At 39.7% G+C, this 72089-nt stretch overlaps 2 protein-coding genes and 2 long non-coding RNA genes across 5 annotated transcripts in view; 3 read left to right on the top strand and 1 right to left on the bottom strand.

Annotated features, from left to right (window-relative positions):
• Window positions 1–18588, bottom strand: part of LOC145482393 (uncharacterized) — a 145719-nt gene extending 127131 nt beyond the window's left edge. Inside the window, exons 1-4 of one of the 2 annotated variants that reach the window (XR_014048770.1) lie at window positions 18361–18588; window positions 13129–13205; window positions 7643–7713; window positions 4291–4443 (exon numbers count right to left, since the gene is read on the bottom strand). This is a non-coding gene — a long non-coding RNA (uncharacterized LOC145482393). Of the gene's footprint in view, window positions 1–4290; window positions 4444–7642; window positions 7714–13128; window positions 13206–18360 lie in introns of those variants that run through there. The other variant, XR_014048769.1, reaches the window with a different exon arrangement.
• Window positions 18589–24552: 5964 nt separating this feature from the next.
• Window positions 24553–28049, top strand: LOC145484638 (uncharacterized). The gene is made up of 3 exons (XR_014049044.1): window positions 24553–24631; window positions 26989–27080; window positions 27923–28049. It is a non-coding gene; the product is annotated as an uncharacterized LOC145484638 (long non-coding RNA).
• A 3050-nt stretch (window positions 28050–31099) lies between these two features.
• LOC145481533 (uncharacterized) lies at window positions 31100–54376 on the top strand. The gene is made up of 6 exons (XM_081460028.1): window positions 31100–31172; window positions 44065–45292; window positions 46112–46213; window positions 49940–50023; window positions 53267–53317; window positions 54279–54376. The coding sequence occupies exons 1-6, from the start codon at window positions 31155–31157 to the stop codon at window positions 54362–54364; spliced, it is 1569 nt and encodes a 522-aa protein (XP_081316154.1). The 5' UTR covers window positions 31100–31154; the 3' UTR covers window positions 54365–54376.
• Window positions 54377–54609: 233 nt separating this feature from the next.
• LOC145464533 (uncharacterized) lies at window positions 54610–61958 on the top strand. The gene is given in 9 exon segments (XM_081448454.1): window positions 54610–54793; window positions 55764–55802; window positions 56472–56522; window positions 56932–56982; window positions 57570–57629; window positions 57905–57943; window positions 58604–60307; window positions 60664–61018; window positions 61802–61958. Coding segments are annotated over 9 exon segments (2640 nt in total).
• The last annotated feature ends 10131 nt before the right edge of the window (window positions 61959–72089 follow it).

The raw sequence follows: 72089 nt of genomic DNA, 5'->3' as shown, positions 1-72089 counted from the left end.
TGGAAAATAAGCCATCCTGAAAAAAAATGCGGCACTCTTGAAAAAATGCACCACACTTAAGAACATGCGGCACACTTTAAAAAAATGCGCCACACTTAAGAAAATGCGGCATACTTGGAAAAATGCGCCACATTTAAGAAAATGCGGTACACTTGGAAAAATGCGCTACAGTTAAGAAAAAGTGGCACACTTCCAAAAATGCGCCAAACTTAAGAGAATGCGGCACACTTGAAAAAATGTGCCACACTTAAGAAAATGCGGCACACTTGAAAAAAAAGCGCCACACTTAAGAAAATGCGGGCACACTTGGAAAATGAGCCATACTTAAAAAAAATGCGGCACACTTGGAAAAATGCGGAACACTTAAAAAAATGCAGTAGACTTAAAAAAATGCGCCACAATAAAGGAAATGCGGCACACTTGAAAAAATGCGCCAAACTTAAGAAATTGCGGAACACTTCAAAAAATGCGCCACACATAAAAAAATGCGGCACACTTGGAAAATTGCGCTACACCTAAGAAAATGCGGCACAATTGGAAAAATACGCCACACTTAAGAAAATGCGCACACTTGAAACAAAGCGACGTACTTAAGAAAATGCGGCACACTTGGAAAAATGCGCCACACTTAGGAAAATGCAGCGCACTTGGAAAAATGCGGCACACTTAAGAAAATGTGTCACACTTAATAAAATTCGCAACACTTAAAAAAAATACGACACAAATAGAAAAATGCACCACGGTTAAGAAAACGCAGCACAGTTGGAAAAATGAACCAACCTAAAAATATGCGGCACACCCTAAAAAATGTGCCCCACTTAATAAAATGCGGCACACTTGGAAAAATTCGCAACACTTAAGAAAATACGGCACACTTGGAAAAATGCGCCAGGCTTAAAGAGATGCTGCACACTTGGAAAAATGAAGCAACTTAAAAAAATGCAGCACACGCTAAAAAATGTGCCATACTTAAAAAAATGCGGCACTCTTCGAAAATGCGGAAGAATTAAAAAAAATGCGTCCACTTAAGAAAATGCGGCACACTTGGAAAAATGCGCCATACTTAAGAAAATGCGGTACACTTGGAAAAATGCGCCACAATTAAGAAAATGCGGTACACTAGGAAAAATGCGGCACACTGAAAAAAATGCACAACACTTGGAAAAATGCGCCACACTGAAGAAAATACGGCATAGTTAGAAAAATGCGCCACACTTAAGAAAATGCGGTACACTTTGAAAAATGCGCCATACTTAAGAAAATGCGGTATACTTGGAAAAATGCGCCACAATTAAGAAAATGCGGTACACTAGGAAAAATGCGGCACACTGAAAAAATGCACAACACTTGGAAAAATGCGCCACACTGAAGAAAATACGGCATAGTTAGAAAAATGCGCCACACTTAAGAAAATGCAGCAAACTTGGAAAAATGTGCCACGCTGGAGAAAATACGGCACAATTAGAAAAATGCACTACACTTCAGAAAATTCGGCACACTTGGAAAAATGCACCACACTTAAGAAGATGCGGCACACTTGGAAAAATGCGCCACACTTAAGAAAATGCGGGACACTTGGAAAAATGCACCAGGCTTTAGAAAATGGAGCCTACTTGGAAAAATGAACGAAGTTAAAAAAATTTAAATAACGCTAAAAAATGGGCCTGCCCTCAGAAAATGCGGCACACTTGGAAAAATACACCACATTTAAGAAAATGCGGCACACTTGGAAAAACGCGCCACACTAAAGAAAATGCGGCACACTTGGAAAAATGCGCCACTTTTAAGAAAATGCGGCACACTTGGAAATATGCGCCGCACTTAAGAAATTGCGGGACACTTGGAAAAATGCGCCACACTTTAGAAAACGCAGCACCCCTGAAAACATGCGGCACATTTAAGAAAATGCGAGACACGTGAAAACATGCGCCACACTTGAGAAAATGCGGGACATTTAGACAAATACGGCAGACTTAAGAAAATGCGGCACACTTGGAGAAATGCGCTACACTTAAGAAAATGCGGTACGCGTGGAAAAATGTGCCTCATTAAAAAAAATGTAGCATGCTTAAAAAAATGCGGTAGCTTGAAGAAAGTGCGACAACCTTGAAAAAATGGACCTCACTTAAGAAAATGCGGCACAGTTGGGAAAATGGGCGAAACTTAAGAAAATGCAACACACTTGAAAAAATTCGCCATACTTAAAAAAATGCGGCCCACCTGGAAAAATGCGCCACTGCCAAGAAAATGCGGCACACTTGGAAAAATGCGCCACACTTAAGAAAATACGGCACACTTAGAAAACTGCGCCACACTTAAGAAAACGCGGTACAAGTGGAAAAATGCGCCACACTTGAAAAAATGCGCCACACTTAAGAAAATGCTTTACACCTGGAAAAATGCGCCACTCTTAAGAAAATGCGGCACATTTGGAAAAATGCGCCACTATTAAATAAATGGAGCACACTTGCAAAAGTACGCCACACTTAAAATAACGCGCCACACTTGGAAAAATGCGCACAGTTGGGAAAATGGGCGAAACTTAAGAAAATGCAACACACTTGAAAAAATTCGCCATACTTAAAAAAATGCGGCCCACCTGGAAAAATGCGCCACTGCCAAGAAAATACGGCACACTTGGAAAAATACATCACACATGGAATTTTCTGCATGCTGTTTGCACGTAACGAGTAAATTTTTGCATAGTAAGTGATCAAATATAATTATAGTTTTAACTTTTGCAATCAAATTGCTGTTATCTCTATCTTGTAGTTGTTTACATGTACTTGCATTTCTCATCTTGCGTGACATTATTACGTTCTTTTCGTAACATAAGGTAAATCAGTCACACAAGAGTAAACATCCGTCGTTTCAGAAAATGATATTTAGACTTGTTTTTTTAGAGAACGTAGAGCAAAAGCGAACATTTCGAAAAACAAAAAAATTCTGCTGCAATCTTGAATGTGCATTTCGTTTAAGATTTTAATGACATCTGAAGGTATATTGGCGGAGAAGAGAGGAAATGCTTTGGGAAACGTACCCATCAAGGTTTACAGTAAATAGAAATAAATCACAGATAAATTTCTCGTCTAATAATTTAGCTGCACGAGACAATTTAGGACTTTTACAAGGTAGTCACATTTCAGACTCAAGATGGTCACTTCCCGGGGGTCACTTTACACAAGGTGGTCCTTAAGAGAGGTTTGACTGTGTTCAATACTTCAGACATGCAATGTGCTGTACCAAGATTATCTTCAGTGACTTTTTAATATTTTTTCCTTTTATTATTTTTTCAAAATGTCGTATGTATGATACGGAAGTTCAACAGATCAACGCCAATACATCATGTCCCAATCAGTTTAAACGCTTGGTCCGTCAATCAGCCAATCACAGCCCATTGGTAAGCGAGTGAGTCAGGCAGTCAGTCAACAGTCTCTTGGCTGTCAATCAGTCAGTCAGTCAGTCAGTCAGTTAACAGTCCACCATTCAATCAGTCATTCAGACAGTCATGAATAAGTCAACCACAGTTAGAGATTCAGTTAGTCCGTCAGTCAGCAGTCTGTCCGCAGTCAACCAGTCAGTCCCCTAGCAGTCCATCAGTGAGTCAGTCGCAGTCCTGAAAAGTCAGTCAGTCAGTTATGAGTCAATCATTCATTCAGTCAGTCAGTCCGTCAGTCAGTCAGTCAGTCAGTAAAGAGTCAATCAGTCAGTCCTGAGTCAATTAGTGAGTCAGTTAGTCATGAGTCCATCAGTCAGTCAGTCAGTAATGAGCCAATCAGGTGGTCAGTCATAAATCAATCAATTGGTCAGTCAGTCCATCAGTCAGTCAGCAGTCAGTCTGTCTTAATCCATTAGTCACTTTGTCAGACAGTCAGTCATGCAATGGGTCAGTCAGTCAGTCAGTCAGTCCATCTGTCCATCAGTCAGTCCTTTTATGTTTGAGTTATTGTACATAGATTGGATACTGTATTTCTCCTACTTTTACCTGGAATTCTCTCTCATTGTCAATGTATAAAACAAACAGGGCAAACCACAGCTACTTTAACAATGTCAATCAGCCAGTCAATTGGTACTGCAGCTCAATTACTCACTAAGTTATACAATCGCCAATTCAAAAATTTTCTTTGAAGGTGAAAATGCAATCTTATTCTGAAAAAAACATCCTACTTTTGAACATCACTTTTGGCTGCAGAAGATAAATTTAACAATTTCAAGGACAATTGGTTTAAAATAATCTGATGTAATAGCTTTTCTTACTCATTGTGTAAATAATCAAGGCACAAACTGCATGTCTGAAGTCAAATAATCAGTGCGGAACTTAGCTCATTCAAGAGTTTTGTTTACCCGGTTCACCCAAGAGTTGGACTGCAAAATAGAACATGCAGCCCTTCTAAAGATAACTGCTTGAAGATTTAGTCCACTTTCCCCTTGTTGGCATCTGATCTGGAAAAGGAAGAAAGCGTATTTGTCAGGCAAAGAAATAATTTATAGCAGTTTTTATAATTATTACCATGTACTTAACATTGCAGTTAAGAGGGTCGTACAGGACGGTTCACAAATAGAAAAAATAGTGAATTACAGATCACTGATATCGAAATTTCATTTTCCCGAATCAAGAAAATAAACAAGCAAGGTACTCTTTTTAATAACCTGCTCTTATGCTCTAAAGAGTGTTACTACTGTAGGTCATATGACATTTTTGAAAATCAAGTGAAGGACATCAAGGAAAGCTCTCTGTTACTTGGTAGTTGAAGATGCCTCACAAAACGTAACAATAATTATACAGAGGTCACATTGATGTTTTCAGTCTTAAAAAATCTTCTGGAGGACTTTTATCTCAAAATCACATAGAATAGATTAATGAAATCACGAATATCGGTTGATAATTTAAGTTCTTCACAGGTCATGCAAAACCTTCAAGTCACAGATCATGAAGAATAATTTACTAAATTCACATTTCATGGAAAATAAAATCATCACAAGAATACCCCTGTACGGCCCTCAGTTAACTAAGAGGAAATTTAGTCAACACAATGTTGATGTCTTGTTAACAAAATCTCAAATAGTCTGTGAATCAGTCAACTAAGAGGTCAGTTAGTCAGTCTGCCTGCCTGCCTGCCTGTCTGTTTGTCTGTCTGTCTGTCTGTCTGTCTGTGTCTGCAATTCTGCAAATCATGTTATCTGTTAGTATATTCAGTTGCCAGTTTTCAGTCAGTCAGTTACATGTAGTCACTCAATCACCTTGTTTGCTCTTTACATTTGCTTAACAAAGTGTCCAAGGGAGGCACTCATTGCTACTTATTTCATCGCCATAGAAGTTCAACCGGTCACTATGCCATATAGTCTACATATCAGTTTATCACTGAGTTAACCTGTTAGCCAGTTTGTTTGCCAATCAATCACCATGTTTCAGTTCTGCCATCTGATTGGTTTTCACTGTCTGGGTGGCCCCGGTTTCAATAAATGCACTGTAACATACCTAAGTGTATTGTTGAGTTATACATATATACAAGTAAGCATGTCATGGGAACTTCAAAGAACACAAGAGAAGCACATAGAAAACAAGTTGATGCACTTCACAAGTGTACTTAAAAAAGTGCTAATCAGTCTTTCTGCCAGTCCATCAACCAGCCAATCAACCTCTCAATTAGCCAGTCAATTAGTTAATCATTTAAATGAATTAAAGCCCAGTTTCTAGTTTATCATTGTAAATTAAAAATGGAGTGCAAAAGAGAAATTCAGTGCAATTTCAAGGTTACCCCAGGTGAAAAAGGCTGCAGTGGAAAAGAGAAGACAATTTGTAAATTAGCACTTATGAGAAAGAATTTCAAGGTTGGACATCTTTCTTGCCTCTAAATGAAAGATATATTTTAATTCAAATGTAAAAAAAAATTGTAATTTTGAGTAGTGAAAATTTTGCTGAAAAAAATGCGTGAGTGGAATAATGATTTTGAGTGAAGATTTTTGCAGGTCATGAAACCCCCCCCCCCCCCTGAAAAATGGCATAACTTTTACAATAAGAATGCTACAAAGCAGTATTAACTTGATTAATCAAGAGTAATATACTGTAAACACTGGTGGATAAGCCGCACTCGCAGATAAGCCGCACCCCAAGTTTGGGAACTCAAATTTCGGGAAAAAAAAGTTTTTGCAAAGAAATCAAAATACTTCACAAGTGGAGCTTGAGAAAGTTATTTACATGTACATTTCTTAATTTCTTGAAGTAAACCGGCATAAACTCACAAACATTGAAACCAGGGAATACTTCAAACTGAAACCCTTACCTATAATTTTAGTGTTGCAATAGTATGGACATGATGTCTACCAACTTTGACATATGTTTGATATTTCTATGGTATTTTTGTTTTTAAACCAGTGATTTTTCATTCCTGTCAGTTTTTCAGTAGAATTTTACATACAACAAGAAGAGTGCGAACGCATTCGTTCATAGCTTAGTAGCCAGGCATTTCACCAGGAGATGGAGTATTGGACACAAGTAACTCTCGAAGCTTTCTTTGTTGACATGTAAACAGCTTTGTGGTGGAATGGAGATGCCCTACCAAGCGCAGTGTTTCCGCCAGAGCGCGCCATTGCGGGAATCCCGCGTTACAATCAGAGATGGCCCCCAGAAAAACGAAAAAAGGGCCAATTTAGCCCTTTCCTTTTACAAGACTACAGGCATAACATTTTAAAGCCATCCCAGGGCTCGAAATTATGATCGATACCGTCGCCAATGCAACTGACATTTCGTCCTTGGCGACCAAAATTTCTCGTTTAGTCGCCATGATACGGCATAATGGCGACTGCATTTCTCTGCGTTGACGATCAATAACGGTTATTTTGTCCCACATTATGTCCTTCTAGAAAGTAATATTGAAAGATAGTTGCTTCTGAAACATTCAACATAAGAAAAGAAGTCAATCCGTCCTTTCACTTTGCTGTATTGATTCTCTCATAACAGAAAACTGACCGTGTTTGAAATCGCCCTATAATGCATTGCAAACCCTTGATCATTAAGTACGTCATGTTTGCCTAAAGATTGTTCTCTTGTAATGCACGGATCCTTCATACTAGTATCTGATTCAAAAGAAACTTTACTCAGTAGAAACACTTCAAAAAGCACTTACTAAATTTTATCATAGATCCTAATAAACTGCTTTATTTTCCTTGGTACCCTGATGCATTTTTTCCTTCTGTAGCTTTCAATTTATTGGCTCCTAAAAAAGATCTTTAGGGGCCACTTTGGCCCTCAAGTAAAATTTTCTGGCTGAAACACTACAAGTGACGTTTAGCTTCATTAGACTGAGCTAGAATGGCGACCTTAAACTGGCTAAAAGATTTTTTACTGAAGGTTTAATGCAGTTTAGCAGCAAGAAAATAATGTAAGCTTGTAATTATGAACAAAAATGGCTCTTTTAGGAGCCAACTCTGATATTATTTGTTTACTGAAGTTCTTATTAGTTTGCTTTACTGGCTTATAAATTCTTGATGGAAAGTATGAATTTGTGCAAATTTATGGCATGTTGTCCAGATGTTCTCGCAGATAAGCCACATCCGCGATTTTTAAGGAAAATTTTGAGTAAAAAGGTGCGGCTTATCTGTTGGTGTTTACGATAATTGTAAATCACTTTTATTAGTTTACCTGGATAACTGCTGCACGTAAATCCTGATTGCCAAGTTTCCGATCCACTTGACTCCCTGTTTACATCTCATCTGGAAAACAAAATTTAGGTCTCCTTGTAATTTATATGTATTTAGTTTCCATTAAGCTCAAAATACTAACTCCCCTAGTGAAATGCCAATATAACATAGAGAATTTGTAGATGAAGGCAATGTCTCCTCAATGTTTTCTGAACTGAATGACATCGAATAGGGTTCACACTGATGTCAATAAACTTAACCCGCTGACTCTCACAGCTTTTAGCCAAAAATGCATTTTCTGGACATTCTGGAGATTTTCAGCCTGGATATGGCCCAAATTAGCTCCAATCTACTCAAAAAAGCATTTGCAAAATGACAGCATGCCTTTCTTTCCACTGGCATCACGTTTTTACAACATTTTTGCTCAGGCATGCACAGAAATCAAACTTTTGAGATTTTGTTTTGGGGCGAGAAAGTGACCTACGTCTTTATGCTTTTTTAATTTTTTTTTTGTTACCTTTCCTTTTTCTCCTTTTCTTATCTTCTTTGTTGCAGTGATTGACCTTCTACTGGGCTTGCTTCCAGTTCAAAAATTTCTGAGAAATTTTGGAGTAGCTAAGTAGCTAGATTTTGGAGTAGCTAAGTGTAGTCGCAGGAAATTTTGCCGCGAGTTTCTCACTCAAATTTCTGAACATTTTGGTGCATATCTCGGGCTCTATTGAGCCAATCACTCTGATCTGGGTATCATTTGAAAGATCTTTTCCTCCTGGCATGCAGAACTTGAGTATAGATGATGCAAAGTTTGGTCAAAGGTGATGATACACGTCACGGCCCGTTATGGGCGGCAAGAGAGTCAATGGGCCAAAGGGAGCATGTAAATTCCATTAGTCCAGCCAAACTATTCTTGCACTGCTAAGGTTTGTCATTTTGATACAGCTGTATCTGGCAACTTAAAAAGAAAAAACAGAGACAGCCATAGTCTTCTTCAACATAAAGAGCAGAGGAGTACACAATTACACAATTTTGCTCTGCAAGCCATACAATGTCATGTATATCTAACCGAATTCGCGAAAACATGCCCGCATTGACTCAAAGACAGTCCCAGCAGCCAGAAGTCCTCTGACCACCCTCCTGGCTAAGAGATTGGCTCCTCACGCATGCACATGGCATGTACCACTCCAGCAGGGTGCCATGTCAACACAGAAGCCTCAAACAAGGTCAAACAACTGAGTAAAATACCCAGAAAAACAGTCAATATCAAGCTTATTTAACACTGAAAACTCAAGGTCTAGCTAGTTGGGGGTGTCAGTACAAGACACCCTCCCCTTCCCCCTGCTTTTGACAGCTGGCTGCCAGCGAGCCACCAGGAGATAGGCCAGTCATTGGGCCATGTGCCCAGCCTGGCGTTGACGAAGCCTCCCCCAGCCTGGGTTTAAAGTCGCTGGCTTAGCCTTGGTCCGAATCCAGGCGAAAACCTAGCGGGCATGTTTTTGTGAATTCGCTCAGATATCAAGGCCAAAAAGGCCCCAGCAAGCCAAATTGTCTCAACCTTGTCCTAAACATGCAGTGCCAGGGGCAAGTTGTCCTTTTGGATCCCTTCCAGGTGCCTTTTGCCCTCAAGATCTAACCGAATTCGCAAAAACATGACCGCATTGACTCAAAGACAGTCCCGGCGGCCAGAAGTCTTCTGACCACCCCCCTGGCTAGGAGATTGGCCCCTCATGCATGACGGAGCCCCCCTGGGTTTAAAGTCGCTGGCTTAAAACCTAGCAGGCATGTTTTTGCGAATTCACTCAGATATACATGTACATGTATATATCTAACAGTGACTTAGCATGGATTCTTGGTTCTCTTACATTCTAACAAAAAGAAACCAATCTCAATGAAAAATTTGCATGCAGGCATTGGTGGGATGTGCACATTCGTACACAGTCTGTTTTGCTGACTGTTTCTCCTCTTTGTACACAGATTCTCCAGTTTAATAATGGCAGGAATGAGACATGCTGCTTTTAATTTTCTTTAACTCTTTTATCCCAGATACAGTGGAACCTTGATTTAACAAACCTCTATTTAACAGTCTTTGTTATAACGAGCAGTTTTCCTGGCCCTCGTAATAGTACAATATATGGAAAAGAACAAAACCTCATTTTAGCGAACATATCTTGCCAGTCCCTTGGCCCTTCGTCAAATCAAGGTTACACTGTACCTGTAGCGTAGTCTAAACGAGACTAAACGATGCTAACACAACGGTTTTAATGAAGCTCATAAAAGCCCGCCATTGCTAGCCGTAATACAACAACAACTACATCTGGGATACATCTCATTCTACTGTGCAAGCCTGAAGGGCCTATGACATCATAACATCATTACAGCACCTTTCAAACAAGTCATGCATAGGATTGTTAAAAACTTAATATCTGCCAATAACTTAAAGAATTCTCACAATCATTTTAGGAAAAGTCATGCAAAACTGACGGAAAAAAAAACATCTACATGGTTAATTACTTGGCTTTCTCTTTCACAACTGATTGTGAATGGCTCTTTTTGTAAACCTTAGCACTGCACAGTGCTGGAAACAATTTTTATTACATCGCAATTTCGTCAAAGCAATTATTATATAATTTGTATACACAATGACTCAATCTGTAGGGCTCATACATGAGATAACAAGTGTGCTTTGCAATGCATTATGGGGTTATTTCCAAAGTCTGGAGAAGCTACTATTGAAAGCAAAACATGTTTTAAAGCAAACATGGTCTGCAAACAAAATCTTCATAACTAAAAGCCAAGTCATTTTGGAGCTCTGTCATCATATCCGATCATAACGTAAATTAACGCCCAAGTCACTAGTGGAGGGAAGGTGCCTACAAAGCCCAGAGGCTGCAACCGCAGTCACATCCCCAAGGCGCTAGAACACCTGACTGGCCTGCCCAACCCCCAACCAAGCCACAAGCCCCCCCCCCCCCCCCTGCCACCACCAAGCCCCCTACAGGCACCCATCACACTCACGCCAGATGGCTCAGTGAAAAAAAAAAAATGCTGAAAAGAGGGGGGAAGGGGGATAGGGAGAGATTGCTGAGAACCGCTAAACTATAATTCAATCCACAATGTCAGCCCCAGGGCTCTAACGACCATATGACTACTGCAAACGCTACAGAACGCACCAAACGCTTAACAAATGCTAACAGATGGTCAAGACATTATCAAACGCCTACAGAAAACGCTACTGACCAGACTAGCTCCCGGTCATAAACTATGTAAAATTTCATTGAACTACAAACGCTACAGAACACATCAAACGCTAAACAAACACTAACAGACAGCCAAGACACCAACAACCGCCTATAAAAACACTACTGACCAGACTAGCTCTTAGTCGTTAAGTATGTTAAATTCCATTTAACTAAATATAATAGTCAGAAAACTTTCAAAATTTGGTGGTACAAGGTCTAATGACCGACTGTTAATTATAGCACTGTTAAAATCTTTTAACTTTATTGTGTTCATACATGTAGTAGCATAAGTATTGTTTTGTTAGTAATATCGTATTGTACAATGTAAGTAGTTTCGTATTTCTCTAAGTTGTTTTAGTACCGTATTGCTAATAGTATAAGTATTACTTTATAAGTAGTACAGTTTAAGTAGTGTGTTGTAATTTGTTGTGCATGAAATAAATAAACTAAAAAATAATAATAAGTGATTAGTAATGGTCCCCAGATTATTAAGTAAGTAAGTAAGTAAGTAAGTAAGTAAAGACTTTATTTAAAGAGGGTAGCACTAAAATAGTATAAAAATACTAACAAACCAGTGGCCCTCTAAAAATTATGTACAATACGGATGTTAAGAAGCCTACCAAAGTCCTTGAGTTATGATCTTGGATATAGCACTTTACTTACAGTAACTTACTTCACCAAGGATTATAAATGGATACCAGCAACCTGCAGTGGAACCCTGTTAATATGGTCACCAACAGACCATGAAAATTTGGCCGTATTAACAGCAGGTTGACCACATTAACGGGGTAGGGTCAAATGTCGACTGGTCTAAATTGAGTGACGTCTTAACAGAAGTAACAGACATATCACAATTGCACTTCTGAGCAACTGTTCTTTTATAAGCATCTGGAATGCAGATAAAATTTTTAAAAAATTGAAACTTCAATCAGTTCATACAATATTTAGATTGGAAAGATGAACATACATGTAACCCTCACGTGGAGGATCACACTATATGAACTTCTGATACTCCTAGGTTTAAACACGAATGAGCGAAACAAGAAATGTTTAAACAAGAAATGAGCAAAATCTTTTTTTCAAGCCAGATTGACCAGACCGCTTTTAGAGAGACTGCCCTTAAACAGTCAAAAGTGCAAAGCAAACAAACACCTGAACACAACCCAACCAAACAAACAGATCGCTGGAAGCACAAACAGATGCCTGCACGCAATTAATAGACGCCCCCTGCCCAAACAACCAAACTAAATGAACAGCAGAGAAATGAATGCAAACAAATGCAGGTCCAAACACCACCAAACCAAACAAACAAACAGCTGAGAGAGCAGAAATCATCTGTGTTATAAAACTTCATTAATTTACACTTGAATAAAGCAGCAGGGCTAGAAATAATGACCGCTCAACGGACAAGATCTCACACGTACACAAGATCTCACACGTACACCAGAAATCATCTGGAGATGCTGAACAAATTTAATGTGTATGATCGTATAGGTAATCATACGGTTTCGAGTTCAATTTCGAATTAATTTGCTCGAGTGAGCTTTTTCAAAAACTCACAAGTGCTAATTAATTCCAAATTGAACGAGAAAAACCATATGATTACTTAATAATAATATAAACATGAAAAAACTTTGCTCGGAGGAAATGCCAGAAGATCTTTCTTGAAGCCATTTTTTCTCATTCGATAAAACTTTTTTCAAAGTTTCTGCACGAAATTTTCGTCATCATTTTATGTGATATCATTGGCTTAGAAAATTTCCTATTTTCTTTCAGCATATCATAATCTAGAATTACGATGTGTAATTTGCACTGGTGTTACACTTTTTGCACTGACGTTACACTTTTTGCACTGGTGTTACACTTGAACTGCACTGCTCTCAGCCAATCAGAATCGAGTAATTTTTTCATGTATATTACTAAACACGTTACGGGTTAGTCTTAAAGACAGAGTACTTATTAATACACATAAGCTTACTTTTATTGTTGACAAAGAGTGCTATAAGCTCGAAGCAACGACTTATTTGGAAATACATACACCTTATAATGCCAGTTTTGGTTCATGGGCCCCTGTTTTAAGAGGCATTTAATGCCCAAGCCTCAAGAGTGAGGCAAGCAAAAGTCTGGGAAGGTTGGGCTTCATGCTCCAAGCTACAAGTAGCCAAGATTGAAATGGCTCCTTGGCAGGTGGCTGGGAACAGAACTGAGCAGATGTCAAACACTGTAGAAGTATATATTTAATTTATTTTCACACCTGAGCAAATGATATCATGACCTTTTTCGGTCAAACTTCACAGCACCAGAAAAGTATTTTCCATCTGAGGGTAGAATCTGAAATGAAATAGGTAAATAAAATATTAAAATTCATTCGGAATGAGAGAGAAATGTATTTACAAGCCAACTAAAGGTAGAGGAATATGCTTGTAAACACCAAAATGACTCAATGTCATTCAAGTTCTTTAGTGACAGGCAGATGTAGGTGTATCACGTGTGATCACTGATGGAAAATAAACATACAGTGACGATAAATTAAATACAATATGACAGAGCTTCAGCCATTCAAAGTAATATGTCAGCACTTTTTTATTTCTTTGGTTATGTTTATTTCTCTGTCAAGTTCTTGCATCAACTTTGTGAAATGTGTTGCAATTTAAAATTTATTTATACAGGTGTGTGTTAATGAAAGAATTACTGATGGCCATTTTTTGGTTATTATTAAGGGACAGTGTCCTGTGATAGAGGGATTTTAATAACCTTAATGTACCCGTAATATTTTTTTAAATGACAAAGAAAGGAGATTTGACCACATGAAATCATATTGAGGCCACAATATTTTAAATGACCTGTAACACATGCTGTGTTTCTGGACCTGTATGGCTGCAGCATGATCTTTGCAATTCACCAACTGTCCCAGCTAAACAACTAATTTTTGTTCCTCTGGACAGTATATTTCCACAGATGTTTGAATTTAATATGCTATTTGAAAGCCCAGGGGATGCATATTCTGCAGTTCATAACAATGTAGGGGGAAAGATGGGTTATAAGCTAAAATAATGCTATTTTCACTCTAGTTGCAAGACAATCTGTCAAGCCTGCAAATAATAGTCAGTCATTGGACAATTGTCCAGTAAATTTGAGGTTTTGACAGGTAAAAGCTTAGCCCGGTCGGACACTCTCACAGGGCTTTCTACTAAATGAAAAATATTTCAACTGGAAATTTGTGGCTGAATATGGAACAAGTTTTTTTTTTATTATACTACCACACAATGCTAGGCAAACAAGCTTTGTTATCCGTTTTGTTTTAATTCCATTTCGGGGAAATAACTTTATCACTCGCAATGCATCATCTCAAATGTCACATTGAATTGTAAACAAGCCGCATCAGTGCTACTATTCAGGCTACGTGTTAATCTTCGCATTTAGCAGCGGTGTTGTGAAAGATTCTGAAGCCCCATTTAGTCTGAATTACGTTCATCTGAAAAGTACTAAAATCTGAGGTTTCATGTTGTTACTCGTCATTTGTTATCTGCAAGTGTTGTGGAATTAACTTTCAGTCGTAACTTGACCCAATTAAAATATTATGCAAATTGGATACACCACCCAAACTTCGTTTATCTGAATGCAATCGCTTTCAAATACTTTAAACCTCTAAAATGTAACCAAAAGTTTTTCCAGTGTGTATGATCAAAAATCAGTTTTATAGCTCTTTAAAGTTTTTTCTTTTATGTCTGTGGTTCAACATACATGTACAGTTGAACTTTGATTATGTGTACCTTGATTATCCGGATTTCTCAATTATCCTGACTTTTTCTCTAGTCCTAATTTTGTCATGAATATTTATTAGTCATGATCAAGATCCAGAGCAATGTTCTTTTTAAAACTATAACATTGAAAAGTACAGTCAAAAGCGAGTTGGTTTTGCTTTCAAAGAGCAAATGCAGCGCTCACACGTGTCATACATCTAACTAATGAAGAACACTCGAATGAGTTCTGATTGGCTCAGAGTTAAGTGGTTCAAGATGTACAATAGACCATATTGTTTTCCAAACAATTTGTAAAAGCGTTGTTTCATGATTAAATGTTGCTTTATTTAAAACAGTTTTGTTCTTCATGCACCAATCACAGCCGATCTTTGTGATATAAATGGTGCCGTGAAATCAGGGGGCCTCACCACCTGAAGAAGACTAGAAGTAAGCAGTTGAAACATCGTGATCTGTACAGGCCCACAAAATTAATGATTCCAAAATTGTACTGCAAATGATCCCAGGACCAGAAATGATCCCCAGATTGCACCGTAAATGATTCCCGGACCGGAAATAGTTGCCTCGTTATATAAAAGGAAAATGTATGGACTCAGGAATTTAGACAGTGGATTAAAATTATATTCATCAATACTTTTTATTACTGTGAAACTCAGAAAGCTGTGAACACTTTGATTTGATTCTGAAAGGTTAATTGTCTACTAAACCAACTGCAACAAAGTTCAGGACACACAAAACCACAACTTATTACCGCTGCTGTTTGTGGTTTAATTTTCTCATAGTCAATTGGCTTTCTCCTAGTTGCTACACAATAATATTCCATAAATATTTGTTTTTCACATATTTCTTAGTTTCACAGTAATAATATAATGTTTTGATAATGCAAGCTAAATGTACAGTATTAATGATTTGAATGCAAATTTCACAACTTTAAAAATGACATCCAATGTCACAAAATCCTGTGCCAGTTGAAGTTTGTAGTTTGGCTAGTGTGATAACAGGGTTTTGGCCAGGGAGAGCACTTCTGTAAAAACCTAGGGAAACTCTCTTGCTGTGGGGATGCTGGGATCTGTAACAGGAATGCCATCTTCAAAGACATCAACAGTACTCAGAACTCAGGTCCAACGGTAGCATTTAGTCCAAAGAATACAACCCGATATGGGATAATGGTGTCTGGTGTCCCACCACTGGGGGCGTAACCGAGAAGCAAGTCAAAAAACACCTGTATTTATGTTAGACTCTAAACAAATGATCTCATATTTCGCTTAGAAATACTTGACCCCTACAGGCTGTCAATGAGCTCATTGTTATTCTAGGCTACATGTATTCCATCATCATAGGCAAGTCAGTTATTATGCTTGTAAATATTACATGTAACTACTTACAACTTCAGGTAGTTCTCATTACAAGGCATTGCGCTACAATACAGATACAGGTAGTTACCATTGTTACTCTAACTGTTGGCTTTCTTACGGCTTTGAATATTGGCAAATTCTCTCCTCACACTAGTTACTTCCCTGAATAACTCTATTGGGTCTGGGCCTGAGATGTATGCTATGTTCACTATACATCCTCAAATTTTGAGACAACTAAGAATTCCAGAGTGAATTGACTACATTTTCCCATAGCTTTCGGCACAGAGGAAATTTTGACAGTAAAAAGAAAATTGCATGAGCAAAAGCAACAGCTTTACTCATACGGCATGCAAATAAATCTATCTAAAGAACACTGTGGTAACTCACATGCAGAAGTCTTGTGCACTTTCATGAAAGCCCGTGTCTATTAAGGATGCAGGTATAAGAAATGTACAAGTAAATTTTCTCAGTGGTTAGTTATATAGCTGAGTCAGCTTCAAAGATTCATGATTATTTTTGCGATACGTTTCCTAAACGAAAAATTTATTCAGTCGGCACATGTCAATTTGGTATTTTGTGCAGTATATTTACTGTTTTTTTATTGCTGCTTTTATGCCTGAGGTACTTGTATATTTTCTTCACCTAGAATAATTTTAAAAAATATATCCATCCATAGACTATTCATGGAGTCCAAGCCATTCCTGACTTTTTTCGGTGAAATCAGTTCCAGTCCTGGGATCATTAGTTGTCCAATCTGGGGATCATTTGCCATCCAGGGATCATTTGTGGGCCTGTACAAATCAACATCTCAAGTGACTACATTGTGAGACAAATGATAATGCACTTTATTACTTCTATATATATACTCATGTCCTAGATAGACAGGGGTTTCAAAGTGCACAAGACCAGATTTCTTTGTGTGAGTTACCACAGTGTTCTTTAGATAGATTTCTTTGCATGCCGTATGAGTAGAGTTGTCGCTTCCGCTCTTGCAAATATTTTTTACTGTCAATAATCTCCTCTGTGCCAAAGGCTATGTGATAATGTAGTCAATCCTCTTGGGAATTCTCTTTTGTCTCCAAATTTGATGATAAAGTGAACATCCTGTGTTAGCGTACATCTCAGGCCTGGACCCAATAAGTCATTCAGGGAAGGATGCAGCTAAACCACAAAATTCAAACACAGGATTTCCCAACGTTGGATATCACTTTTAAACTTGAGAAATTTGCATCCAAATTGTTAATACTATACATTTTGCTTGCGTCCAGAATCAAATCAAAGTGTTCACGGTTTTCTGAATTTCACTGTCAGTAATGAAAAAGGATTGATTATATAAATCTTAAATCCATGGTCCAAATTCCTGAGCCCTCATGTAGATCTCTTACTGGGAGATGACCATTCCCGGTTTGGGGATCATTTACAGTACAATCTAGGGATCACTTCCAATCCTAGGCAAAAGTGGCAAAATGGTGAAATAACAATCACACAAACAGAACAAGTCAACATATGCAGATTTCAGTGGAGCAAAATTATTATTTCCCCATTTCACGTTTTGGAACATGCCATAAGCGAAGTGTCATGTAGGCTAACAGACTAACCAGACTGACATTCAGGCTAACTGGAGTGAGACTTTCACTACCATTAAAATCATAGCCCGCAACCAGGCTCACCTTCCCAATGTGAGCTTATTCATAGGCAACTCCAATAAGCCTGAAAACCTTTGTTGATAATGGAAATATGATATTTACTTTAAAAGTCTCTAGTCTGCAGTCTACATTTTTACCCTCAGTCTGTATTTACCCCTGGCCTGCAGTCTACATTTTACACTGACTGTTTAAGCCCGGCATAATCAATCAATAACAATTGATAACTCACAGAAAAATGTCTTTATCGCTGGCAAAAATCAATAACAATTGATAATGTGAATTGTTATAATTGTGTAAAATAATACCAGGAAAATTTGAGACGTTCATCTTCATCATGCTACTAGATTATATTTTCCCTTTCGCCTACTCCAAGATCTATTCTCACATTTGTTTCCTAATGCACATAATTTAAATCACTAGGGCACTGTCCGACTCTGTTGTTTATTTTGCTTTATCTTTATACTGACGCTACAATGAGACTGGAGGGTTTTATGCTGCTACAGTAATAGCCCATGTATAAGAACCTGGGTTTTAAGAACCTGTTAGGCTAAAATTTTCATTTTAAGCCCCCTCCACATAAGAACCTATTAAGGCTAACATTTTAAGTTAGGTTCTTATCAGTGGGGTTGCTGTAAAAGTGTATAGGTAGAAACTGCTGAATTAAGATCACCATCTATTTTAAAGTAACTTGACATAACTTTTTTTTTCTATCAAGCTTAATTACCATGTTGTATGTCTATTGTGTTTGCCATCCAAATAATTCCCCAAGTATTTGCAAGTACTGTACTCTACTACAGTATCAAAGAAAGCTTTCTGACCATCTCCAACTCTGTGAGAATCACAAAATATTAAATGTAAAATATCAAAATATATCCCAATGAAATAAAAAACTGCAAAATATCAAAACAACGTAAGCTCCCAATGGGCAATGCCTCAGCTTCTCAACATGAGTTTCTTTGTTAAGGACAAAAATAATTTCCGATAACAATCAATGATAATCGATACCAATTGATGAACCAATCATTGTCAGTTTCTATTGGCAGTCCACGACTCACAATTTAGTTTTTTTCTTCATGGATTTTCATTGATTGTTATCAGCAATTGATATCAATTGATATTGATTGTTATCAACTATTATCAATTATCGGTTTATCGATTGACTATGCCTGGGTTAAATACATATTCGCTTGATAATTTGTAGATACCAGGCCACTCATTTACATCTCATTGAATTTGAATGGTTCCTTTTTTTTCTATGTGCTTCGTTCTTACGACCTGTTTACAAGGAGGGAGGGTTACCCTAGCAAGCGGGTTAACCCTAACTGGAGGGCAAAAGACAGCCCCAGTTTACAAGCAAAATTTCACAGGTAAAGTAATCCTACAACTTGGGACAACTTAATGTGCGGTTACACTGCAAAGGGTCTGGAAACAAGTAGAAATTTAGCCTAAGTAGTTAACCCTACCTGGAGTGTTTACTAGGGAAAAAGTTAACCCGCCTGCCAGGGTAACCCTAGCACGCAGATAGGGTAATCCGCCTACCCGTGTAACCCAAGCTGCCTTGTAAACATGACAAAGGAAAAAAGAGGAAATGTGTGAGTGCTAGAGTAACCCGCTTACTTGGGTAACCCTCTCTCCTTGTAAACATCTGCCCTTAGAAGCGTTCAGGGATATGCTAATAAGTGGCCTGATAATGTAAACCGCTCATACTGAGGATACCGCGTGTACGGGGGGGGGGAACACATGAAAACACTGAAGATATGGCGGAGGGGGGGGGAGAGGAAACTGGCAACATACATGATGTTTCATTCAGAACGAAGTTAACGAGGCCAGCGTGGAACCGATCAAGAAGGCAAGAAATGCATACGTCTAGAGTTAACAATTTAAATAGACGAATGAATGAATGAATGAATGCTTCATTTAACGTGGATATACGCTTAGCTTGAGAGCTAGTTTAAAGGTATTCCATCTAATAACTAATGAGAACCTAACAACTAAACAACGCTAATATTACAATTCATCAGGTAAAATCACAAATTAAATACTGATTAAAACTATTCAAAACTATTATTACAATATTACCGCCGCAGTAATACTATGAAAACTAATGTCACAAATTAACTAATCCCCGCAATTTAGCGATCTAATTCTGTTTACTATTTCACTGATGCCTACTTTTATTCTAATGTCATTTGATAGTTCATTCCATCTCTTGGCTGCCAAATATTTCCGTACAAAATATCTCCATGCAAAATATCTCCATGATCAAATATATTTTGTTTGTCCAAAAAGCATACCTGCAATCCGAGTTTAATCGCACGCCAACATTAAGCTCTCCAGCTCCCATCGATTTTCTTTGTCACCTGAATATACAACAGGTAAACTATGACAAGCAGAAAGTCCTCCATGCGAACAATGAAAGCACCCCAACGAAAGGTGCTAAATACACAGTGAATAAGAACAAATTAACCTTTTAGTCTGCCTCTTTTCGGCCTCACTCAACTTTCGCAGTCCAGGAACGTGGACGAACAGTTCTTGCAAGGAATGCTGGGACTCACCTCGCGCGTTACTCGAAACCAGGACGCGACACCGAGGACAACGTGGGTCAAAAAAATGATTTTATATTTTACCAGGAGCCATAATTATGGCTCCTGATTTTACCTAAGAATCTCGAGATACTCTAAAGTCATTTTCCTTTGTTTCTCAGTGTCAAAACTATCACGAAACTGAATCTAGGTCATGGCGAAACATTTGAAATAAAAATAAAAAAAATTAGCTGTCGTGGTTCGCGTTCTACGGACAACGCAGACTTTGGTCATTTCACGTTGTTAGGGACCTTACGCATATACGACGGCGACGGCGAGGACGACGCCTAGTAAAAAATGTGTTTCTATTTTACTTTGGAATTTCTCATTTATTTAGATCTATTCAATGTGTTTGTCGGTATTAAAACTTGCCCCTGCCGAATATGTTACAGATACGTTCAGTTCCAAATAGAAATACGAAAAATTAGCCGTCGTGGTTCACGTTCTCCAGACAACGCAGAATTTGGTTTTTTCACGTTTATGTTTTGCAGAGGACGGCAAAGAAATGTACCAAGAATTATAATGCACGTGCACAGCCATTGTTCTCCTCATTAAACCTTTTGTTTGGTGACGTTCTCGTTGCCGTTGCCGTCGTGTTTTGCGTAAGGTCCCTGTTGTTGTGTAGGGGACGGCAAAGAAATGTACCAAGAATTATAACGCACGTGCACAGCTATTGTTCTGCTCATTAAACCTTTTGTTTAACGACGGCCGCGTTGCCGTTGCCGTTGCCGTTGTGGTGTTCTTAAACTCCCTAATTGGGAGTTTAACAAACCACGACGGCAACGGCAACGGCAACGGCAACGGCAACGGCAACGGCAACGGCAACGTCACTGAACAAAAGAATTCATGAGCAGTACAATGGCTGTGCAAGTGCGTTATAATTCGTGGTACATTTCTTTGCCGTCCCGGCCCCTGCAAGACAACAACGTGAAATGACCAAATTTTCCGCTGTCTGGAGAACGTGAACCACGACGGCTGATTTTTTAAATTTTTCTTTCAAATTTATCCCTGTGTTCCGGATTTAGTTTTGCGATAGTTTTGACAGTGATAAACAAAGTAAATCACTTTAGAGTATCGCAAGATTCGTAGGCAAAATATATATTCAGTTTTTAATCGGCGTTGTCCTCGGCGTCGCCGTCGTGGTTTCGTAAACTCCCTATTATTCTTGATATACAGTGGAACCTCCAGTGGCGACCACCTCTCCTTAGTGACCAGTTTTCTAAGATACGAAAATTTTCCAAATTAAATCACTATGTATTTGGAACCTTTTGTTAACGACCACCTCTCATAAGTGACCGCGACCACTTTAAGGGTTAAGAGTTCAACCTCCCGTAAGCGACCACTTGACAGATAATAGAGGGAAAATTGGATAATAAGGGTTAACAACATTATCGCACTCCTGGGAAGTGCAAGAGAGGGAAATTTCTCCCTGGGAAGTATCGTGTTTTTTCTCGAAAATGACTTTCCACATGAATGAAACATTTAAAACACGAGGTAAGTCTCCGCAGTTACCAGATGCTAATAAGGCGAAGTTTTGTCCCAGTATGGTCTAAATTCTCGTAAGCGACCACCCCGCAGGGGGGGGGGGGGAGGTATTTCCAAAAAAGTTTGGTGGGGGTGTGCGGCCCACTTCCCAAAACCCTTACCCTATTTATGACCAAAATCTGCGTTTTTTGCTACCCTATTTATGACCTGACCAAAAATTCGATAGCCTATTTATGACCGTTGCGGCTGACACAGTTGCTCCAAACATAAGTTATGAAGGGCTTTTGTTGACGGTCTTATTGATAATGATGAAAATTTTAAGTAGCTTCTTCTAAGAAACACACTCAATTCAAGACTAGAGTGCTAAAACCATACCCTATTTATAACCAAAATGGCCAAAATCGATACCCTATTTATAACCAAAACGGCCGAAAAACCCTACCCTTTGGGGCCGCACATACCTATATAGCCCATATAAGGAAGTGCCCCTCTCCCACCGGGCGACCACCTCCCGTAAGCGATCAACTACCCTTGAAATTTTGGGTGATCGCTTACGGGAGGTTCGATTGTCCTTTCATTTATACCTTCAGGGATTGATATTTTACTTGTAGACTGTTGTAACCGGATCGGGCCTCCCTGTTCCTATCTTCTGGCCGGAAATTTAGGGGTAGTTAATAAGTCAGCAATTAGGCATTTTAACACATGTAAAACAACTCCACTATGTTAGCGCGCGAGGACTAAACACGCGAGAGTTCTTCTCATAGCTAACTTCCTGGAGAGAGCTACAAGAATGAAGAATTACATAGCTCTGCCAAAACTTTTCAACCTGTTCCCAGCTGGTTGTAACGGTGTTTTACCATCTGCCGAAGGGGGTGTTCCACGAACATTTGGGTGGGGGTGTTAGGCGCGTCGAAAAGCCCAACTTTTTCAACCCGGAGGTTGCGTAAGCAATCTATAGTACTCTGTTAGTAGAATTCTACTAGTATACTAACGCAATTGTTGTAATCTGATTGGCTGAGCCATTGCACACTATCAGCCACTGGTGTGCAGTGGCTTGGTGTGGTCGACAAAATACCAATGTCTCCTCGTTTCTCCGAAGTTTCGAAAGAACAATTAAAACAAATGAATAAACAAAATTCCTGAGAAGACTAAAAGGAGAGCATTTGCGGTTTCTTGAATTAAAAAAGCTCGAAATTTGTTAAAGAAATTGATAAGCGCGTGTACGCAACTGCAAATGTCAAATTGACAATTATTTCAGTCCGCGCAAATTCTCTAAAGCATGAAGTTTAATACTAAGACCAGAAGTAAATGAAATCGTCACTTGAAGGAAATTTCAGTTAGAATTCTACTAAAATCGCTCTCGATTTCTATGAGGTGATAGTTGATTCGGCCTCCGGCCTCATCAACTATTACCTCATAGAAATCTCGAGCTCATAATCTAACTGTTAATCAAAGGGTTTCAGTTGTGGTGCAGATTATGCAACATTGTAGGAGGGGCCAAGTACTTGTCATTAACAAAGACGAAAGGGGAAAAAGTAAACGGAAAGAAGGCTGCCTATGAAAAACAACTTTGTGATTGTGGGAATCACGAAGTCAGATGTCACCTCCTGAAACCTGAAAATGCACTTATGACAATGTTTGAACCAGCTTTCATTTAGCAACCAAACCAATGCAGTCGTGACCAAGAAAGATGCCACCCAAAAATTTACTCCCGAAAACGAGTGAGAATAGCATGTTCAGTTGCTGTCTCCCCCCATCTGTTGTAAACGCCCCAGCAACAAAGGAAACACCGACAAAAACTCTGGTTATGAAAATCATTGACTCCATAAAATGTAACATCTTACCCCACTCCCCCCAAGGAAAGACCACTGTACCTTGATAACAAAGAATACACTGGAGCAAACTCAGAGTGTGAAGTCACTGGCTCTCTCTAAATGCAACATTATTTTTCCCAGGAAAAGATGATAAACTCTCGATAACAAATAACTAAAGCATCGACCCAAAATCTCATTGTGAATACACTGGCTTCGTTAAAAGCAACAAACCTTCCCCAGCGCCTCCCCCCGTCGTCATCCACCCCGACTAAGAGATCACGCTTCCTTTTAAAAGGTACCTTATATGGAGAAACATCATTTGCGTTTATATCGACAGTCACCTGAAGGATAACTGTAAGTTGAAATAGTCAAAGCTTTGTGTTTGCTTTGGTTACTAAATGACGTTTGTAAAGAAGTCCACCAACTAGAGAAACATTTAACGCAAGAATTCTTTAGGTACAATCTCGCCCTACGAACTATTGTTTGGTGCCGCTTTATTTGAACTTGCTCCTTGTTTAATGAAACCCCGCCTTACGTTCACCTAGCTCGTTATTACGGCCATTTTGTTTTGTCCCGGAGAAACGCCCATACATTTCTTCATTAGAAAACCACGGTCACATTCTGAAATCTCAACCTGTACAATAATTTAACCCCGTTTATACGGCCACTCAAACTAGTTTTGTTCATCTTTCCACTGTCAATATTTCATACACAGATTAAAGTTTCAATTTTTTTTAACCATATCCATATTCCGGATGCTTATTAAGGAACAGTTGCTTAGAAGTGCAATTGTGTTATACCTGCGTCACTCAATCTAGACCAATAATACGGCCACCCGGTTAATATGGCCAAATTGTCATGGCCTGTTGGTGACAGTATTAACGAGGTTCCACTGTATTTGAGTTTGTCCGTTCAATCCCTACCTAGAGAAACCGTTTCTATTTTAAGACGAGTAGGACTGGAGACGAGAATGGGATAATCCACTTTACATAGATGAGGTGCTTACGTTTGAAGTGTTTAGTCTGCTGAACAATTCAACATACTGAGGAATGTTCTTATCTCTACTACTAGTTCGCTATAAGACGACCAGTTGCACTGAGAAAAAGGAGAGCTGGTAAGATAATGTCAGCAGTGAATTACTTGAAGTTCCTTGAGTCTTTGTAACTTCAATGAAACAGGTTAACTTGGTCGGACGAGGGTTGTTTTCGCTTACTTCCGCCTCTTGTCTTGTGCAGAATTTTAGCTGCATTTAAGTTTAAGTGCGAGTTTGTTTTCACTCTTTTGAAAGTTAACTATTTCTCCTATTGCCTTTAACTGTCGAAGAAAGCAATAGTTTTTCAGAGGGAAGGCCAGTTGCGTACCTTAACATTTAGAGAAAACAATGAGACCTCGAGATAAAGTAACACGATAGACGGGAAAACCTTACTCATTTCCACAGTTGCTTAATTGCTGAGAATATTTTAATTCAATGTCCAATAATTTATGAGCTAACTATCATTCATAACGAGCAGTTTAGTCGCAAGATTTTTACAACGAGACACATACGCATTCGAAGAAGTTAAAGCGGAAGTCGTGGAATGTGAAATCTCGTCTGTTTCTACTTTTCGCAAACGTTGATCAAGAACAACGTAACATAATCTTGCAGATACTTGATTCTTAGATTAATTATAGATTGAAGACAAATGATCTGGTGTTGTGATTTACAATCGAGTTCTTTATCGTAGTTTATGGTACTTGCTTAAACAGGGATTATTTGCTATTCATTAGTAATCAGTATTTACTAGCGACCACTAAGTTTAGCAATAAATTGGTAGTTAAATTATCAGTATTGCCTTTTTGCCTGGCTCAAGTTGTAAAGGTTTCTCTTGACACAACTGCGATACCGGTAAACCCAGCGCGAAAAAGCACATCTTTGTTACGGGTTAACTTTAGTACGTTTAAATTTTCGATTTCATTGCTGCCATTGCAACGATATTTTCAACTGATTTAGGCTAAGCGGAAATGTCATTAGTAGATGTTACATCAGATTTGAGCCAACCTGTTTATTTCTACAGTTGTATTAAACTCCTTGGTGATTGACTGACACTGGCTGGTTTTCAAGTGAGTTAAAAAACAATTGCATGACCGTAGACCTTCTCTGCAAGGTATAAAATTACGAAAAAAAAAAACTGATATATGCATTGTGGTCTGTGTAATTCTTAAAAGGTCATATTAGCAGTGTTTGTCTTTTTATGTAGCTGGTCTGAAACAACAACGTTGGAAAGCTTTTGCTTGCTTGCGTTTCTCAATTTGTTGAATTCTTCAGTTACTACAGCGTATGATTGTTGACTGGCGAATAAAATAATCCTGTTTTTTGATTCTGGACACTGTGACTTAATTTATATTCAAAAGAGTTCTTAAGCTGTTTCAGTGAGCATGATATACAAGACTAACCAAGAACAATATCTTCACTCAGGTAGTGCGGTAAGCTTCAACGCTGAAATCATAAACAGAAAAGCAGTTATATCACGCGCATTTGAAAGAGTAACTTACAAAATGCTCTAGAAAGATTTTGTAGCCAATTTCCACAGACTTCATTACACGACAAAAATATCTAGACAGAGAAGAACATTAGCTAGCTTTTGTTTTTTTTAATGTATTTTCCGGTTATCGGTAATGATCCGAAGGCTTTAAACAGTTGGTATTCACTAAAGCATTAGCTTCTTATCATGCTTTTTTGCACAACAACTGTGGAATCCTTGGGTTTGTCTTAAACCAATCTTTATGAAACATGTTTAAACGGAAAAATAACAGGTTTATATGTTCTTTTCGTTCTTTTTGGTCAAAAGTGTATTTAATTACTGAAGATGAAATCCATAATGGTTTGTAGCGCATCAATGCCGATCGACTCGTGAACACTAAACGACTGCTCCTGCCCTTGGAGAAAGTTAGAAGCTAGATTAAAATATTAGAGGATACAATTTTCGTTTACGGAATTTTATATTCTCATGACGCATTAGAGCGATAAACCCAATGCGAAAAAGCAAATATTTCTTATGGGTGAACAATTTTGACCAAGAGCAAATGTGTTAGTTATTTTACTTAAAAGATTAGAGCCAACCTGTTTATTTCTACACTCACTGTAACTCCTTGGTGAGTGACTGACACTGTCATTTTAAACACTGAAAATTAAAAAACAACTCCACAACGACAGAACTTCCGGCTACAAGGTAAGAAAATTATGAAAAAAAAATTATAATATGTGCATTCTAGTCTATGTAATTGTGGTTGACAGGTTATATTTAGCAGTATTTGTTTACATATGTCAGTGGGTCTAAAAAAACAAAGGTGGAAAGCTTTTGCTTGCTTGCTTTTCTCAGTTTGTTTCAGATACCAATTCGTCGTACACTTGCTTTGCTATGCCTCTTAAATTGTTAAAATAAATCCCCTTTTTAATTCAGTACGCTTTGGCTTTCGTTATGTTCAACACAGTTCTGGCTGTTTCAGAGAGACATACAAGACTAAGCAAAAACAATAGTTAATCACTGTACTGGGTGCGGATCAAAAGCTTCAATGCTGAAGATGTAAGTGTATAAGTGTAGTGCGGAAAGCTTCAGCGCTAACGATATAAACAGACAAGCAATCATCAAGTGTATTTGAAAGAGGAACTTGCAAAATGCGATAGAAAGAGTTTCACTCGGGAGCCCATTTCCATAGACTTCATTACACAACAAGTGCAGCTGGATGGAGAAGAGAATAGCTAGCTTTTTTTTTTATGTATTTTAACCGGTCATGTATCAGTAATCGGTCAGGCTTTAAACAGTCTGTATTCACTAATTCATTACGTTATTATTATGTCTGTTTGAAAAACAACCGTTGTTGTTTGTCTTAAACCCATCTTTGTAATAAACATGCCTAATTTACTAGCAAATATTTTAATAACAGGTTTATATGTTCTTCTTATTCTTTATTGTCAAAAGTGTCATGTAGTTTGCTTATGGAAACCAGCTCCAAATTTTTAGAGTTCGAGTTACGTTTGTGTTTCTGTTTTAAGTCTTTTAATTACGTTGTTTTATTTTCATAATGGATTCTAGCACATCAATGTTGACTCGTAAGCATTAAACTTGCTCTTATCTTTGGTAAAAGGAAGAAGCCACAACGTAGATTTAAATGTTAGATACAATTTCTGTGAAGAAATCTTTCCCTGATGCATTATCTGCGGTAAAATTAAAATAAAACCATTGAGAAAAAGACAAATCGATGTCATTCTTATGAAATAGCTTATATCATTTTATTCGTTGACATTGTTTCAATCTTGCATTGCAGCTTTAATTGTTTTCATCACTACTTTCAATTTTTTACAATAAAAAGAACAAATGTAATATTTTGCAACAAATATTTAGAGCCAACCTGTTTATTTCTCCAGTTGTAATAACCTCCTTGGTGACTAACTGCAACTCTGTCATGTTCGAAGGGTAAATTAAAAACAATTGTACAACTGCAGAACGTCTGTGCGAGGTAAGAAATTCTGAAGACAAATTCTGATATGTGCATTCTAGTCTGTGTGATTAATAGGTTTTATCATATAACTGAGAAAATTACTTCATTATGATTGGCTGAGAGCAGGTCAATTTATCGTTAATTCTTAATTTGCACTGCAGTGCAAATTAACGCGCGCGCGTTCGCAGTTTTTCTCAGTCATATAATAAATGAGTAATCGTATGAAATCTGGAGCAATTAAGGATCTACACTACTCGTGATATTTGAAAATTCTCAGTTCAAATTTTGAGAGAATTTTCAAATATCAGTGTGGAAATCCCTTATTGGATTCGCATTCATACGATTGTCTAGTAGATACATATTAGGAGTGGGTGTCTGCATTTGTATAGGTGTAAAACAACAATGCCTGATTTAGGTAGAAAGCTTCTGCTTGCTTACTTTTCTCAAATTGTGGCAGATACCAATCTGTCGAACACTTCATTTGCTATGTTTGGTAACCAGTCCAAAAAACAATCCAGTTATGTCAGTACGTTGTGACTTTCGTAATATTCAGAACAGATCTACCAGCTGTTTCAGAGAGGCATGCATCAAGATTAAAGCTGTAAAAGCATTAGCTTCACTGTAGTGCAGAAAGCCCCAACGCTGAAGTTAACAAGCAAGCCGAATTCACATATAAAGAATAAATTTGCATGTACTATCAACATGTAATCGAGATCTACAATCGCTTGTAAACAAAAAAAAAAAAAAAACTTCAAGCAAGGAAAAATTGTCAATGAACCGGCAAGATCGCGCCGAGATTTTGGCCGCCGGGAATTTGCTTCCAGGCGAGGATCTTGGCCAGATTCGCGGAAGGATCTCGGCGAGATTTTGGCCGCCGGAATTTTTGCTTCCCGGCGAGAATCTTGCCGGGATTCCAGCCGGGAGTAAAAATCCCGGCGGCCAAACTCTCGCCGGGATCCCGGAGAGACTCCCGCCGAGCTCGCGGCGGGATCCCGCCAAGATCCCGGTCCTCGTCCGCGAGAGGGCCTTCTGATTGGCCCGACATGGTCAATTTGTGTGAATGATTGGACTAATAATTCTGATACTTCAGAGAAACAAGAATTGCTTCCTTTTTCGAACAGTTGATGTATATCTTTTAATTTTAAACCAGTTTGAAAGCGATGCCGATGTAATGCCAAAAGATATAGTACCCATTGATGTATTGACAATGTTTCAGTCTACAACTGAACTCAACCATGAAAACTTGGTGGACTTTGTCTCAGAATTGTTCCCTTCTCTCGGTTCCTCTATTTTTCACTCATACCTTAATTTTTGTGCATCCAAGAAACAGGAAAGTTTGCAACACAGGTTAATTAAAAGTTTAAGGCTAGTACACTGGACGAAACTGTTCTGGATCGAAGTTTTATGACAGAAAATAAAAACAAGCAAAGCGATGCAAGTAATTTTTTGATTGTCTTAAACCTTATTAAATTCCACACAGGCAAGGAAGATTTGGGTTACAGCTTATCTAAATTTGCGGACTGAATCACAAAAGTACGGAAAATTGCGCCATTAAGGAAGGAGCAATAATCCATTTAAACAGCATTGTAATCCTGTGATGCATCAGCGGCTTAGAAAACTGATCAAGGATTCGAGTTGTAATGCTACCACTGAAGGGCCACAAGGCAAATCAAACAAAGTTATTTCAAGCTGTTATGCAGGCCCGGAAACGTTTCTAAAAGCACAACTAGCAGTGTCTGAGGTTCTTGGCCGACAACGCTTTAGCACAGCAGTATTTTGTGCACTTGTTGCTTGTACGAAGGGCGAGCTAAAGGCAGCCATATTCAACTGAAACAGGTGAAAGACCGATCTTGTGGCAAGAACAGTGAGACTTTAAAGAAGATCACTTAGGGAAGACATGTATCGTCTTTCCCCCACATAAGTTGTAAGTCTCTTTCATGCTTTCTTGTCAAAATCTTCACAAAAAAATCCACCAGCACGTAGAGTTTCTTTGCAAAACAACACTCCACATGTGACTCTTTTTTTCTCAAAAATCACGTGATTCTGCATACTTTTGTGACTCAGTTACCAAATTTGGACGAGGGGTAACGCAAGGCTTTCTTGCGTGATAAATGTAAAAATAAGTTTCTATGTGTGGAATTTAGTAATGTTTAAGAAAATCACAAAATTTGGGTATTTGGGTATTTGGGTCACTTTGTTTGTTTTAATTTTTTGTTGTAAAACGTCAATCCAGAACAGCTTTGTCCAGCGTACTATGATGTCACAAAAGCTGTACATGCATTTTAAAATGCACTTATCATTGGCTTTCCCTGGTGTCGATCCTTAGTGCCCCTTGAGATTTGTTTTCACATGAAATCCTCTTCGCCCGGGGGCTAAGAAGCTAGAGTACCTTCATTTACACGGCTGTGTTTCTGCAGTATAACAGACGGATTTGTCGAGTTTTTTGCTCTCCTTGCCCTAATCTGGATGCAGCAACCCCACTGTATCATGGGTATTAGGATAAAACACATTCCATTCAAATAACATACGGCAAGTTCATCTAGGATTTTAAAAGCGATGTCCGATGGGTTCATTCTGGGGGCTTGACACGTTCGTTTCCAGAACTAAACAATACCGCTGCCTCGCAAGCACAGGCAAATGTCAAAAATTTGCCATTCCCCGCATATTCCAAAGGGGGACCCCAATATTAAAAGGACGGGAGGGTGCTTGTCGTACCTTTTAGGGGTTAAAAAAGTACGTTTGGTATCTCTTAGGGTGTTCAGTCTCAAAAGGTCTAAAGCAGGAGCTTTTGCAGTACCCCTAAGGGTATTGAGCCGAAAAGAAATGACAAGAAATCATGTGTTGTTTTGGAATAGGTACCTCTTAGCGGTGAAAAAATTTCAAGCCACGTCCACAAAACAGGATCTTGGTACCTTTTAAGGGTTCTTTTCAAAATTTCCGATGAGCACCCCCGTCCTTTTTACGTGGGAGTTCCCCTGGGGTTCAACCCCGCGAAAGCCAATGATAAGTGCATAGTTATTTGTTGTTAGATAGAAAGAATCGTTCCTTTTAATGTCTTAAATTCAAGTACTGATCATTATAACAATGTTTACTTAGGTTATACTTCAAAATATAATTCAGTGAGACCCACGCAAGTCATTCTCTAAAGGCTCTCTGCGATGTCCAAGCGAAAAGAGGTAATGTCTTTTTTATAGCCTGGTCAATATTTTGCTTAGCGTTTTTTATCTTCCCCTTTTTCATAAAGTGACTCGCCCATCAAGTGCACTCAGCCGACATGTTTTGGTTCATGATTTATAATGTGAAGCAGTTTTATCTTGTATATGACCCATTGACTTTTGGGATTTTCTCCAGAAATGGCCATCAAAGAACGGAAGGCAAAAAAAAATATCAATTTTTAAAAAGAGTCCATAAATGAGGGTGGAAAACGTTGATCTCATGCCTAAACCACTCCTATGGACAAATTTCTCACACCAAGAGATCCTAATCCTGCTCACACTTAGCCTGTGATCAGGCTGTCGATTGGGTTATAGAACGAACAAAATTAGAGATGAGAGGAGCTGGCCGAGAGCAGTCTAAAGAAGAACAAATGGTGGGAGCCTGTTCAAAGGCTAAATTTTTAGCTAGAGAATTTGAGCTTCATGTAGTGCAGCCATAACTGCAAATTTCCAAAAAAAAAAATCGATATTAATTCATTTACTGATGTAATAGAAGAAAAGTCCATGGAGTTCCACCGCATCTCAAGTTTTGAAAGCAAACGTTCTGGAGATGATGTTATGGTTGGGGAGTTGAAATTTCTTCGGAGATCTTCGGCTATGTATGGGTTTTCTTTGAGAAACCTGTGACTCGGAAATAGTTGGCAGGAATATAAACTCTCAATGGCAGTCGCCAGAACTTCCTTTCATAAACAGATCATGCATGTGATTGCTAGAGAGCTGTCTTATCCATCAAAAGGGCTTATCTCCCTTCACATATGGCACAAAATAATAAATACAGAAAGGTTATTTTGCAGTGATCTTCACGAGTCAGCTGGTTCTTACAGTTTTCTACAAATCTTAGTTAATGTGATTATATGAAATCTCATTGTAAAAGTTAACATTTCATTTCACTTTGAGGCAAATAACTCAGATTTTTTGGAAGCATGCACAAAACGTTAACTTTTGAGATATGATTAAATTAATTTGCGGTTTCATTTGGCGCCACAGAATTTTCTTGTCACAAACTAGAAAACATCTTTCGGTGGTCTAACCTTTAATGCAAAATATTTATTATATCCTGGCGGAGACTCGAAAGAAGCGGTAACTTAATTTTTGATTTATGCGTTAATTAATTGATATTAATCAGTTAACAAAAAATGCAAGTTTATTAATACGTTATCGCTTTAGTGGGTTTGGACCCCTAAACCATCCCAATAGTGCACTCTGCATTAAAAAGAGAGTTTTTTTATTTCAAGAATACTGCTTTCACATTTGTTGTAACTTAGGCCAGTCCAAACGCCGCCCCAGTCATGCGTCGAACCCAACTGATGAGTTAAGTGCGGCAGAAGAGCGGCGTCTGAATCAGTCTGGTTCGACAGGTTAGGTTTGGTGCGGCAAACCACATTAAATTCGGCAGGGTCTGTCGCAATATGCGACGTTACAGCGGCGGCTGATTCATACGGTGTTCTCCTCATGTGCCGAACCTGATGCATAAATTACTGTAATGTATTTTTCATATAACGGCACTCGTGATTGGCTCAAAAATGAGTGGCGTGACAAGTCATGCATGAAGCTGGATTCGTGGCCAAAATTAAAAGGCGAATGGTAAAATACGAGACTTTGCGAGACAGTGAGACGAGCATTTTTCCTTTCCAGCCGGAGACATTTTGACTTTTTAAATTGCGAGACAGAGACTTCAAAGTGTTTTGGAATGAGAGCGCGAGACGTCCAGACTCTTAATCGAGTCCCCGTTTTAGTTGAGAGCTATGACAATGAGCTAGAATGAACCTTTACAGAAGTCTTACAATGGAGCCTTTTGTTGTAAACGCCTGTATCGAGACATCAGATCTGAAAATCTGTCAACAGCCAATAAACTATATTATTTTCTTGGTCATGACCTAATTTCCGTTCAGGGGGTTGAGCTTGGGCCTTTCCCCTATCTTTTTTGACTGGCACGCTGTCACTTACTACTCCAGTTGTCTGGAAGTCGTCAAAAAAAAGCGCAGCTGTGTTTGAACTCAGTAGAAGTCGCTGGAAGCGTTCATGTAAACCATGAAGGAAACCGAAATGAACAAAAGGTCTTCCCATCGCAAGCGAAAGCACGAATCACGTAAGTACTCTATTTAACAATTAGATTATGAGCTCGAGATTTCTATGAGGTGATAGTTGATGAGGACGAAGGCCTCATCAACTGTCGCCTCATAGAAATCGAGAACGAATAATCTAATTGTTTTAGTAGAATTCTTGCTATAATTAAGTTCAAATAACGGTTTCCAATTATTTCTTGACGTGTTATTAAACTTTGCGCCTGAAAAAGGTCGCTCGGATTGAATTGTCATTTAAATTTGAAGTTGTGTGCACGCGCGCATTATTTTGTCAATAATTTCAACTTTTTGAAAAGTCAAGAAACCGTATATATCCTTCGTTTAGACTTCTCGGGAATTTAATTATCCATTTGCATCAAAATTTTCCTCCAAAAATTTGGAAAAACGAAAAAAACGTCGCATTTCCTAGGCGACCTCCAGCCACTGCACACTAATGGCTGATAGTGTTCAATGGCTCAGTCAATCAGATTACAGCATTTGCATTAGTATACTAGTAGAATTCTACTGAAAATGTTTAGATATCAATATGCCGATAATTCGTTATTAGTCTATCAGTAAAACTTCAATAATGGCATCGCGTAAACAACCGCGCCACGTTTGGCCAGTTAGGTCCCGCAGTTACATCATTCATCCAACGTCAATATTATTACTATAAGCTACTATAGAGAGCTATGAAAGGTCTAGGCTGCAAGTTACATTGACGGTGGTTTTAGCGGGGATTATTTGCTCAAGATGGTAAAAACTGGCAAAATAGGTCAAAATAACTAAAATACACTCGACCGCTTTCCATCGCGTCAAAAGCGGGCAAATCAAAACCACCAGCTTCGCATACAGGAATCAAAAGATATCATTTTTTCCTCCAGCTCTTCTCAGCAGTCCGGAATCCTAAATCCCTGAATCTGATTGGCCAATTGCGCACCACTCTAGCGGTCTAAATTTCCCATGCGGATACCGAATACAGACCGCTCAGAAATGTCCAGCTTAGGCAACTTTTCAAGCTTTTTGTTACACCATAAAACAATGTCAAATGTAAACATTCAACACTTTAGCAACTTTTAAGCTTTTTGTTACACCATAAAACAACGTAAAATGAAATCATTCAGTCAACAAACTGGCAACATATCAAACTTTTTTGTCGCTTTTCGTGCCCGAAATATTAAACTGACGTGTACGCCAGTTTTGAACTGAACAGCTTCAACTAAAACTCATCGCAAAAGTTGCTTTCCAAGCAATACCGTAGAGAAAAAAAATAAACACGTTATTTGCCGGCCTTGGTCGATCCGTATTGGGAAAAACTGTGCCCTCGGTCTCGAGTACGGCCCGAGGCAGGGGTTGTGCTGACCAGATATTCACCCTACATAATATCATTGAACATGCGGTGCACAGAGTGGTAGAGGCAGCTTTATATCCTCTTCTGTAGACTTCCAAAAGGTCTTTAATAGTGTACACAGAGAGAGCTTGTAGCGCATACTTCAAGACTATGGTGTCCCCCTGAAGATTGTCCAACTTAGCCAAAGCTTCTACAAAGCATTCTCTTGTTGTGTCAAGGGCGGTGATATCTGCTTTGAGGTCCAAACAGGAGTTAGGTAAGGTTGCGTAATGTTTGCATTTCTATTTAACTTGGTCATTGAGTGATATGTCGTTTCACGAAAGACCAACCCAGGGGCATTCGGTGGACCCTCATCTCCACCTTAGAGGATCTGGATTTCAACGATGATATAGCACTCGCATCTTACACCCACTGCCACATGCAAGAGAAGACAAGTATACTAAGTACTTATGCTCATCAACAAGGACTCAACATCAACCTCACCAAAACAGAAGTCATGGCTCTTAACACCTCTAGCCCTCAACCAATCAAGATAGGTGAAAAAGATCTCCCTATGACTGAGCAATTTGAGTACTTGGATAGTGTCACGTTCCACAACCGATGGAACTGGATTATTGCTATGAACGGATACGACACACGAATCCAATCTAGAAGTCCGCCATGCTGCTTTAATAATCAACTTCCCAACTTACATTGCGCGCTTAAGTATATTATGTATGATGCACCGAAATGTACCTTACAAACACTACATCCCTTCCGTTTTCGGTATAACTACTATGATCTTAAGGAAATGTCAACACAATTGAAAGTCAACTAAAAACCTAGTACGACTTAAACTCACAAAACGGCTGGCCATAAAAATTATTAATTCTCCTCTTTTGAACCGTAACAGTCAATAATGACATCAAGTCATAACAGAGTCTCTAACAATAGCATTCAAGTCAAAACAGAGTCCTTAACAATGACGCTCAGGTCATAACAAAGTCTTTAAATCTTTCCGGCAGTTTCCTGGCCCTTGTTGGTCTCGTCATAACCGGGCTGCTCAGTTTTTCTTGTTCTGCTTCCGGTTCTACAGGATCAGCAACATCAAGCAATGGAGTTGTTTCCCCCGGATTCTGTGATGCTTCCTCGTACTTCTTTACATGAGTTGTGTTTCGCATAAGTTGAACGCCTTCTGGTGATTCAACGACAACACTGTTCCCAGTTTTGGTTACAACATCATAAGGCTCAGGAGCAAATGGTGTTGACAACTTGTTTTTGCGCTCTTGTTTCACTAAGACTTTGTCACCTGGAGCTAGGTCTGACTCCTGGGAATTCCTCTTCTTGTCTGCATAGTGTTTAGCTTTGGCTTTCATTTCGCGATCTCGGTCTCGCATCTCACTCTCTGTACTCTCCTCTCTCAATTCAGGTAGTTTAGTACGCATCTTCCTGCCAAACAAGAGTTCTGCTGGACTCACACCTGTGGTAGTATGAGGGGTTGACCTATATGCTACCAAATACTTGCGAACTTCCTTCTTCCATTCTTTTCCTTCAGCTTGAGCTATTTTCATTCTCTTGAGGAGGGACTTGTTTTGTCTTTCCACCTCGCCGTTCGCTTGTGGCCACAATGGTGTGGTCTTCCTGTGTTCTATGCCGTTATCCTCCAAATACTGCTCAAACACTTCTGATCTGAACTGTGGACCATTGTCGCTTCGAAGTGATTGAGGTAGTCCATGTGTGGTGAAGATTTTCTCCAAACACTCTATGACTTTCTCTGATGTTGTCGAACGCATGACTTCCACTTCATAGTATCTGCTGAAGTAATCAACGATGACTAAGACAGATTCTCCTGATGGTAATGGGCCTAATAGGTCTATGGCCAAATCTTGCCATGGGCTACTTGGTAATGGGGTTGACTTGATTGGCTCTGGGTTTGCCGGACTGCTTACAAGCTGACAGCCATGACAGGTTCTGCAAAACTTCTCGGCTTCCTTGTCAATCCCAGGCCACCATACCTTTGATCGCAATCTCTGCTTCATACTGACAATTCCTGGATGTCCTTCATGGGCAAGGCTCAGTACTCTCGGTCTCAACTTGCTCGGAATGACAATCCTGGTACCTCGAAGAATTAACTTGCCAATAACACACAGTTCACCACATACTGGTATATACTGCTTGTGCTGATCACCTTTCCAGTTTCCATCTTTAATGTGCTGACGCAATTCCACGAACTCTCTGTCCTGTGATGAGGCTTCTTCAATTTCACGTGTTGTCATCGCTTGAGGAGTGGCAGTTACTGCGACAAACCTGACAAATTCATCTGACACCTTGTGCGCTGATGAAGATTCTGTTTGCTCGTTCGCATGCAGTAAGCGTGACAACGGATCGGCAATATTCTGCTCTCCAGGTAGGTATTTGACTTGGAACTTGTATGGCTGTAATCGCAAGATCCATCTTTCGATTCGTGCACACGGCTTCGATCTGCTTGAGTAGATTGTTTCCAACGGTTTGTGATCAGTGTACAGTTCAAACTCAATGCCGTAAAGGTACACATGGAATCGTTCACATGCCCATACAACAGCCAAGGCTTCTTTTTCCGTTTGCGAATAACGCTTTTCCACATCGCTTAGACTCTTGCTTGCGTAACTAATGACTCTTTTCCTGCCTTGCTGCTCCTGGATGAGGATCGCACCGAGGCCTACCGGGCTTGCGTCTGCTATGATTAGTGTCTTGGCATTTTTATCAAAGTAACCAAGAGTTTCTGCACTTGATAACCTCCTCTTAAGCTCACTGAATGCGTTCTTCTGCTCTTCTCCAAACTCGAAACGGACACCCTTTTTGGTTAATCTGCGCAATGGCTCTGCGACCGTAGCAAAGTCCAGAATGAAACGAGCATTGTAGTTTGCCAGTCCCAGAAAGCTTCTGACTTCTGATGCACTCTGCGGTTCTCTTGCATCAACAATTGCTTTTACCTTGTCTTCCGCAGGGCCAATGCCATTGTCGCTTAACACCAGTCCCATGAACACCATCTGGGTCATGTGGAACCTGCACTTCTCTGCATTCAGCGTGAGATTCTTCTCTTTCAGCCTCTCCAAAACTCGCTGCAATCTTCTGTCATGTTCTTCAGTGTTCTTCCCATGAATAATGATATCATCTGAGATGTTGGCAACACCTTCACAGCCTTGTAATGATTGCTGAATGACATGCTGGTACACTTCTGGAGCTGAGCTTATCCCAAACATAAGGCGCTTGTACTGGTATAGACCACAATGTGTAGTGAACGTTGTGATACTTCTGGAATCTGGATGGAGTTCTAATTGGTGATAACCCCATTTTAAATCCAGTTTACTGAACACTGTGCTTTGGTTGAGGTTTTGGAGCACTTCGTCCACTGTGGGTATGGGATAACGTTCTCTGATAATGGCTTCATTAGCCCTTCGCATGTCTACACAAAGGCGTATTTCGTCATTCTGCTTTGGGACTACTACAACTGGACTAACCCACGGGGTCGGGCCCTCTACCGGTTCAATTATGTCCATGGCTACCAGTTCTTCAATCTTTTCTTCAATCTTGTCTCGAAGACTAAATGGGGTGCGCCTGACTGGCTGCGCCACAGGAGGTACATCTGGATTCACATGCAACTTAACTTGGTAATTCTTTAACTTTCCCACACCTTCAAAGATTTCTTTGTAATCGGACATAATTGTCTCATTAGATGTCACTGTGCAGATCTGGGTTCCTAATTTCAACACGCCTAGCTGTATGGCAGTTTCTCTTCCAAGCAGTGCTGCCCCTTCACCATTAATAACAACAAATTCGGCTTCGGTTTCTTTCCCCTCTACTCTTGCCAGTGCTGAGAATGTTCCTAGAACGTTCAGCGGCTGTTTACTGCCATACGCATAAAGCTTCTTATCACTCTTTCTCGACACACACTTAATCTTGTCTTGCTTTAACTTTGACCACAGATTTTTGTCAATCACATTGGTGCTCGCACCCGAATCAATCAGCATTGCAACTACAACTCCGCCCACAGTCACATCTATTTTCTCAGGAGATGTAGCGGAATTCACAGTAAATGCATACTCATCTTCATCTCTTTCACTTCCCACATACCTGACTGACTTCTTCTTTTTCTTTCCTTTTGTCTTCTCTTCCCGTCTAGGTTTGGGAGGTTTGGCTGTTTTTGTTCTACACTGCGAACCAAAATGGTCAGCTCCTCCACACTTATAGCAAGTTTTTCCTTTCGCAGGGCATTCAGAGTCTCGTCCAAAATGTCCTACTTTTCCACATCTGTAGCATGCTCGCTTTACAGACTCCTTGTCTTTGTCTTCCTGCTTGTCGCGGACCAAATTCACATCCTTTCTGCCTTCCATATTCTCCAGCTGTGATTGAACTCGCTCGTGATTTGCTGCCGTCGAAAGTAACAGCTCTAAGGTTAATTTCTCACCTTTTTCCAGTAGTTTCCTCCTTAATGCATGTGATTTACATCTTTGCACGACTTGATCACGAATCTGGTTTTCGGCTTGTTCGCCGTAGTCACAGTCCTTGACCACTTGCCTCAATCGCGTCACGAACTGAGCCACAGTTTCGCCGTCCTGTTGTTCCATGCTGCGGAACAGGTGATTTTGGTAAGTCGAATTTACCTTTGGAATGAAATAATCGTTCAAAGCCTTCACCGCTTTTTCGTAATCTTTCGCCTCGCCTGTGTCAGTCAACGTTTCGAAAATTTCTTGAACAGCTTCGCCGGCAGAATGAAGGAGTAAAGCTCTCCTCTGGATTTTATTATCCGCTTTATCCGCTTCGATGAGCAGGCCTTTGCTGTCGGCATACATCGAGAAACTTTTCAACCAACGCTGCCATCGCCTTCCCACGCCTGAAGGTTCACCATGTGGGTCGAAGGGTTTTACACTCGTTAAATCGTCTATCTTTATTGACGCCATGGTCTGGGCAGTTGCAACTTCAATCCTCGTCGCCAGATGTCACGTTCCACAACCGATGGAACTGGATTATTGCTATGAACGGATACGACACACGAATCCAATCTAGAAGTCCGCCATGCTGCTTTAATAATCAACTTCCCAACTTACATTGCGCGCTTAAGTATATTATGTATGATGCACCGAAATGTACCTTACAAACACTACAGATAGCATTGTCAGATATGATGGCAGAGCAGGCATATATTTCCAGAGCCGGCTAAACGAAGCCAGGAACTCCTTCAAATTAAAACGCTAAACAATGTGTGGCGCACCAAACTCAAGATCTACCATAGCTGTGTTCTGTCTACGCCTTTTGTATGGGTCAGAATGCTGGCGAATGGCAGAAAGTGATCTGAGAAAGCTGTCGACCTTCCACACGAAACGTCTGTGAAACGTCCTTCGTATTTTCTGGCCTCAGACCATTTCCAACAAGGATCTGCTTATACAACGCGAACAAGAGTGCATTGGTACCATCATCATGCAGAGACGATGGCGATGGATAGGTCACGTCATCAGGAGGGAGAGAGACTCGGTTTCGAAGATGGCACTCCACTGGACATCGGAGGGTAGGCGCAAGCTTGGCAGACCCAAAAATACATGGCGACGCACTGTCGAGGCAGAGATGAGGGACTTGGGCGATAGCTGGAGCTCCATTCAAAAGCCGGTCGGAGACAGACACTTGTGGAGGTCCTTTGTTGCTACCCTGTGCGCCAGTGGGCATGATGGGCAGTGAGTGAGTTCACCTGGAATACTTGTGCTTATACACTGTTCCACAGGGGACAACTGATACGTTATCCGACTCCGTGGGCTTCATGATGAGCTCTCATGGGTTGTGTGCTTTCTTGGTTCCCCCTGTTAGCCTTTTAGCCAGCTTCTGGAAACTGGCTGGAACTGGAAATTCGGCTATAACACACTGCGTTATGATATCCTTGAACAAAATAACTTTTTCTGGCACCAAAATGACTTGCGGTAAGTTTTGAAGCTTTTTGTGGAATTCAGACAATTTAGGAGAAGTCAGGATTATTTTTTCCTCGAGAATTTGAAAGTTGCTCTATTGAAATTCAATATTAAGTGATGAGAAGACGTCATTTGTAAAACCAAACAAACGAATCAAGACTTCAAGCCCCTTAGCCTCGGGAAAAATCAAGACTCTGAGTCAGCTTCGTATAAAAATCGGGACTGTGAGAAGCAACTAACGGCTAAAAAGCGACACTGCGAGACCCGTCAAATTCAACTAAAATTTTATGAGACCCAGAGTTTTTGAAGGACCATTTGCCACCCCTATTAAAGGCAACAAAAACTCCGTGGTGTTTCGGAGCTCCCTTTATGCCTTCGATTTATGAGAAACGGGACTCAATAAGCGGGTTTCCTCAGCGTAAATTCATTTTTGCTGTTTCTTCATGATAATAGCCCAGCTTAAGAGATTTCTTATTAACAGCTCGATACCAGGAGAAAACCTTTCTAAATGCAACCAGTGAACCTTGCGATTGCGATTTCCCTATAAGTATTGCTATAAACAGCGAAATATTTGTCACAGATTTTCGATTTGGACAGAGTTCTTGAATTCAGAACGGATTGGATTCAGAACTTGTGCCAGAAATGCAAAAAAAATTGGGGGTCACCGACTTCGTTTCAAAGATAAAGCCTGTGCAAAACTACCCTGATTTGGATAAATTGACGCACGTAATTCAGCATGGTCCACAGGGGTTTATAGTTAAAAATATCGAAAGTGAGTCAACGGAGGCAAACGATCTTAGTCATAGTTTGTAGAAGTGGGTCTGCTGCGTAAATAATTCCAAATGTTGCCAACGTTTTCACAAAACTTTACCCTTCAAGAGGCATTTGAAACCGCCGCACAGATAAACGAGGAGCTAAAAAGAACGGAATTCGATGGTGCATTTCGCAGAAAATTCAAACTTCTAATCGATAGATTCTCTTCATTTTTTCACAAAACGTAAAAAACGGTAGAGAAAGTGATCCATCAAAAGAAAAATAGGGGTTACCGTACGTCCAAGATCGTTAAATCCAGGCAAAGCTATAGCAGTAGCCGTCTGCCCTATCAATTAATCATTTTGTTAAATCCATTTTGAAATCACTGGCTATCCTTACAATCTAATTGGCTCTCAATGGTGCGATTTATTCACGAATCGCACTATTTTTTGCTCTAAATCGCATCTTTTTCTCAGCCATTGAGAATGGAACAGTAAAACAAAACAACAAATCAGATTTCAATATTAGTTTAAAGTAAACAATAAAATTTCAGGAAAATGAAAGGCAAAAAGCCATTGTGTGGGGAATTTAGCAACTAGTATAGCCAAAACTTTGTTGTTATTGTGTTTTTTTTTTCCAAAAAACTTGACGAATGTAATTAATTACAGTTTCTACATGACGATTGTCAGCTCCTTCAGGCTGAACACCTACTTTAATGGAAGTTTCCAACTTTCAGTGTCCATTTTGATGAATATTTTGGCGATTTTTCTTCAACATCTGCTCAAAATCCGTATGATACCGAGTCCAGTAAAACATAAACAAACGAAAACCACACAACAACAAATTCAGGGCCATCTCAAGAAGGTAGATGTTTCCAGGTTTCTGGCAGTTTCAAACGAAGCAACAAAAGAGCTCAGCTCTGTCGCTGTGAATAAACATAGTCAAAATACACCCCGCTCCACAAAACAGGGAATGAATGAACGTCTTACGAAGCTGGTGTTAGTCCTGCCATCTTGGAAATATCTTGAAACAAATGGCGCCGCAAGAACTTGACAAGGTCCTGAGTATTGAGTCCTTCGCCGAGGTCACAAAAAGAAACGGAGATGATAACGAGCTGGACTCCCTTAAAATCATGCCATTAAACGGTATGAAAGAAAAAAAACGTACCATCCACTGGGCATCGTGCACTCGAGGGAGTTTCACAACTCAAAAGAAATCCATCGCAGAATTACGCAGGATGCACCTTCAAATTCCTTCTCCAAAGACAATGAAAAGTCTCAGCCTCAACCACACAAGAAAGAAAGACCTTCCATCATTGATTCAAGCGACGAGAATTGAACTTTTATACCTGAAGCAGACTATTTTCGTTCTGACTTCAAAACCGCTTGTTTCTTTGTCATGCTCGGATGAGTTTTCGTCACATGACATCGTTTGGCATACTAAATGAGACGTAAAGGCGTTTCCGGTTCCGCTTTTTTTTTAACAAACCGGCTACTGGAACAATACACCAAAAGTCTAAAAATTAAGGCGATAAAATTGTGCGATTTCAAAATGGATCTAATAAAGTGGCTATTGAACTTCATGTCGTGCAATTTTGGTCTGAAATCATACTTGTGATTTCAAATCGAACTCGCGCTACGCGCTCGTTCGATTTTGAAATCACGCGTATGATTTCAGACCAAATTGCACTCCACTCAGTTCAATTACCATTATTTATTAGTAGTAACAATCGCGCGCGCTCGATGCATGACGTGGCGTGTGAATTTGCGTGCGCAGTAAGGCTGCACAGGGAGCCTTCACATCCGTGTAGAATATGAATAAAAGATCAACCTACCTTTATCGCGCGGCCTATCGCGCGTGTTTTGTGTTTTGTGGCGGCCATTTTGATTTTTAAATACGTGCGCGGTCTGCTAGTGCGAGGTCTGGAACCGACAATTACGGGAATCGCTCGGAGCCTTCTCGGAGCTCTATTATCGTCGGTGAGCGTTAGGCTCCTTCGAAAATTTGCGAATTTTCCCGCCCGTCCCAGACTTCTTAAATTTCGGTTCCAGACTTCGCACTAGTGACCGCGTATTAAAAATTCAAAATGGCCGCATCAAAACACAAAACACGCGCGATAAAGGTAGGTTCAGCCTTTAATCATATTCTAATCGGAATTGATGACTCCCTGTGAGGATGCGCTGAGACAATTAGCGCGAAGGTCCTTAATCGAGTTTGCTTTGGCATATGAGTGTAGCGGCCTTCGGAGTTTCGACTCATGAAAAGTTTGGCGTCTGAACTGGGCCTTATTTTTTAAGCTCGTGCTAAGAATAGGCTAGCAATAGCATTCAGAAAAAGTACAACGCTTTAAGGTTACTCCAAACCTTCGCTGGTGTCCTCTAGCAAAAAATTCGTACGCACGCTGTTTTCAAGGAAACCTCCACAAACTATACATCAATAGAAAGGTTATGAAATGTTAATGTTTAATATTTTATTTTCATTTTCTGGGAAATGTTACCTTGAATAAAAAACTTCAATTTGGTTGGAAAAAAGAAAATTTGGAAAAAGTAGCCCCGCAAAGGTTTGGAGTAACCTTAAGTTCAATTAACATTTTATAAGTTCATAATTCATTTCAAACCTTTCTCTTGAGGATTTCTGTAAAGAAATTTGTGGCAGATTTAACTGTCTAAGATAACAAGCCGAGAACCCACCTCTTTTCAATTTGTGAGTGAAAATTGATTATTATATTTATGCAGCTCTTGAATTTCCTCATCTTCAAATTTTTGATTTAGGAATCGCCCATTCATTATGTGGCCTCCACAACTCGTAAAGTCGTGGAAGATGAAAAACCAAGCTTGTCCTGTGACGAAACATTGGCAGTTACTCTGTTAAGTAGTGAATGGAAGTCATCAAAGGTTGGCTTGTCGACCATCAACAGAGAACTTGCAGTACAATTGGCAAAAGACCCTAATGTGGAGGTTTATGTCTTTCTTCCCAAATGTAGCGAAGAAGATAAGAAAGATGCCCGTAGTCACAGTGTTCAGCTCATTGAAGCAGAAGAACTTCCAGGTTTTGAGCCAATTGATTGGTTGACTTCTTTACCCAAAGGTCATCTTCCTCACTGTGTAATTGGACACGGACTTCACCTTGGTCGACAAATACCACTCATAAAGCGACAGCATGATTGCAAGTGGATTCAAGTTGTCCACACAGCTCCTGAAGAGCTTGGGATGTACAAGAGTAATGAAGGGGCAATTTCGAAATGGGAAGAAAAACATCAAGAAGAGGTAAAACTCTGCGAGCGGGCTGATCAAGTTGTCGCTGTTGGGCCCAAGCTGGCAGATGCCTACTCTCGTTACCTCCGTTCCAGTAGGAAAGATCAAGATGTTATGAATATCACCCCAAGCATTTTCAAGGAGTTTGACAATGTTCAACAAGCCTCTGAAGAAAGAAGGAAGTTTTCTGTTCTGGTATTTGGACGAGGTGATGGCGAAGATTTCAAGTTAAAGGGATATGACATTGCTGTTCAGGCAGTTGCCGAACTGAAAGACCCATCCTACCAGCTCATGCTTGTTGGAGTACCAGAAAGAAAAGGGGATGAAGTGGCAGAAAAGTTACTCCAGCATGGTCTCTCCCCAAGTCAGCTAACTGTTCGCCGCTTTAAGGAAAGTAGGGAAGAGCTAGCCAAATTGTTCTGTGAGGTCGATCTGGCAATCATGACATCGAGGACTGAGGGCTTTGGCTTGGCTGCTCTAGAAGCTCTATCTGCTGGTCTTCCTGTACTTGTGAGTGGTAACTCAGGACTTGGAGATGCTCTGAAGGAGATTCCTTCAGGTACCTCTCACGTAGTTGATTCCGAAGATCCAAAAGAATGGGCCAAGGCTATCAACACCGTCCGTAAAAAAGGTAGAGAGCTTCGACTTGAAGAGGCTAACCTTCTTCGTGCAAAGTATGCAGAGAAGTACAGCTGGCGGAAGCAGTGTGATTGTCTTGTGAAAAAGATGCTGCACCTTTCGTTTGGTAAGATAAATGACTTTGCATTGCCCTTTTGTTTAGTAACCTTTACGAATAAATCAGATTTCCATGAGGTGATAGCTGAAAATGTGGAAGGCCTCATCAACTGTCATCTCATAGAAATCAAAAGGGAATAATCTGATTCAATGTTTTGGCAGAATTCTGACCAAATTTTCTTTAAATGCCGATTTCCAATTAACTCTCGACACATCACGGGTTAGTAAAATCGCGTGCGGATTGAGTTGCCGTTTGATCAAAGCTTGCAGGTCTTTACACACGCTCGTCAGTACGTTGAACCTCGGGATTTCAAAGCAGCATAACAGTCAATTTCCTTTCAGTAGAAATTGTATTATTTACATCTTCCTCTGAAACATAGGAGAACTACAAATGGTACAATGCCTATAATACAATGCTGCAAAACATCCACTTCAAACACGGGTTCCCTTTGAGCGAATACTCAACGTCTATATCTGGCGCAACCGAGTTGACTATTGCTCATATAAAACAAGAGTGAATAGTCATATTGTGTTTAGCAGACTCTCTAAAGGACTGCAAATTTCAAATAATATTGCACTAGTTTCGTTTACAAACTTCAACTTCATCCACATGTGGACAATGAGACGTCCTTTCCCGTGCTTAAAAAAGGGCCTTTTGGGGGTTATATTCTGTTTTGGGTCTCGTTTGAGCCTATTAAGAAATTTTTGGACCAACAGTTTGGCCTTACTCGCACGTTCTCGTCACTAATATACCTGAGTAACTCCCCCACCTACGCCGAGTGTTTTTTCATTTTATTAACCCTTGAAGTAAATTAAATTTAAACCCCAGGAAACACCCAAGACAAACTGGAACAAGTGCAAAATCAAGTAGAAAAGGCGAACGAAAAGATGAAAAATTTGGGGAAGCTAACGGAGATAAACCCAGAAGCAGGTTAGTTCACAGTGAAAGGTTGCAACATGGAATTATTTGCACACGCAAATAATTAATCATAGCAATAACAAACGTAAAAATAAAAACGTTGACCAAGGAAAGTTCAAAGTTCAAAGAACTTAAAATACTTAAAAAAGCTATTCGAAGAAGGGAACATTTATCTTGCTATTTTGCTAGAAGTACGAAATTTCAAGTGTCAATCATCTCTTGAGAGCTGTTCTGTCTCCTGTATAATGACTGCGTCATGTATTCAGCATTGTTTCTTACACTTCTGAAAAATAAAGGACACGAAAAAAAGGGTCCTGTTAAACGTGGGCGTTAGGAGTGCCTGCCTGTAAAAATCAGACAAATTCTTAATTTCGCGGCAAGGGTCGAAAATTCGATTTCGCTCATATTCTCATGGTAGATAGGCTAGGGCATGACAAAAACTACTGGATAGTTTTTTTGGCAAAATATCCTTTTATTTCAAAGAAATATGCGAATTACCAACTTCCGTTAAAATCGTCATTTGACGCACCATTTTATTAAGCAAGTTTGAGAGCCTGGCATGCAAAACCACATCATTCTTCCGTCTTTAAAACACTCAAATATTTTTGTGCAATGTTTAAATGTGTACTGGGTTGGTTTTAGGGAATGTTGCGTTGTCTTTTTGGGTGCAAAATAATTAAATTTCGAAGACATGTATTTCATTCACTTAAAAGTATTTCGTGTATATAATTAATTTTCACCATGTGCGAAACCTTCAAATGGATTAAGCTTCTGGTGGTTGAATCGCAGAAGGATGATCTACAGATTCCTGTAAAAATTTCTTTGGGCAAATGATTGTGAGCGACGCGAGAGCTTTTCAAAGTACGTCAAAAATGCAAATATTTGACCGTCCGTCGTCAAATTTCAATTTACGGGTTAGACGTATATTTTAGCATGCGCCACATGACTTGACCTATCATAAGTTGAAATAGACACAGAGCTGATAATTTCGAAATGTTCTAACCTTATTTGTTGCAAAAGGCAGGTCCAAAGCCGATTTGACGTGTTTCTCTCACCATTCGTCACACATAAAGCAGAAGTTTGCTTTTGTTTACACAAGGTTAACGTCCGATGTACATCGCCAACTGTCAACCTATTATTGGTCGAATTCCATGAATCTGTGACCATCCTTCTGCCCATATGAACATCACTACATCTAAGTCAAAAACGGCTGAGTCATTTCTTGATAGTTGCTTGCTTTGCACTGCGCCAAAATAATACGTTTGATCGATTGCTGACCATTGCTGATAAGCGTGTCGGCGCAGCACAATCTTACAGCCGTTATTTGTTCGTCACGCAATGCTGTCACGGCATATGCTGCACATTTTGATCTATTTTGTATAGAGCACTCTCAGGATAAATGAAGCAATTTAATCATTGTTCATCTGTTTGTTCATATATATAATAATATGTGCATATTTATATAATCGTATTTTATAGTGTACGTGGCCTCTGTCCAAACTAGTGCCTGTACTAACTAGAATTTTAAAAAAATCGCCATAAAACAAATTATAGATCAATGAAGCAAGAACTAGCTGAAATAAAAATAGGAAATCGCAACGTGTCTAATTCGTGAGAAAAACAGACTAAATTTGATTAGTAATTACGTGAGTAAATAGCCCTGGCCATGCCATCTTATTTGGCGTATTTTGTTTGCCTGGGGGCGAGGCATTGGTCTGTTTGTAACAGAAAATAGAGGACTAGTGTCAATACGGTCCAAAATTATTGTCAGTAAAATATTGTAAATAAAACACCTATTGACCGGTTACCTCCGCGGCCACCATTTGGTCGTTCCGATAAGGGTTTCATTATTGTCTTTACCCCTATTAAGCGGCCACCCAAAATTTAAAAACTTTGTTTTGGAAAGGGCGATGGCAGATAAGAGTCTGAAATTGAAGGTGCATGACGAGTGATAATTCAAATACACGTCTATCATGATTGTCTTGAATTGACTCCATGTTCACCAAGAAATTTATAACCCGATAGTGAAAAATTAAATATTCAAGGTACACCAACTTCTATTTAAGCGGCTAGCCCCATTAAGCGGTCACCACCCATTTCCCCGGGGGTAGCCCACTGTATTACATGTAAACCAAAAATAATTGCACAGCGCGAAAAGACCTAGGTATAAGTTTAGCGTTACAGTATTACGCAGGGCATGTAGGTAGCGGTGGTCGAGTAAAAGATAACAACACGGGCAACGGTAAACTATTCATTCTTCTCATTTCTCAATTTAATCTCTTCCTACTCAACACGATTGTGTGCTCCCAGTGGTTCCCAGCCTTACAGAGCCTTATGTATTAGGATAGAAATTGTCCTACCACTACCCCCTAAAATGGGATGACAGCATTGCGTGACGAACAAGGAACCGCTGCAAGCAAGGATTCAATCCATCAAACCACGATGATCAAATGTAATATTTTGGTGTAGTGCAAAGCAAGCAACTATCTACAAATGACTTAGCAATTTTTGACTTAGATGCAGTGGTGATCATATGTGTCGAAAGAGGGTCACAGATACATTGTATTCGACCATTAAATAAGTTGACAGTTGGTGATGTAATCGGACGTTGTGTAAACAAAAGCAAACTTCTGCTTTATGTGCGACGAATGGTGAGAGAAACACGTCAAATCGGCTTTGGACCTGCCTTTTACAGCAAATGAGGTTAGAACATTTCGAAATTATCAGCTCTGTGTCTATTTCAACTTATGATAGGTCAAGTCATGCGGCGCATGTTAAAATATACGTCCGTGAATTGAAATTTGACGAAGGAATGGTCAAATATTTGCATATTTAACGTTCTTTGAAAAACTCTCGCGTCGCTCACAATCATTTGCCCAAAGAAATTTTTACAGGAATCTGTAGATCATCCTTCTGCGATTCAACCACCAGAAGCTTAATCCATTTAAAGGTTTCGCACATGGTGAAAATTTATTATATACCCGAAGTACTTTTAAGTGAATGAAATACATGTCTTCGAAATTTAATTATTTTGCACCCAAAAAGACAACGCAACATTACCTAAAACCAACCCAGTACACATTTAAACATTGCACAAAAATATTTGAGTGTTTTAAAGACGGAAGAATGATGTGGTTTTGCATGCCAGGCTCTCAAACTTGCTTAATAAAATGGTGCGTCAAATGACGATTTTAACGGAAGTTGGTAATTTGCATATTTCTTTGAAATAAAAGGATATTTTGCCAAACTGAAAAAACTATCCAGTAGTTTTTGTCATGCCCTAGCCTATCTACCATGAAAATATGAGCGAAATCGAATTTTCGACCCTTGTCGAGTTATTTTCCATTTTTATGGACAGGGACTCTTAAGAGCAACCTGTAAAAGCTTTAAACTAAATCTGACAAGGTAAAGTCTGCATGCGAGCCAAGTGGCCAATCAGGCCGGAGCTTATCCCGGTTTCTGTAGCATGAAGCGACTAGGAGTATTTCTACTCCCCCCTGGATGGGATGCTAGTCCATCGCAGGGTTACCCCCAGCATTAAGTTCGTCGGTACCCATTTATACACCTGGGTGGAGAGAGGCACTGTGAGAGTAAAGTGAATTGCCCAAGAACACAACACAATGTCCCCGGCCAGGGCTCGAACCCAGACCGCTCGATCCGGAGACGAGCGCACTAACCATGAGGCCACCGCGCCTCCCACACTAAATCTGACAAGCTGGTTTTTTTTTTCCGTCGCAGAAAACCTGAAAGAGGAATTGGGACATCAAGTGAAAAACGTCCGTAAAAAGTTAGACTCCTTGGGAGAATCAACCCAAGATGAAGGTCAGTAGACGTAACGATATTTGAAGGTAGAAAGATTAGATTCCATCTTCAGCCACGAAAAAGGTTACCTTGTAACTTACGCGGTAAAACTTAACTGATACATTTATAAACAAACGGGAAAAATGACGGGATGACTGTTTAGAAATTAATGTTGGTAATTAGTCATGCTCCTGCATTAGAATATTTGCCGCGCTATTATAAACAATAACTTCCATTTGGCGCGAAAACATACTCGGATATTTGTTCGGGGACTTTCTCTGTTGGGAGAAGCGAACAGTTTTCCGAGAGCTTAGCTCGAGGGAAACTGTGAGCTTTGAGGAAGAGAGAATGTCCAACTAAACGACATATATCCGATTGCGTTTGTGTTTATTATCCCCCATACATTGTGCACAACACGCGCAGTTTTGAAAATTGGGGATAATATATAGATTTAGACAAGCGTTTGTGTTTATTATCCCCCATACATTCTGCACAACACGCGCAGTTTTGAAAATTGGGGATAATATATAGATTTAGACAAGCCTAAAAGCGGAGCTCCTGGGCCGGGTTTTTCAAAGGCCTATTAAGGTAATTCCTCTGAAATAAAAGTTACAATAGATTTTTGTTCAAACTTTGTCCACTGAATATTTTTCATATGATAACTTCAATTTTGAAATGAAAAAGGTGGGTGCCCATGCTCATCAAGGAGCAGTGAGGCATTGAAAATGCCCCATTTTGGCATTATTTAATGCTTATCATAAGAACGCATTCCCAGTAATTGTAACATCTTTGTGAGCCCGGACTCATAAGAACACGCATTAAACTACAGTCAATGCAATGTGTCGGACACAAATAAACGTTTTAAGTTTGATTCAGACAGAAAGCTAAATCCTTGATTAAAAATTTGAACCAAATTTCTTGACGTGGTTACCGACTGCAAAATAGGAAAGACCACAGTGTATCTACTATTTTTCTTATTTATTCAATTTTCAGCAATAGAAATTAGATCAGTCTTTTCTCACGCAAAGCTTATGATTAGTTGATTACAATGACTGGAAAAAAAAATTGGGGTCCCCGTGCTCGTTGGTGAGCTAGGGCCATTTTTCAACTGACAGAGCTCAATATCACGGCAAATCCGTCATGTTTTCAATGTGCGCGTGCACGAGCGCGCGCTAATGACGCCATAAATTATGCGCAGTAAGGATGCGCGATGCAAATGTGAGGAATGACTTTAAGCTAACCCAGGATAAGCAAGGACTTTAATTTCACAATAACTGCCTAATTTCTCGCGCGCTGATTGGCCCATTTTTCAATAAGAGTACACACGGATAAAATTTTAATTTATGCAAGCTTTCAAGTCCAACTTTCAGCTGTCAAACTGTCAACTTTTTTAACCAATGAGATTTAATGGACTTTTTTAAGTAGCCAATGAAAAAGCGAGAAAAGCTATTGACAATGTTCGCGTCATTTTGAATGAAATTCACATATTTTTGTTTACGGCAAGTTTATGGCGTCTTTTCCCCTCATTTATTCCCGACATTTGACCATTTTAGGGTCTTGTTATTGTAAAAAACAAATTGACGTTAATTTTTTATGCGTCAATCCTCTTATTGATGATAAACTTCCTTGTCAAAGTTTACTGCGGAACCACTCACAACCACTTTGACAATGTTATGACGCAATTGATCATCAATAAGAGGACAGACGCATTAAAAAACTGACGTCAATTTGTTAATTTTAGTTTTGTAACTTTGCGGTGAGGTTTTCTGTGTATTGTTTTGTCTTCTGTTTTGAGTTTGAATAATCACAAAAGCAGTGAAAAACATTTGTATAGAAGAAAAATTTATAATTGGGTTCTCTTTTAATCCTGGGTTAGCATCAACCGGCTTCCGAACAACCCAGCCCTGGTGAAAACAAAAAACTGACATGAGCCCGTGATCCGATCGAAAACCAGTTCTTGGTCAGCGGCCAACTTTAAAAAACACGTGACCTCGATGAACGCTAAACTTGAGTTCGCGATATGGTCACGTGATACTGGTTAGCGGATACCTTGTTTTGACAGGTGTTAATCGATCATAACATGGATGTCCAATATCAAATAAGGACCCTATAAACGTCGCTTTCAACCTATTAGGTGGAGTACGACCGCCATCTTGGGCGACCCCGCCGTAGTCGTCGTGAGTACGCTATCACTCAGATATTCCCCAATTTTAGTCACGTGACGCAAGTGACGTTCCCGTTCCCTTGCTAAATCAGCCTATTAGCTGAAGTACGACCGCCATCTTGCGCGACCCCGCCGTCGTGCTCAGATATTCCCCAATTTTAGTCACGTGACGAGTTTAGACCAATTGCTCGCTATCGGAAATATTTCATGGATTATAAAGGTCGATATCACTATGACAGTGATATGGAATACACGATCATTAAGTAAAAGAAATAGTTTCACTGTGCGGCGCTTGTGCAAGTTATGTGTCTTTTGTTACGGACTGAGTTTTTTCCCCATCGATTTATGGCCACAAATCGAAGGGGAAAAACGAGGATCCGTAACTTACAGTACGGACCGAGAGAAGGAGGTTAGGAAGATATTTATTATATTTCTACTGCGTGTCTTAAGAGTTCGGGAACGATTTCTATTCACGAGGAACGGCTTCAACCACGAAAACAAAAACAGTGAATTTGAAATAGTTGTTAAGTGACCCTCAGCAGGTTTTAATACACAATTTCAGAATAAAAGCAAGTTTTAAACTTTACTTGCTAAAAATGTTGAGAACACTTGGTAATAAATCACGAAACATTTTGGCAGCAAAAAAAGCTTTAAATTTTAGCGGGCCGTACAGTAGAATACGGCCCGCTAAATTGACCAATCACAGCGTGCGCACTACCTGAGAAATATAATAAGACGCTATATTCACTAAATAAAATGATGCCAGAGACCGCAAACGAAAATGCTGCCGGTTTACGCAGGATCTGTAAAAGATCTGATCAGCCAAAAATGAAAACATAACAATGAAGCAAGGTTGATTACTACGTAGAAAGCTTAGCGGGACAACGACATGATAGAGTCCAAACTGAAAGCCAAGAATTTGTGTTTTTATGTTTTAGTCCGTTATTTTGAAGTCCTTGATATTCACCTCTGAGAATTATACTAAAACAGTTATTCGCCTCAGGCTCAGTGAACATTGGTGAATATTGAGTATTCATCAATGTTCACTGAGCCTGAGGCGAATAATTGTTAAATAACAAATACTTAACATTCCTTTCCAGGTCTTCCAGATCAACCAGAGAGTGCTGTTAAGAAGGAAACAACCATTCCAGGTATTTTGAATTTTTAATGTTAAATTTTGTGTCACCGTCTTTTCTTCATGCTTCTTTCTGAGGAAGTTGATTCGAATTGCTTCTACAATGGAAGGATGGGAGAACATGGAAGCATGGAAATAAGAAAGCCTGGAAACGAATGTTCGAGAATGTAGAAATGGGGGAATGACTAGATGGGAAATTTAGTTGATGGGCAAGAATTGTAAGGAAATAGCTGTCTCATGACTTAGTCATTTACATTGACGAGTTTTGTTTCAAAGGTTCATTACCAGTATCAGAAACTAGTGCTGGTGATTTGAACTTTTATATCCGACTCAAACGACAACAAGCTTTATTTGCACGTTCATAATATTTATAAATCAAGCTTTGTACACCACGTATGAATATAGAATTTAGTAATATGCTATTTCCGAGTTACTTTGTACTCTGTTCCAAAACGAATCCCAGTGCAAAACCTTTCATATTTAAATGAGTTCGATTTGCATGAAAATTAACCTGTAGGCGGAATTCATTTTCATTTGAATGGTTTCGCACGGAGACTCGTTTTGACACAGAGGCAAAAGGCAACTCAGAAATGGCCTATTGCTATCCGCTTAGTTTTTGGTTTCGTAATTTGGTTTTCGTGTTCTCTCTTGAAAACGTTTTATTACCAAGGTCTTGCACATTCTGTCTTTAAACTCCTACAAGCTGCGAGACGACGAAAGCCGGAAGTCACGTTGGATTTTTGCGTTTGACTGCTGTCGAATCGTAACAATCTGGAGACCTAATAAGGTCATCGCTTCTTAGAGATAAAAGTGTGTCGTAGCTCGTAATTTGTAGTCAAAGACCCGAATGCCTTCGCAGCAATTCATGTCTCTGACTAACTCTGAGACGTTATAATTAAGAGAAGAACAGAAATGCTTCAGGACTTTCAGGCCATTTATGTCCATTTATACAAAGAGAATTTCCCTTTCTTTGCTAGTTGAACATACGGACGCCACTGCTTCATCGCCAACGCAGAAAATGTTTACAGGTATTATGAATATTAATGGTAAACTTAGAGTCTGAGGTCTTTTTCTTACCCCCAATTCAAGGAAATTTTGTTTTGTAGTTAAAAAGGGAGGACGAAAAGATGGGAGGACAGGAGGATTGATCGAAAGGTTGATGAGAGAAAAAAGATGGAATGCTGCTGCGTGGTCAACTATTTTATCAAGTATATTCTCAGGGTATTGTTTCACTACTCTCCTACAAGAGAGTTGATGTGGGTGTAAGAGGAGATTGAAAAAAAAAAAAGGGATGGGAGGACAGTAACGATGGGTGAATGGGTGTATGGTGGAAGGTTAGGAGAATGCAAAGATAAAAGAACGGTTATTACTGAGAAGGACAAACGGTTTCACGACAGTACTGGTCATTCATATTTATACCGTGTTTCATGTTCTTGGACAGGTAAAGATGCTGGTGCAGGAACTTTATCTCCAACGGAGGGCACTCGCATAGGTAAATTTAATTTCTACCACAAACTGTCTCTCTTTCTCCTTTTCTTCGCCCCTATCTGTGGGAGAGTTGATTCCACTTCTTGTTTGTAACGCTGGGAGGATGGGAAGGTGATGAGATCTGAACACAAAAGAAAGGAAATAAGGAAGCAGGGTAATAAAAAAATCGAGGCTGGAAGAATCGAAAAATTGCCTGACGACAAATTGAGTGAATGGGAGAGAATGGTGAGGAAAAGCTGATTTGTTACATGTAGTCATTTACTTTGATGAGTGTCCTGTGTTATCACCCACAGAGCCGGCAATTTCTCTGTAGTCTGAGTTTGAATGTTAAACTTGGTCTGGCGTGTTCTCTTCACCTCTCCTCTGGGTTCCTGAGGGACTGATTTGGGAGAAATGTGGGATTGAAGAATGCATAGATGGGAAGATAAAAGGATCGGAGAAGGGATCTATGGGAGGATGCGAATATAAAAGAGAAGATTGAAAGGAAGAGAGAATTGGTTAAAAAAAGCCAGGAGAGTTTAGAATGAAACAACTAAAAGGCTTTACAAATTAGTCATTTATAGTAAATAGTGTGAACCCAGGAGTATCAGTAATTCGTATGATGTGATCGTCCGGTTGAGGGTAGTTCTGAAAAGAACTGTTGTTGGTGACTTACGTTTCGACAACCTGAGTGGAAGTCATCTTCAGAGTCAAGTGAATAGTGTTTGTCAGTAACAATAGACGGATCGAAACCCACCAATGACTGATGACAAACTTTACACGAGTCTTTCAGCCAATATCATCATGGCTAAACTGACCAATAACATTCAACGGACCAGACTTCTAACATCATCGACTGACAAACACTATTCAGTTGACTCTGAAGATGACTTCCGCTCAGGTTGTCGAAACCTCAGTTTCGAGGAAATAGCTGTTTCATGACTCAGTCATTTGTATTGCAGACGAGTGTTGTTTTTTGCTTGATCAATATGCAGGTTCCATAGCCTCATTATCAGTATCAGAAACTAGTGCAGGTAATTTGAACTTTTATATTAAACTCAAGAACAACAACAAGCGTTATTTGCATATTCATAATAGTTTTAAATCAACTTTGTACACCACGCATGAATATAGAATTTAATAATATGCTATTTCCGAGTTACTTTGTGCTGTGTTCCAAAACGAATCCCAGTGCAAAACCTTTCATGTGAAAATGAGTTTGATTTGCATGAAAATTAACCTGTAGGCGGAATTCATTTTCACATGAATGGTTTTGCACGGAGACTCGTTTCGACACAGAGGCAAAAGGCAACTCGGAAATGGCCTATTGCTATCCGCTTAGTTTTTGGTTTCGTAATTTGGTTTTCCTGTTCTCTCTTGATAACGTTTTCTTACTAAGGTCTTGCACATTTTCTCAAACTCTTACAAGCTGCGAGGCGACGAAAGCCGGAAGTCACGTTGGATTTTTGCGTTTGACTGCTGTCGAATCGTAACAATCTGGAGACCTAATAACGTCGTAGCTTCTTAGAGATAAAAGTGTGTCATCGCTCGTAATTTGTAGTCAAAGACCCGAATGCCTTAGCAGCAATTCATGTCTCTGACTAACTCTGAGACGTTATAATTAAGAGAAGAACAGAAATGCTTCAGGACTTTCAGGCCATTTATGTCCATTTATACAAAGAGAATTTCCCTTTCTTTGCTAGTTGAATATACGGACGCCACTGCTTCATCAACAACACAGAAAATGGTTACAGGTATTATGAACTTAATGGTAAACTTAGAGTCTGAGGTCTTTTTCTTATCCCCACTTCAAGGAAATTTTGTTTTGTAGTTAAAAAGGGAGGACGAAAAGATGGGAGGACAGGAGGATTGATCGAAAGATTGATGAGAGAAAAAAGATGGAATGCTGCTGCGTGGTCAACTATTTTATCAAGTATATTCTCAGGGTATTGTTTCACTACTCTCCTATAAGAGAGTTGATGTGGGTGAAAGAGGAGATTGAAAAAAAAAGGGATGGGAGGACAGTAACGATGGGTGAATGGGTGTATGGTGGAAGGTTAGGAGAATGCAAAGATAAAAGGACAGTTATTATTGAGAAGGACAAACGGTTTCACGACAGTACTGGTCATTCATATTTATACCGTGTTTCATGTTCTTGGACAGGTAAAGATGCTGGTGCAGGAACTTTATCTCCAACGGAGGGCACTCGCATAGGTAAATTTAATTTCTACCACAAACTGTCTCTCTTTCTCCTTTTCTTCGCCCCTATCTGTGGGAGAGTTGATTCCACTTCTTGTTTGTAACGCTGGGAGGATGGGAAGGTGATGAGATCTGAACACAAAAGAAAGGAAATAAGGAAGCAGGGTAATAAAAAAATCGAGGCTGGAAGAATCGAAAAATTGCCTGACGACAAATTGAGTGAATGGGAGAGAATGGTGAGGAAAAGCTGATTTGTTACATGTAGTCATTTACTTTGATGAGTGTGCTGTGTCATCACCCACAGAGCCGGCAATTTCTCTGTAGTCTGAGTTTGAATGTTAAACTTGGTCTGGAGTGTTCTCTTCACCTCTCCTCTGGGTTCCTGAGGGACTGATTTGGGAGAAATGTGGGATTGAAGAATGCATAGATGGGAAGATAAAAGGATCGGAGAAGGGATCTATGGGAGGATGCGAATATAAAAGAGTAGATTGAAAGGAAGAGAGAATTGGATAAAAAAAGCCAGGAGAGTTTAGAATGAAAACAACTAAAAGGCTTTATAACTTAGTCATTTATATCAACAAATTCTTCACGGTCCATTCCAGATCGACCAGAGAGTACTTGTGTCACGGATTCATCACCAATACAGGAAACAGCAAGTTCAGGTATTTTGAATTCTTAATGTTAAATTTAGTCTTACGGTGTTATCTTCATCCATCTTTCTGAGAAAGTTGATTCCAATTGTTTCTACAATAGAAAGATGGGAGAACATGGAGGCAAGGAAATAAGAAAGCATGGAAATGAAAGTTCGAGAATGTAGAAATGGGGGAATGACTTGATCGAAAATTTTGTTGATGAGAAGGAATTGTCAAGAAATAGCTGTTTCATGACTTAGTCGTTTATATTAACTGGTATTGTTCTTTGGTTGATCAATATTCAGGTTCCATAGCCTCATTACGAGTATCGGAAACTAGTGCAGGTAAATTGAACTTTTATATCAGACTCAAACAGCAAAAAGTTCTATTTGCGTATTCATAAATTGTTACCGCATTGTAGCATAAAGCTTAAAGCATTTTAAAATGGCTACGATCGCAAACTTACAAAAAAATAAACAACAAGAACAACAAAAATATAATCAAACGATTGATAGTAATTTGTCTCGCCTATCACAACAGGAGGATTAGCACTACACTAACGGCATGCTAATAAAGTAATCAATGGAGTTCATTGATTGTATAATTAATGCTGTAACCAGTAACTGTCTGAGATTCAGAGAGAGATTGTATTATTTGCGGAAAAAGCGATGACTAATCGATGACTATTTTCAACAATAAAGTGGAGACCGAGTTTCATCTTCGACGTTGCAGGGGCACAAACAGTGCCGCAAAGTGTGCCACGTCCATTAATTTAGTCATGTCTGCCTATATAAATCTCACAAGAACAGAATGAACAGCTTACAACTGCCGACAGACGCAAATTGTGTCCACTTTGGTCAATATAGTTTACAATATTGATAGTTTGTGTTTTAGGAAGAACCGTGTACATTAGTTGGCGGATTCTCGCTCCTATTAGATGCTCTTTCTAGAGGATATTTTATCTACACAAGTTGGTGATTAACGAAGAAACATTTGTCTTACAGGAACCTGCAGAGGTCTTTCCAATCTGCCTCGGACAATACCTCATTTTGTCAGTCGTGTCCAGGAATGCAATGCCATTCACAAATACCTCTCTCCAACACACAGTTGCAGATGTGTTCTCGTACATGGCGTTACTGGTGTGGGTAAAACATGCACGGCTATCAAGGTGGCAAACGACCGATTGGACTCCGACAACTGCACCGTGGTTGTTTATGTCAACTGCATAGATATAAATTCTCTGGACGATTTCGCAGAGAAGGCTCTTCAACAAGTTTACCCTGGTCCTGTCGAAAACCCGATATCGGAGCTGAAAAATCGCCTGAAAAGCCAAGATTTCTGGACTGTGTTGTTGCTGGACAACTTCGAATTTCTGCTGCATTTGGGTGACATTGGGCAAGAAACTCTCCATGGAGGAGCAATGGCACAAAACCCAGCATGTGAAGAATCGAAGATCATGAATTTCATCACTAAAACTGTGCTGATTTCAAGAAAAGTCAAGTTACTGGCCACCTCATCAGAGAGAGTTGCTTTCCCCGACCTAGGGCAGCAACTGGTTCATCTGGCTTGCTTTGAGCCAGAAGAATCATTTCAGCTCTTGCAAAGTGTTTGTAAAGAAGGGGTGGTTAACCAGCAGCACGCGTACCAGCTATCAGAGATTTGTAGCGGCATTCCACTCGTTCTGTACACCTTAGCCATGTCACACCCCGACCTGCTTGATCTCGTGGCACGTATGAGCCACGCACGACCGAACGATGCATTTGAGTTCTTAGGAAAGATCCAGGTAGTCCCAAAAGAAAAAAAGATTAACGCGTGCCTTGATATTTGCTTTGGCAGACTCAATGCACAAGAAAAGAAGACCCTTATAACATTAGCACTTCTTAGAGGGCGTTTCACCTTGCGTAGAGCTGAACAAATATTTCAATCGTTGATGCCGAGTGAACATCAGCTCACAGATAATGCATTGGAACTGGCAAAGCGATCTCTTTTACGACAAAACATCGTTAAGGAAGGTTGTTTCTTCACTTTTCTCAGAGTCATTCGCGACTACTGCGGAAAGAAGACATCAGATCAGTCAGGTTTTCGTGAAGTCTTTGACAATGCCCGGAATGTGTTCATCAACTACTTTCTTACCTTCCTGACAGACACATTTAAACTGTTCTTGAGCAAGAACGCTTCAGACGCAATCACAGCTTTCCAACGGGAGGAAGAGAACATCATGCAACTTATTGGGTGGTGTGACAACGGAGAAATTGCTAAAGAACAAATTGGAAATTGCATCGATGTCTTCAACGGCGTCGGGGAGCTTCTGGCGAAGATGATTGGAAAGGAGAAATATGAATCTGTCTTCAAATTGTTAAGAAAGAAGTCTGAAGAAATGAAAGATCAAAAGAGATTGAGTGCCTGCCTCACCTCCCTGGGGATCAAACAAGTGTTCCACTGCTCATGTTCCCCAGGTCTGTGTGATATAGCGGCGGAACGAGCCAAGAAATATTTGGTAGAAGCCGACAAAATTCAAAGCAGTCTGGATCTGAACATCAAAACAGAAAATAGCCGGGCCCAATGTCTCTCCAAACTTGGTCGATGTCTTGCAAAGGAAGGCAAATTCTCTGAGGGGAAAGAGAAGATTCAGCAGGCTATCGACATTAGACAAAGACGTGGGGAAGAGGACATCGTCATGCTTGCAGCAACATACAATGATATGGCAGGTATGTGTCATTTATTGTTTATGCATCCTCAGTTTCAGCGAAACACTGTGACAGTAAATAGTCTTGTTCGTCAGCAAAGCACGATGATACCAGCCAAGAGTCTGGCCACGACCAATCGGATTGGGATTCTAACCCACTAACAATTGGACGCGTGAAGTCTATCTAAGAATAGGCTCGAGTTCCGCCGCTCTCTCGAGTCCGGTCTACGTCAGTTCTTCCCCTCCTTTCCCGAACAGTGGCTGGTAATGGAGCCTTATCAAGGGCCGGATCAATTCCTCATTAGTTTTTCCTTGTACTTGACTGAAAGTCATCGAGACGGAGGGATAATGATATTTTCTTGTAAATTATTTTGACAGTGGCCCTGTCGCTTAAAGAAGACCACCAGGAAGCCATTGCAGTCAGAGAACGCAAGACCCTTCCAGTTTACAGGGAACAACTGGGTGATCATCCCTTCACGGCAACCATCCTCAACAATCTGTCCAATAACTACTATGCTCTTGGTCAATACGACAAGGCTAAGCAGTATTCAGATGAAGCACTGAAGATGCGACTTGAGTTGCTGAAGGATCATCGTGACACGGCCAAGTCTCTCTTTGATCTTGGTATGGTGCAGAAAGCAAGGGGAGAACTCCAGAAAGCCAAAGAATGCCTTGAAAAGTCTAAGACCATTCAGGAGAAGGTGCTGGATGAAAACGTCAAGGATCGTCAACGGTATTTTGGGCTTTTTCATTGTAGCATAGGCGTGCTTCAACATCGGTTTTAGCTTAACTCAGAGGCTCAGCATTAGTAATCTGATTGTCTATCAATCACGATTGATTGATTGATAGACAGCACTCGACAGAGCCTGCGTTTTTTTTTTTTGCAAATTATGGCCGAAAAGCGTCGCTATACATGTCCGTTCTATCGATACTCTGGCTCAGTCACGAGGTCATACTAAGACAATAAGGCTGGGTTCCTTGGGAAGATTTTAATCAGTGTTTATGATCCAGGATCACTCAGATCATTACTGTACATCAAAGGAACCAAAGAATCCTTGCGAAGAGAAGATTCATTGGTTCCTTTGATGCACCATGACCCGATTGATCTTGGATCATAAAATGGGTCATATATAAATCCTGACCGGGATAATAACGCACATTTACAGGGCATGCTCTCGGTTTTTATGGACTTAAATAATTTCCTGCTGATATTTACTTCGACAGCATTTCCCTAAGCTCTGCCTGATATGGTTGTAGGTTCACAAGTCATAAAATCTAAAAAACTGGCCATAAGTCACGAGATAGGACTTGTTGATTATGGAAGGAAGACCGGTTCGTATTTACGCTTAGGTTTTGAAAGATTACTTGACGGTATTTCAAGAGTATGTGAACGGGCAAGGACAATGAAGATAGGGCATAGAGAGAAAATACACTATGTAGTGCTGATGAGAAACAAAACTACTGGTTGTTTATACAGTTACAATAAAATGATATCTTACTTGATCTCCTCACACAGAACCAGAGATGAAATTGAAGAAGTGCGCAACCGTCTTGTAGGCCAACAGCTGTAGTAAGATCCACTGAATAGGGGGACACAATCTGAGTTTGTAATGGTAGATATGACTGATGTTTTAACCCGATCTCAGCACGAAACCACCACGAAGAGAAGCTGAGTGTTCTCCGTTTAATGCTTGCTGGGATCAGGCTTTTAAAGTAAAACGTTAGTTGTAGACAACAAAAGATTATCGATAGCTTAAAAGATCGAAGCAACCAAGGTATCGATGACAGTTTTACACAAATTTAATTACCTTACATTTAGATCCAACTAACTACCAACTACTAAGTTTTTCCTAAAACAATGAATTTAAGTGTTTCATCCCAACGATTTCAGCGGAAAAAATAGGCACCTCTCACATGTGCAGCAAACGTTATTAATCAAGCTCTCGCATAGACATTTAGAAATTAATAACTTCAGCTTCCAGTGTGTGGAATTATTCTGTCGAGCAGTTAGGTGCTAATATCTATGGACGACCGATTGTCCTAGTAGGTTGAGGCCTTAATATCAAATTTTGTTGTGATCCCTGAATATATTTACGAGTCTTACAGTATTTCTGTAAGTTTAGCAGAGATGCGCGCTCATCAGAGAGAGTGACGGGCATTGAACCGATTACCTCAAGCTAGCTATGCATATATGCGCGGCACCAAAGAGCAAGAATTTTGAGTCGTTTTGGTTGTTTTCCCGTGTAGATTTCTCTTGGAAAATAGCACGCAGAAGTAAATACTACTGCTGAATACACCGACAAACAACGGTACGATAAAATGGCAATTGCGCTCCAGAACGGTTGGACATTACGGTAAATAATGTCTTGATGTTTTCAGTTTTAGGTTTACTAGTACAAGAACAATTCGTGGTAAACAATAAAGAGAAAATGAAAATCGTGTTCATGACTCGCGCCTATGGATTGATAGATTCCCTTGGAAATTTTATGTTCTAAAAAACTACAATTCCCATGTGGAACTATCAGTACATAGGCCGTAGACACGTTGCTCTCGAAAGAGAGAATTTTTTTGTACTCGCCCTCGTTTTCTATGACCGATAGGCAACGACTCGCTCACAGAAAACCTAGGCTCGTAGTCTGTTTGATAATTCTGGATTCTCCGTAAACGTATGCTTAACAGACAATTTTCTTTCTTTATAAAATCTCTCTTAAGATGAAGACTAGTGCTTGCCTTCAATTCATTACAATCATAGCGCAATATTTTCAAAGCAATTATACCAAATTTGGCAAGACACTGTCGGATGTCGTATACACATTTTATTGAACTTTTAAGGGAACAGGTATGCGCTTATTTTAACGCGTACTGCATGTATCTACTTGGACGTTTGTAGTCTGCACGACTGATGTAGCAGACAGTCCATGCGACTGAAGTACAAACGTAAGAATACAAAGAGACGTCTAGATGAATGGCGCAGGGGGAAGGCGACTGTCCATGAAGTTTCTTTTGCACAGTTTAAGTATTAGGTGATGTATTATTTTTGAGTAAACACTTCGATTGTGTATTGAACACTTGGCCTTGTAAACCCGACGTTTATTTGAAGCCGACGTTTGAGAAAAAACGTTTTACTATGTTTCATTTGCATGGTGTCTTAACGATGGGACTAAAGAAGGACTATTACGATTACGAAACTCAAGTCGTAGAATTTTATTGTGCTCTGCGTTTCCTAGACTATTAGGCATTGATTAGAAACTTAACGTTGCCCTTGCTCTGGGGGGGGGGGGGGGGGAATCCCATATGAAAAGGACGGGGGTGCTCGTCAGAAATTTTGAAAAGAACCCCTAAGAGGTACCAAGATCCTGTTTTTAGGGCGTTGCTTGAAATGTTTTCTTACATGACACATTATCTGTTGTGATGTTCATTCGGCTCAATATCCTAAAAGGTACCGCGAAAGCTCCAGCCGTGGACCTTTTGAGGCTTAACACCCTAAAAGTTACCAAACCCCTTTCTTAGCAACTAAAAGATACGACGAGCACCCCCCGTCCATTTTATATGGAAGTCCCCCCCCCGGTGCCCTTGTCCTTTTAGTGACAATGCTCGTTTCAAGTCGATTGACATCATGTCATAATTCAGAAGCGTGCACACTTTGTAAGTAGCTGTGCTCTTTATATATAGCAGTATCCCGTTTTATGGGCGTGGCTTGAATTTTTTTTCACCTCTTAGGGGCAACAATTCTAAAACAACACATTTAAAACTGAATGTGATGAGTTGTGAATTCCCGGTGTAAATGCGACAAAATTAAAGATCAGTTGCTTACAAGAAATAAGAAGTTAACCGCAGTGATATACATGATGATAAAACGCATTGTTGAAAAACAAAAACTATATTTTTTTACTAGTCGTTTTGCAAAAAAAAAAAAAGCGGGTTGATTGACAAATGTCTCCTACCATATTTGTGTCAGCTCAGCTCCCGCTGTGGACCTTTTGAGGCTGAAGATGCTAAGAGATACCAAAACCGCGTTTTTAACCCCTAAAAGAGCGTCCCCGTCATGTTTATACGGGAGTTCCCTCGGGGATAGAAGTAGAAAGCCGCTGCGATATGACATGGATATTGATGTTTCCTTTTGCCAAACATTTGGAAACAGATCGAAACAATTAAGTTGTTTTAGAGTGTTGCAAGCTTAAAGTCAAGTAATAGTGAAGAAACAGAAAAAGACCTTGAGGAAAGGAAAAACAAATAGTTCAAATGCAAGAATACAATCTGGTAGATACCCTCTAGAAGACTGACAGGGAATATTCCAGTGAAGTACCCAGACCACCTTTCGGTCTTGTTGTGGCTACAGGTTGACGCTTTCATCCACATTGTCAATTGTTATATTCACTCTCGCTTATTCATGTCCTTCGCCAGCTTCCTCATTTGGAAAAGTACATATCCAATAAATAAGGATACACATCTTTCTATCTATCTGTATTTTCAAATTAGTTTTAGCATCAGACAATTGATCCTGAGTGTGCATTTTATACCGTTAAGGGTTGACAGATATTAATTTGTTATATCGAGGGTTTATAAGTTTACTTCTAAATTATTAGTTTTTATTAGTTTTTTCTTTACAACTCTTGAATATTTTCATTTTGTATTAATTTTGTAAATATTTTTTCCCAAGTGTTTGATGTACTTTTGGTTTGTGATGCATATTAAAGAAAGCGCACGCCGCTTGTGTGAACACAGGCCTGGAAGTTGTTACCTATTACAGGATAAATGTAATCTGTGTAATCTTTAGTCCTGAATGACTTACGCGCTGTTTATCTAGCAGTGACAGGAATCTCAAATTGGTCCAGGCCAAAGCGGGTTAAGCCGCCTGGTCTGTTCCAGTGAGCAAAATTGACAGAAATTCATTATGTTCTTAGAAGAAAAACAAGTCTGCGAACGACTAACATTGCTGGGTTATCCCCCCTCCCCGCCCAACTCCTGCCTTAAATTCACCTCTACCCATTTATACCACCCAAGTGGACAGAGGAATTGTCAGTGGTTTAGTGAAATCACTACGAGTGAGATTCGTGCCTGGTCTTAATCATTTACTAAGACGTGTTGGATGCTCTTTCCCATAATCCCTCTCGTCTAACAATTACACAAGAGATCGCTGGCAACGAGTCAGGTTACAAGTTTTCACTGTCCGAGTGATATTCCCAAATGTTTAAAAGATCTTGCGCGCTGCGCAAAACATTTCAAGGATAATAGCCTTTATTTGACTTTAAAAACATACTTGAATATTATCTATTTACCTGTTCCCCGAAGCTCACAGTTTTCCTCGAACGTATCTCCGGGCTGAGATAGCTGTTCGCTTTTCGGACCAGATAATCCGCAGACAAATATCCAACTACGTAAATTGACGAAATGATGTGGACATTTCAGTTTGTTCTTAACGAAGTGATAATATGAAAATGGCGGGAAAAATTTTTAGCGCGGAGTGGCACTTTCTTCACTTTTTGAGTTGAATGAAACACGTGTGGAAAGCGAGCGAGACAGAGTTTTCTTACCGAAATGTGATCGTGACTAAAACACCACACGAGTAACATACGACTAGATACGAGAAACCTACGGACACATACGACTACATACGGTAATATATAGGTTATACATTAATACATTGGTTACATACAAATACATAGGAGCAACATACGATGGCAGGAGGGTAATAAACATGAAATGTACTATTTTGCTCCTCACATTTCATGTTTACACGTGCGCGGGTCATGTCTTGCACACATACGCGAGCGAGCGCACACACACACGCCCGTAACAGCACGCCACACACTCACCGCGAAGCTTTTACTATGCTATTACTTCGAGGAAAACAATTCTATGAGACATTTGCGCGCGGTAAATCTTGTGTGCAATCAGCGCAATCTGCGTTTATTTGACGCGCAACGTCGCATCGTATCACATCAGCGCTCCGGTTTGCTTGTTTGGCGTACGTATGGAGAACGTATGTATGTTTCACAGGCGCATGTGTGTGGTACACGCTCGCGTGTGGCACTTGTGTGTGTGTGTGTGCGTGTGTGTGTGTGAGTGGGGGGGGGGGTATCTTTTCATTCAATGAATTGAACCCCTCTCCATTTCCTCAAGTAAGGGGTAAAACAGTCTAGCTTTCTTTCAAATTTGCACATTTTGGTTATTCTCTTGACATAAGTAAGAGATCAAATTAAATTACTTGAGTAAGAGATTAAAGTAACAGATTAAATTTATTGGTTATGTGCAATAATATACCCTTCCATAGTGCAAGTCACAAAACGGTTCAATAAAGCTTGTAAACAACAACATTGCTTTAAATGTTTGTTTGTTTGAATGAAGTTTCCAGTATTAATCAATGTATTTATATTTGATATTCCTATTTATTATATGGCTGTGTCTCACAAGGACTGGGAGCTACCGAATTCACTAATTTGATTGGCTGAAATCAATATTGACCGCGGTCTAGATTTTCCCATCTACACCGGTTTCATTTTGCGTTGAAATTGTAAAAAAATCAAAAATCAAAAAATCAAAAATCAATCATTTATGGAAGTGCCAAAAAGCTTGATGACAAAAAAAGAAGTGAAGAGGACGAGCAAACTTCGGCAGGTTTAAGTTAAGCTCATCTCCGTTTTCAAGCAAACCAGTTACATCAAACGAATTAAAGTTTTCGTCTTTGCCGCATAATAAACATCTCATTAGCCGAGCTAAGTCGGTCTGTATCGGAGAATCTTGACCTCGGTAGTGTGTACAGACCTCACTGCGTTCGGTCTGTACTCACGACCTCGGTCAAGATTCTCCCATACAGACCTCCTGCTCGGTTAATGAGAGCTAAGTATTCGTATGTAACCAATGTATTCGTATATAACCTGTATATTGCCGTATGTGTCTGTGTGTACTCTATGTTATTCGTATGTAGTCGTATGTTACCCGTATATATTCGTATGTTACTCGTGTGTAGTCGAATGTTACTCGTATGTAGTTGTATGTTACTCGTATGTACTCGTAAGTTACTCGTATGTACTCGTATGCACTTGTATGTTGCTGGCATGTACTCGTATGCACTTGTATGCTACTCGTATGTACTCGTGTGGTGTTTTAGTCACGATCCCGAAATGTTCCCCACACAGTCTCCTCTTCTATATCTGTAAATTATGACAAAAGATAAAGGTTTACGGGAGGATGCGCAGTAATGACGTTTCTGAAGATTAAATGCGCAATCCAAATGTGCAAGCCAAATGAAACAGGATTTTACTTGTTTACCCGGCTTTCATTATCGAAAGACAGCAACTGTATTGCTCAGAATTGAACAAGTTCACTGAAGTATAAAAGGACAAGACCCAAATGTAAGGTAAGAAACTTTACCGAAGCACTAAGAGTAATTCTATACGAAAATACAGTGGAACCTCGATTTAACGAAGTCGCTGGGGACCGGCCAAATTTGTTCGTTATATTGAAAACCTCAATATAACGAATTTGACGGGAAACAACCAAAATGTTCGTTATATCGAGGTCATAGTTAATGATTGATTTGTAACACAGGTGACTTCTGTCACGCAATTCAATGCAATTTTCGTCACCCAGAAGTGCCGCGTTTTGAGATGCAATTCATTAATAAGCATGGTGGCTTTCAGTATCAGGTATTTTCACTTTTGAGCAGACGCGCAGCTTTTGTTTACAAAAGAACGACACTTTTCAAAGTAGCGATTTAAAAATGTTGCAACATAGAGGTTATACAGAAAATTGTCCATCAGGATTACAAGGATTTGTTGACTGTTGTCTGTTCAGCGTTTATCTTCTGTCGCGTGCGGACATTGTAATTCGTTATATCGAGGTAGATTTATGTTTGGGCTTCCGGATTGTGTTCGTTATATCGAAGAATTCGTTATATCGAGGTTCGTTATATCGAGGTTCTATTCCACACATTTTACTGTAAGTTGGCCGGGACATAGAATATAGTTCGTTATATCGAGGACTTCGTTAAATAGAGGTTCGTTAAATCGAGGTTCCACTGTAATTGTTTTCACCAGAACGAATATTTTGTCGCTCAACAGAATTTCACGTGAATATTTTTTGCAGTTTTTAAATTCAGTCGGTTTAGTTGCATAATTAAAAGGTGTCTCAACAAAATGTTTCCAATCAAACGCTATGTTTTACGTACTTGAGTTTTTCAATTGAGACATTTTGTGGCCTTTTTGCTATTTAAATTGTACTTTGCAGATTGCCATTTCCTATTATTTCTTGTCATGTGTCTTGTATTTCAAGGCACGGTAGAATGATAAGAAAGCTCAACAGATTTACCGTTCAAAATGGCTGAAGGAACTAATCAGTGCTTGCTATATGTCAACTGGAAAATGATTTAATAGCGTCCGCGTGTAAATGCCTCCCAGTTACCCGAGACAACCCTTGCAAACAACATTACTGAAAAATTACTTTAAAATCTGTTGGCTAGTGCGTGACGGAACTCCTTAGAACATGCAACCACTAAATATATTTCGCGTTACTGTTGTTACGAAGAATAAATGTAAACTGTGTGATTATTGTTGTTTTATTGTTCCATATGTTTGCCCCATTACGCGCCAGTAAATTTTGATCACCTCTTTTAAACTTTTTTGTTTCGGTTTGTGTAATTTGTAAAAATTTATACAAGGTTTTGCCGGAGGTTGCAACTTTTGGTAGCATGCAAAACGTGTTTATCATAGGTTTCTTTTTAATTTTGGTCACTGTGACACTGGAGTGTCTTGCTGACCCTTGATGCCACGCGCTATTGCGTAAGGACATAGTAATTTTAGTTTGCACTTTGCTCTTCTTCGCAGCGTCTATTACCTTTTGCACAGATTTTGCGAGGGAGTGAAGATTGCGCGACGAACCCAAACAGCGAGTCTATTCAGTAGCGATATTTTTATGCCGGAGGTCAAACTTTTGGTCAGGAACCAATCAATATGTAGGCAATGTTTGTTGTTGTTTTATGACCAATCAGAAAAAAAGTCACACATAAAGGTGTTCCTCACTGGAGAATACTAAAAAAACATCTGGTGAGGGTCGACGGGAAACTACATGTAATAGCATACAGCGTACACCCCTATACACTCCTATACTGCATTGTAGAGGACTATACAGTACGATACATCCTTATACAGCACTATACATCCTTCTACTACACTACACACAACTATACAGGACTATACACCCCCTAAACAGCACTATACAGCGCTATACACTCCTATACAGCACTATACACCCTTATACCCTTATACAGCACTATACACCCCTATACAGCACTATACACCCCCATAAAGCACTATACACCCCTCTACAGCACTATACACCGCTACACAACACTATCTACCCCTATACAGCACTATAAATCCCTATACAGCACTATCCACCGCTATACAACACTATACACCCCTATGCAGCACTATACACACCTATACAGCACCATACACCCCCATACAGTACTATACACCCCTATACAGAACTATACAACGCTATACAACACTATACACCCCTATACAGCACTAGACAACCCTATAGAGCAATATACACCTCCATACACAACAATAGATCCCTATACAGTACTATCCACCGCTATACAACACTATACACCCCTATACAGTACTATACACCCCTATTCAGCGCTATACATTCCTATACAGCGCTATACACTCCTATACAGCACTATACACCCCTACACAGCACTATACATCCCTATACAGCACTATACACCCTTACACAGCACTATACACCCCATACAGCACTACACACCGCTATACAACACTATACACCCCTATACACCACTATACATCCCTATACACCACTATACATCCCTATACAGAACTGTCCCTATACAGCACTATACACCCCTAAAAAGCACTATACACCCCTATACAACACTATACACCCCTATACAGCACTATACATTCCTATACAGCGCTATACACTCCTATACAGCACTATACACCCCTACACAGCATTATACATCCCTATACAGCACTATACACCCTTACACAGCACTATACACCCCATACAGCACTACACACCGCTATACAACACTATACACCCCTATACACCACTATACATCCCTATACAGAACTGTCCACCGCTATACAACACTACACACCCCTATACAGCATTATACACCCCTGTACAGCACTATACATCCCTATATAGCGCCATACACCCCTATATAGCACTATACACCCCTATATAGCACTATACACCCTATACAGCACTAGACACCCTTATACAGCACTATACACCCCTATACAGCACTATACACCCCTGCACAGCGCTGTACATCCCTATACGGCACTATGCACCACTATAAAGCACTATACATTCCTTTACAGTACTATACACCCCTATACAATACTATACATAATATACAACCTGATACAGACACCGTACAACACGATACATCTCTAAAACACGTATACAGCCCTATACATTCCCAAACACCTCTATAGAACCCTATATAGCACTATAGATTACTATACATCCTTATGCAGGACCTCTCGTGCAAACCAAAAAAACCCTCTTTAACGCGAACGACTGCTAAGCAGGCTGAATAAAGTGGCTTTAGGTTAACAGGACTTTTAAATATTCATTGTTTGGGTTTTCCAATTATTAATTAACAACTTCTGTATTGTCTTTACCACGACCAGTACTTATGAATAGAATACACCTGGGCCGTAGCTCAGGTTAAGGGATGGTGTTATTCGAATAGGACTAATGATGGCTAATATATTAGGCTTGAATCCCCATTTCAATCTATTTTTAAATCATAAACTATAATTGTCAAGGTAAAATTTGTTTTCTAGATGCTTTGATGCTAGGGAATAGAACAATAGCGATCACCTTGTTCAACCTTCTCAGCTAATAGTTTTCTTAACCTTTCACAGATATCAAGTAAAATATCTTCCGTTTGTTGAGTTGACAGTCGATAGTTGATTTTTATTTAAGAAAAATTACATCCATCCGACAGTTTGGCCAGTCGTTTCGCCATTTTTCAAATGCAAATACATAGTAGACCGTGTATATATAATTAAATTCCATGTTGCCGTGCATCTGTTCAGTATTAGTATAAATCTGCCAGCGTTCTATTACGAATGCCGTGAGCTTATTGGCTACGCTACTCACTATCTATTCTGTGGTAGATAGTGAGTAGAGTAGCAGTATTCGCTTGTTAACAAAATGACAGCCGCTTCAATGAAAAACAGATTCTAGATGTATCTATGTATAGTGTTATGGGTGTTATGTTATGTATAGTGTTATGTATAGTTTTGTGGGTGTCTAGTGCTATATAGGGGCGTCTACTGCTGTATAGGGGTGAATATTGCTATATCAGGGTGTATAGTGCTGTATAGGGGTGTATACTGCTGTATAGTGCTGTATAGGGGTGTATAGTGCTGTATAGTGCTGTATACGGGTGTATAGTGGTGTATAGGGGTGTATAGTGCTGTATTTCGGTGTATAGTGCTGTATAGTGCTGTCTAGGGGTGTATAGTGCTGTGTTTCGGTGTATAGTGCTGTATAGTGTTGTATAGGGGTGTATAGTGCATTATAGGGAGGTATAGAGCTTTATGGGGGTGTATGGTGCTGTATAGGGGTGTATAGTAGTGCATAGGGGTGTCTAGTGCTGTATAGGGGTGTCTAGTGCTGTATAGTGGTGTATAGTGCTCTACAGGGGTTTATAGTGCTGTGTAGGGGTGTATAGGGCTGTATAGTGCTGTATAGTGGGGTATAGTGCTGTATAGGGGTGTATAGTGTTGTATTTGGGTGTATAGTGCTGT

This window comes from Orbicella franksi, chromosome 1, assembly GCF_964199315.1.
Source record: "Orbicella franksi chromosome 1, jaOrbFran1.1, whole genome shotgun sequence".
NCBI classification, from domain to species: Eukaryota; Metazoa; Cnidaria; class Anthozoa; order Scleractinia; family Merulinidae; genus Orbicella; species Orbicella franksi.
The sequence above is the reverse complement of the archived record's forward strand: the minus strand, read 5'-3'. Positions and strand labels throughout refer to the sequence as shown.

Excerpts from the sequence above, each read along its gene's own strand:
- LOC145481533 (XM_081460028.1), top strand. Across the intron at positions 45,293-46,111 it reads GATGCTGCACCTTTCGTTTG|GAAACACCCAAGACAAACTG; the intron begins GTAAGATAAATG and ends TTTAAACCCCAG. Across the intron at positions 53,318-54,278 it reads GAAGGAAACAACCATTCCAG|TTGAACATACGGACGCCACT; the intron begins GTATTTTGAATT and ends TTTCTTTGCTAG.